Genomic DNA, 72089 nt, shown 5'->3' on the forward strand with positions numbered 1-72089 from the left:
CAATACCTTACACTGACTGACTACCCTTGTGAAAAATATCCATGGCTTTACTACAAATAAAACAAATAAAAACATGGTTATAGTTAAACCATTGAAGCCACAATTTAACCATTGTTTTGCTACACTAACCATAGTTTAACTATGGACTTTATGCTAATAGGCACTAGCATGCTAATGCTAAAGCTGAATGACAAGGTCACTTTTACATTGAATTTCTGTCTAAGATTGATTTTAAAGACTGAAGAAGAAATACTGCGCAAGATATTAACAGTTGTTTTCAATTAGTTCTTTTTTTACTGCACTTTTAGCTCTATGCTAAAGCTGAATGACTTGGTCAGTTTTACATAAAATTTCTGTCTAAATTTGAGTTTAAAGCCTGCTAATCATACATTTGTGTATGTATGATCAAATAGCTCTCTTTTAATCCCATGTGACTGTGATATGGTTTTAAAATATCATTACTCTGAAACCTAATTTTTCTTGATTAGTGTCTCGTCCCTGTAGTTCTCAGCTACCAAGGCGGACTGACAGATTATTCATTTGACACAGCCTCGGTAGTCATTAATATCTGTAATATGACAGTGTCTTTCTACGAACTGTCAGTAATAGTTAATGTCCTACTTTTTTAAGCATGACAAATACTGCATAAAATAAATCAATGAGCGGCTCATCGCCAAGAAAACTGGAATAATTTCAAAAGAGGTTTGTTTTCAGATATAAAACATATAGGGATTCTGTATCTAAACAGCAGAATAATTTAACAAAAATGCCTTTAATTTTAAAACACACCTGGGCTAAAATACATTTACTGTATGTTTGGGGTCAGTATTGTTTGTAATATTTTCGAAGTGGTCTCTTATGTTCACCAAGACTGCATTTATTTGATCAAAAATACAGTTAAAATGGTAAAATATTACTATTATTTTTTTTTTTTTTTTTTTGATGTTTTAAAATGTAATTTATTCCTGTGATGGCAAAGCTGAATTTTCAGCATTATTGCCCAAGCCTTTGTCATTTGATCCTTTAGAAATCATGCTAATAAGCTGATTATTATTATTATTTTATTTTTTTATTTTTTAATGTTGTTGTTGTGATGAGGACAATTTGAAAACATTTATTTGGAAAAACAGATCTTTTATAACGGTGTAAGTGTCATGTTAAGGAATCCATACAAATACAAGTATTAATTTATTTTAAAAAAAAATCTTACATACATTAAAATATATTTTTACAGAACGTTAAACATTTTAAAATATTAAAAAATTTAGTAATCTCAGCTTGACTGTCAAAAGTCCCATTTATTAGGACTATATACATGTTATTTTCTTTTTTTTAATCATCTTTGCTCACTCTTCTGAGCCCTTTATCTCTCTTTCCTAGAATCACATAGAACAATGCCAGCATAATAGCTACTGATCAGTCTATTTAGCATATGTTATGTTTCTATATGTGTGTACAAGGGGCATGTACAGTACATCTATATGTCAGAGAGTATCATGGGACCCACTTCTCTCCACTATCACATTCTCTAAATTATTACACTCAGGGTGAGAGGTGATAATGATTATTAAGCCCTATTAATAATCGTAATTGGGAGTGAAAATATTCAGATTTACATCTGTTAGGGGTGTATTAGAATCTCACCCCCTACATCATCTCCCATTATGGTCCAGTAATTGGAAACCATCCTTTTCTACAGAATACAATACTATGAATGATGAAGTCTATTAGGCCTAAATTATTCAAGCCATAAATTGAAAATAAATCTCTTTTGCAAAGCATATGAAGAGAGACTCATAGCAGGAATAAAAAAGGATTTATTTCTTAGCGACAAGGACTGCTTTTAAACTCTGCATTAAGTCCCTTGAGTGAATCGCCGAGCTTTATTAGAGAAAAATAATAAAATAAACAGTTGCGGCTCAAAATATTCATGCTATTCAAGAGTGTTCATTACTGCATGAACACGCTCGATGGCACAGACATCAAAGGAAAAGCCCTGGCCATAGATCCGCTGAACCTTCAGCACAGCATAACCAATCCCCTTTCTGCCATACTTCAGTATTCATGCTTTCACACTGAGTGCTTAGGTGGTTTTATGTCATAGTAAAATCATATCAAAGAAGAGGTTCTCAACCATCGAAATGATTCATCTGACTTCAGATTGGCTTGAAATGACTTTAAACTGCAGCTGTAGTGCTGCTGGTAACAGTGTAACTATTAAAGAGCCAGTAAATATGATGTTAAAAAGGAAACTAAACTTTCCATGCAGTGAAATTAGATCATTCAAGCCACTTCTATAGGTCTCTAAAAGTAATATGGCCGAGAAAATGGATCTCGCTACAGATCTTCTTAATTTCAATTGACTGAAGGGAGCTGAAAAGGTGGGATTGAATGAAAGAGGGAGGGGGAAAGCAAAGGATAGTGAAAGAGAAAAAGACGGAGATTTCGCACCGAGACTTACTTCAGTCAGTGAAGATCAAAGGTAACATGATTCCTTTTCTTCTGGCGGATCTGAGGTTTTTAACGTGTCTGCTCCTCTCTAAAACGCTGTCTTGCTGAACTGGATAAGACTGGTCAGAGCATCACACCCTTCGCTAACCTCAGTGAACACTTCATCCTGTCAGAAACAGTTCATATATAAGGAAATGTACAACATCACATATTATGGAAAATTAGCATAACTCTCAGGGTTTGAGGAAACCCCAGCATCGTTATAATAGCCCCCCCAAAAAACATACTTTGCATTGAATTATTAGATTGATACTTTATTTTATATTTTTTGATCATAGTTAAAATGAATAAACAAAATTTTAACTGTGTAACATGCTAGGTGTACATACGGTAGAAGTCAGACAGTTGACAGTTATTTGCATTGATATTTTTTGTTGTATTTCTGTACAGCAGTGGTTCTCAATCAGGGACTAGCAGACTTACAAAGGAGCCTCAAAATTACTTAAAATCACTTAAAATATATAAATATATATTATAATATTATAATATTGGATAATTATTAAAGATTACAACAATTGGTGACTAATTAATTAAACAAATAAAAATACTTATTTATATAAAGATGAAAATGATCATCTGGCAGTACTTTATATATTCAATAAAAGTATGATAATTAACTGTTATTTTTATTTAATTTTTTGGTTAAATGAGTTCAGTTGGCAAAAAAAAAAAAAGGAAGTTTCTTGAGTCAGAGGAACATATCAAAACCCTAAAGGAAAAATACTATTGTCTTTTTATACTATTATTTTTATACATCCAAAACATCGCAACAACAAAGTCATTCTTATCAGAATATAAGGGATACAAATGAACTATTGTTCATATGTCTTTCACACTGTAAAAATCATCAAAAATGTCCCATCATCAGTGAATAATGAAATACCAGTGTGTTCATACAAACTATCACATGGCTTTGTATGGGTCACATTTATGGTGCTTTTACATCCTTCACAAAGCTTGTAAAAATTATCTTCTTTTGTATTTCTTTTGGTTTCCTTGTCAGAAAGAAAGTGATACAGTAGAGGTTTGGAACAATACGAAGGGGAGTAAAAGACACCTGAATGTTCATTTTGGGGTGAAGTATCCCTTCAAGCCTGTAAAACTTAGTCAAACAGTCATAAAGAGACGCTCTATCCTCTTTGAGAGTCAGATTTGCTGGCAGTCTGTCCCTCCGGTGCTGACGTAAGAGAAGATCTCAGAGGAGCTCTTCGTGGTGCTGATATTTCTGCTCAAGTGTGGGGCTCTTCTCTGCTACAGGCTTTTCTGAGCCAGTTGGATAACCAGACAACATGTCGGGTCACTTGGTCACTTTGTCCACCCCCCCCCCCCCAAATCTCCCATCTCCTCTCTTCTTCTCTGCTTCTCACAGGCATGTGGAAGCACTAGTCAGACTCTTGGCTCTCCATTAGCCGGCAGACAAATATAGAGCCAAAGTGTCCAACAGAACGGGGAAAGAGACATTGCCAGTTAGTTTTGGCAGGGACCCGATTCACCACTTTAGCAAGATTACACAATGTGCTGAAAAGGGCAAGAGATTAAAAAAACAAGCACTTGGTGAGAAAGAGAGAGAGAATATAAGAATAATAAGCATGGCTACAGAAATTGCAATCAGCATGGTGATAATAGGTCAAAGGTGCAATCAGTAATTTGTCCTACTTTAAATAAAAAAAAGAATAATTTAATAGTACTTTTTCATAAAAGTGCTTCTGTGAAAATCAACAGAATGTTTTTCCCCCCATTTTAAGTGCTCTTGCAGTAAGACAAATAAAAACAAACATAGAAAGTAGTAACAGGAATAAAAATGAATAAAAATATTAAATTCACAGATAAAAAACAAACAAACAAACAGGTAATAAACAGGATTTAAACTAGTTTTAGATGGAGTTTAGTATGTTTCCACCATTCTATTTCACATTTTTTAAACATATTCGTCTTAACAAACGAAACTTAAGTGCTAATAATAATAACAATAACGTGTGTACAGTATATATATATATATATATATATATATATATATATATATATATATATATATATATATATATATATATACACACACATTAGACACGTATTTCATTAAGAGAAAACAGAGACATACCCACACCCATATGTCCACATACATGAGCATACACTATAGGTCAGATAAAGGTTGGCACATGGTGAGGCGAGGGCTGGCACAGTGACATCAGAGCTGCAGTATGGTCCCTAATCTGAGAGATCAGTAAAATCAAGGAAATGAGAGGCATCACCCTGCAGTAATCTCCTGCATTGGGAAAACTGTGTGCGTGTGAAAGAGATGAGAGAGGCTGTAGAGGCCGGGAAAACAGAACCAGCCACTATCAACCAACTATTCAAAGCAAGTGTAATTGCACAGGATTACTGGCACTGAAATAAACCCAAGTTCAGCCTGCATGAGAAGAACCCAGAAACTAGATTGATGGATAAAGACTGAAAGCTCTATTAAATAGAGACTTGAAAGGGAAAAGATACATGGAGAATGTCAATGAATCAGCAAGGATGGAAACAATTGGACAAAATAATGATGTTGAAAAGAAAACATTATTGTGATGTTCCATTGTCTATTTCAAACCCCCAGTTGCCTCAAGGATCCCAAAGCCTCTCAAAAAATATACTTAAAAGTCAAGATGAAATCAAAATCTTATTTAGTCTTATTGTGAAAGATTCATCTGTGCTTATTCCAAAGAAAAATCTTTGTAATCTGTAATCTTTAATCTCAGTTAAACTATAATAACACTCTGAAATACTTCACATCTTGGAAGTAAGATAGGATGCAAACTGCAATTCTTATAAATTATACTTTGACCTTTACAAATCGCATTACTTTGCATTTCAAAATTTCATCTTGCATCAAACATTGAAAACAACGTAGACCTCTATTGAAAATCTAACATGAATAGATTTAATGTATATATACATACTAACATTTTCTGATATACACCTAAATATAAAATATTTAGTAAATGGCAACAAAAATGCTTCAGATGGAGATGAGTTTTTCTGATAAACAAATGCCAATAGTTTTTATACTGTTTTGTGTTAAATAAAGAAAAAAGAACAACAATGCATCTGAATATTTTCCAGTGGAAACCTTTTATTTCACCATGACACAATAGTGCACCGAGCCAGGAAACAAAACATCAATTTGACAAGAGGTGCAACAGAAACATCAAAGTAAAAACAGAATTCAAAAGACATGAGAAACAAACACATTAAATAAACTATTCACAACATCAAGATCATATTTTCCCTGGAAGGGAGTGGAACAACCACTAATACTGGAAGAAGTAAACACTTTAAGGTCATTTACAAAGGATTTGACCATGTCTGCAGTCTGTTGAACCCATCAAGCACAAAACACTGCGATCACTGACAAGTTAACCTTTATTCTTCAACATAGTTTTGATATTGAAACCTGGAAATTGACTGGAATTCGCAAAACTTTATCTGAATATTGTTTCATGGTTTTCCAATGATAATTGATAAATGACAAATAAACATCAGAGAAGCAAATCTGAAACACTGTTCAAAGCTAAAACGATTGGTTGCTTTATCTTTTGTTATGTTCGACTGAGCTATCTGTATATTTTTTATGTTATAATACATATGAGGATTTAGTATAAAATGATCATCTGAAGGGGATGAAACTGTACAGAGAGCCAAGACAAAGACAAAGGGACAGCGAGAAAAAGAAAAGTGGTCAGACATTTTGTCTTTGAATAGGACTAGAGGCACAAAGGGTCCACAGAGCAACAGATGTGACCATTCTGTAGAGAAAAAGAGAGGGAGGGAGGGAAGGTAAAGGAAGGAGACATTAGTCAAAAAAGGAAAGTAGCCAATTTGACACTCACTCAAGCATTTCCATACTGTATTTCTGTAACTCATTAAATAAGCATCAGTACAGCCTCTCATGATTCATCGCTCAGCTTAAATGATGCTGATGACCTTGGCCAGTCACATAAGGTGCTTTTATAAGTAGATGAATTCTCTCCTGTCCCTGAGCTCTGTTCTTTATTCCTACATTCATCTCACAAAGACAAATCTCACATCATCCGGGACCATTTTCTGTGTACTGTCCATGTTTCTTAGCTATTTATCTATAAAGGGAAAGTCGTGGCCTAACGGTTAGACTAGAGAGTCGGACTCACAATCGAAGGGTTGTGAGTTCGAGGCTCGGGCCGGCAGGAATTGTGGGTGGGGGAGTGCATGTACAGCATAAATGGCTGCCCACTGCTCTGGGTGTGTGTTCACGGTGTGTGTGTGTTCACAGCTGTGTGTGTGCACTTTGGATGGGTTAAATGCAGAGCACGAATTCTGAGTATGGGTCACCATACTTGGCTGAATGTCACGTCACGTCACTTTAAATGAATGGGCACATCATTTAGAGAGGTGTCTAAATGTGAGAGACCACTAGTGAAAATATATCTTATTTATTTATTATCAAATTCAATTATTATGATTTTTTTTTTCATTACAATTTATATTTTATAAGAAGCCCCAATCATGGCATGCTAAAAGAAAAGATGTATAGAAGCCCATTTCTCCAATAAAATAAAAAAAAGTTAATTGTGACTTATCTTCTTTGTGACTTCAAGCTTTTTTCTCAGTTTATATTAAAAATCAAAAAATTTAAGATAAACTCAGAATTGCGAGATATAGAAAAAAAGGTCACAATTGTGAGCAAAAAATTAGCAAATACCTTAAAAATAAAAGATTCAGTGGTAGAAATTTTCTTTGAACAACAAAAACAAAAAAGACAAGAAAACACAAAGTATAGTGTTATAAATGTGCATTACTATATATATATATATATATATATATATAAACTTTGCTATATTGATAATGCTAATAACCATGGGAAAATGTTACCGAAGTTTGTGAAAAAGATCCATTAATGCTCACTTATCACAAAGTTCCTTTGATTTCTTTGATCTTTGTTTTTTTCAAAGTTTAAATTAGGTTCTAGATGTCTCTATTCAGTGGGGTCTCAGAATTTTGGATCTCACTGTAAGTGTTTTATGAATAATATTTATATGCACCAAAACAATAAACTCAAAGCTGTGACTGGGCGCACCACCAAAAGCCTTTGCCTTTGACTGAATTGGTATTAAACTGTTTAAAAATAAATTAGCCAGATGTCCATGAAACCCTTAGTGGGCCTGAGGAAGCTGCCTTTGTGAAAATGTGAAAGGATCCAGCTTAATGACAAGCACAGGGGTTTACATCTAAATACTCAATAAAACATCTTGGTGATTTGCAACATGTGCGTCTGTGGGTGGTTATGTAAGTGTCAAGTACCTTGCACTGGCAGAGGGAACACTCCGTGCCGTGTTTGGTCCAAGCAGAGCCACTGAAGCGAGTGATCCCATATTCATCCTCACAGGTCTTGGTGATGTCATTCCGAACGGTATCGGCCAGACAGGGGTCCGTGACGCAGCGTGGACAGCATTCGCCCTCTGGAACCACTGTAAACTCACAGGCAGCCACCGGCGCACACGATATTGGCCAGCAGTCCACTTCCCCCCTCTGAGAAACACACAGACAGAGACATATTTCAATTTGATACAGAACAGAATCAATATTTTTTGCAATTCCGTGTACTACTAGCAGAGGCTAGTAGCATATAAATTATACACTTCCGCTTTTTAACATGCTGCAAATCACAAATAGTGTGTTGCACTCCCTGATCCAGAGAGGACTGTGTAATGAAGGATCGATACGACACTAGGTCAGAGCTGGTTTCATATAGTCTCACACAGGGCTCTGTTTCCTCCTGCATTCTTTAAAACGTTGTGTAACATCTGCTGGACTGCACGTGATGTGTCAAAATATATCAAAACTTTGATCCTTTTTGGATGCTTTCCACAGGTGCAAGAATAAAGTGATGGTGTACTTGGAATGACAAACAAAAAAAGTGTGTGAAGGTCAGTCCAAATAAACACTGCACGGTAAGTGTAAGCAAGACAGACAGAGAAAAAACACCAGTGTGTATATCTAGGGACAGTATGAGGAGATCAAATGCTTAATATGTTGGCAGAATCTCCCGCCTTTCAGTTAATACTAAATCACTTTACTTTGTGAGGAATCAAAGTTTTTCACTCTGTAATGTGTATGTGCATAAGCTGAGGAAAAAAAATGAATGTGTGTGTGTGTTTGTGTATATAAAAAATATATGCATGTGGCTGCATTTATTTGATCAAAAACAGCTAAAATGACTATTTTCTATTTTAATATATTTTAAAATGCAATGTATTCCTGTGATGATAAAGCTGAATTTTTAGCAGCCATTACTTCATAAATCTAACATGCTGATTGGCTGCTCATTTTTCATTTTATATTGTTATCAATGTTGTAAAAAGTTGTGTTGCTTAATATTTTTGTGGAAACCATGATTTTCCATGATTCTTTGATGTATAGGAAGTTCTGAAGAAATTTTTTTTTACCATTATAAGTCTTAAATATCACCTATTTATTTTGTCCTTGCTGAATAAAAGTATTAATTTCTTCTTTGAGTCGAGTCATTTTAATGAATCTGTGGATTTACTCTAATGAATCTGGTGTTCTGATCTTAATGACTCGGTTACATATTGGACAAATTCAGTTCTAGAGTTCAACTCACTGACTCAATGCAAATTATGACTCAAATTTAGACTTTTTTAATAGACATTTTGGGGTTTTGAACCATAAAAGTATTTTATATTATTTTACAGTTGATCTGTAAAATCTTTTCCTTTTTTGTTTCCGAGAAAGATACAGGTTCAAAACCACACAAGGGTGAATAAATGATTCATTTTTTGGGTGAACCGACTGCTTTATATCACTGCAAGACAAAATATTTTTCAGATTACATCCAGAGTCAGAATGAGCAGGTTACGCAGACCTTGATTACAAAGGGAATGCAGATATTTCTCTGAATGTCTCTCTCTTTCCTCCTGGAGATTTCTGTTCCGGAAACATTCTTTGTTCTTTCACTCCTCACACTTTTGTATTCTTAAAACACAAAGCATTCTTCCTGCCCCATTCTCTCTTTTTCGGTGTCTCTTCCACTCTTTCAAGTTCTGTGTTCTTTTTACTTTTTACTTTTTACTAGGGATTCGAAGAGTAAAGGGGGTTGAAAAGGACTAAAAGAAAGCACTGACTGAAAGAGAATGTGATAACAGTATAAGAACAACATAAAAGAGACAAACAAAAAGCAACTGTACTGAAACCTAATGAAATTTCAATATAGCTGTGCAAATCTGGCGCTGTTTGATCGTGTTCCTTTCTCGGACACAGATCACACTTGTCTAGGATTAAAAAGGACTTTCAATTGAAAGTCAGTTATTGAGCAATTAATCCAAAGGCTGGCTTTAGCATTTGCGCGGAAAACAAGCCCTTCATTGGTTAAACCATCCACAACTGTCTAGAGGTCTTTAACTGAATTAATTATAGACCTACAAGTTTAGCAGTCCTAAACTCTGAGGAAAAGGTTTAGTTCTCTGTGAGACAAAGAAATGTAAGCTGGGAGCCTGGCATGTCATATGAAGAACCTCTGACAAGTTTAGGAGCCCTGTTTGAACCCATTGTCAGCTCAGCAAATACTGAAGTAAGGATTTTCACTAGAGAGAAAGATAGAGTTAGCTGGACTTTATAATTCAATTCTTCACAGAGTGAAAAAAGTTCTGCATGAAGAAAGAAAAATGGCTTCTGGATGTTCAGTGCTGAACACCAGCACACAGGAGAGAAAAACACCAGAGGGGTTGAAAACTGCATTGTTCAAGGTTTTGGCACAAGGTTTCCTGACTGAGATATTGCAGAAAGTTCCACTGTGGCCAGCAGTTTCTCTGAATCTGAATCTAATACACAAGGAACAGAATGACAGTGGAGTTTATTCTGAGCGTTGTGCATGTGTGAATGCATACAGTTTGCTAAAGGGAACATATTTCATACTTTTGCATCATATTCCTTTCCTCGAGTCCAGTTATAATGGTAGTCAAGGTTGCTTGAACCAAAAAAATTGCAGTTCAGTTTTAAGTTACCATTTTCACTCTGACTCTTCAGCTGTTTTTGTCAAAGTACTTGTGACAAGAACTATGACAAGTTATGCTATGATTAGCTGATCTCCTCATACGTGAGGTTCATATTATTATTATTTTTTATTTACTTTAATTACATTGATGTTAAAAGGTTTGCAAAAAATTTATTTAAAATAATTTCCAAAACTCCAAAAAAAAAAAAATTCTAAATAGTTTTCAAAATACTTTTACCACTACAAATAGATATTATTATTATTATTATTATTACTATTAAATAATTTATATAATATGTTATCACAAATAATAATAATAATATGCAAAAGTCTGAGAAAATTTTCATTTTTAATTTAATTATTTTTAAATTTAGATTTAAAAATGTAGAACAAAGCTTAAGTATAATTAATTTTTTTTTTAAATATCTAATTTAATTATTTAAAAAAATTAACCTCATAAATATTAAACATTTGACATTTAAAATATAATTTATAAAATAATATAACAATTTTACATTTACCTCATATTAAATAATTCAATTATATTTAAATAACGTAGAAATATAATCATATCCAAAAGTCTGAGAATATTTTAATGACATATTTTGATTTAAATTAAAATGTTGAAAAACAAAGCAAAAGTATGATTAAATATTTAAGAGTTTAAAATATTGTATTTTATTATAAAAAATATAATATTTATATTATTTTAAATATTTTAAATTGTTTACATACTGAATACATATTCATAATAGATTTTTGACATTTAAAATATATATAAAATAATATAATATATGCTACTTAACACAAGATGCTATTTTGAACATTTTCAGATCATACTGTATGAACCACTAGGTTTTATAATACAGTATGTCAGGTTCATTAACATTTTATAATGACAAAAAACACACAGTAATGTATGCAAAATACATTTTCAAAAATGTTTTTCATTTTTTCTAGTGGTATTAGAAATTTGGGCCCCACTGTTTACTTCTAAATGTGGAGATATTTCAATACTCGTTTCTAATGTCCACCATATACTAGTTTATAAATATATACTGGCAATCATAACGCATTACCACATCGAGTTGGCATAACATGCTGCCACTCACCATGCACTGGCACTGCTGGCAGTTCTCCACCCAGGTCTCTCCATTACTGTACGCCAGCAGACCGTTCTGATGCAAACACTGAGAACTCAGACGAGGGTCGCATTCAGGACAGCACAACACATCCACCGTGGGATTCTCACAATCACACACCATCCGTCTACACATCACCAACCCCGACTGAAACAGGAGAGAAAGACAAGAGTCGGATTAAAAAGAAAATGAGGTTTCCTTTGACTACAATTCCCATCAGCCCCTTCGGCTCACCTGACACGAGCAGACAGAGCACCTGTCGTCATCCAGCACCCAAATCTGCCCGTTGTGTTTCACCTTCCCGTCATGGGCGCAGTCGCCCGTGCAGTTCCTACCGTGCGGACAGCGGCAGTCATAACCTCCGTCAACGTTAAAGCACACGGTGTCATTAGCACAGCTGTGCCGCCCCATCTCACATTCATCAATGTCTACCAACCAGAAAAAAAGAAGACACCAATTAAGTCAAGTTACATCCAAGGAGTCATGGTTTAGCTGGTTAGCATGATCTAGTTAACTACTACCATACATCTTTCTCCACTGACTTCCATTCAAAAGAAGCAAACTTGAAACAAGTTACCTTCACATGACTCTCCATTGGCCGAGAACATTCCGTTGTCATGGTAGCCATCGCGACACTCGCAGTGATACCAGCCAGGAAGGTTGACGCAAGTGGCTCGACTGTCACACTCCACAAATCCATCGGAGCATTCGTCGATGTCTGAAGAGACAAGGTGGAGACACGCATGAGAAAACTCAAGAAGTGTATGGAAAAAGCACAGGTGAGCACAGCTGTACCTGAACGACGTCAAAAATATCATGAAAAAAGTGGTAAAAATAGTATGAAATATTATTCAGTATGATCTGTTATGGCATTTGAAGCCAGAAAGATATTTAAAGAGAGCGTGTGTATGTGTGTATACACCCTAGTAAAAATAATGAAATATATTTAAATTACATTTATTTCATACTAAGTATAGTTCAAATCTATTTACTGACATATCGCTTGAGACTTGCTGATATAAAATGATAATTACACTCTATTTCAATGTGACTATTGATGCGGATTGCATGATCTTTGAATAATATCAGTCTTTAAATGTAAGATATTTAAAGTCTGTTTGAAGTATACTTGTCATAGTTCCACTTTAGCACAATCAAAGATACTTCAGTATATCTTTAGTTGGACTTCAGCACTACTTCTGCACAATTAAAGTGCATTAAGAACAAAATCAGTTGTTCCAGTTTAGTATACTTTAGTACAGTTGCAGCACATTTTTATTAAGTACAATAAATATGTAAAGGTATTTGTAGCATACTTAGCATGAAACAAATCTTTTTTCAAATACATTTTCTGTGACGGTAAGAGGTTTCTTTGTGTGTGTGTGTGTGTGTGTGTGTGTGTGTGTGTGTGTGTGTGTAAAATATGCCCACAAACGAATAACAAAGCAGAAAATGTTCAATTAAATACAATACAATGTATCTATCACCATAATTTCATTATAAAAATGCCTTAAAATGCATATTCTTAATGTTGAGTTATGCTAGAATGTATTATCCTGTTTCCATAACCTTTTTAAATTCCCAAATGGATGCAAATCTACATACTGTAAGTATATTTGATGTCTGTCCTCACACCAGACACAAAGAAAGGGAGATAAATAGAGCTTCTGCCATGGGCGTCTTAAAAGGAGCGTAATCCAACAGCTGTTGATAATGATGCTCTTCAGAATCTATTCAACTTTCAGTGCTTGTCCTTGGAATACACTCCCACAGAAAGCTATGTTGAGCGTCCCTCAGATCCAGCCAGTTCAATGATAACTTCAACCACAATGGCATACTGGGTGAGAAATGATTTTGTGACTTAAACCTTAGGTTACCAAATGTGTTTCACCTCACCCATCTCAGACTGTGCATTATATTGTATTTCAATGCCAATTGCAATGTCTGAAGTGAAGGCAAGGCTGAGAGGGTAAAACAAAAATGGACAAATACTGTGTTTCTGTGGGTGTGCAAGAGAGAGGGAAAAAATGTAGCCTTGAGAGTCTTTGTAAAAGAGCACAGAATATGAGAAACCGCCGAAAGGAGCTTGTGAATTAGGTTTGCAAGTGTTGCATATTAGTATTGCACGTGCTGAGAAATCTTTAAAGGGATGGTTCCCTCAAAAATGAAAAATTCAACATCACTTACTCACCTTCATGTTCTAAATGAACAGAACACAGCATAAAACCACCACTAAAATATTCAGAAAAGTCCAAAAATGGTAAATTTGATATATATAAAAAAATATATATACAGTATAGGGCCATAATATTATAAAATATTGAAGATGAATGTCTTCAGTGTTACATTATCTCAAAGAAATCATTCTAATATGCTGTGATGAAAACATAAAATATATATGTGGAAACCATAATATATTTGCTTTCAGAATTTTGTTCTTCCAAATGAACAGCATTTATCAGAAATATTTTACATTATAAATCTCTTTACTGTAATGTTTGATCGATTTAAAGGGAAAAATGACAATTCTGTTATTAATTACTTAACCTCATGTCGTTCCAAACCCGTAAGACATTTATTCATCTTCAGAACACAAATTAAGATATTTTTGACAAAATCCAAGAGCTTCTCGTAGCTTCATAATATTACAGTTGAACCACTGATGTCACATAGACTTTTTAAAAATGTCTTTACTACGTTTTTGGGGCCTTGAACCTGGTAGTTATTTTGCACTCTATGGAGGGTCAGAAAAGTCTTGGATTTAATTAAAAATAACTTAATTTGTGTTCCGAAGATGACCAAAGGTCTTACAGGTTTAAAACAAAATAAGGGTGAGTAAATAATGACAAAACTTTCATTTTGGGCTGAACTAACCCTTCAATGCATCCTTGCTTAATAAAAGCATTACATTTTAAAGAAAAAAATAGAGAGATTAAACCGTTTAACCTTTACTCCGTCACATTAATTAAAATGCTTAACACTGGGCATTTTCATTTACAAAATTCATAATATATATAATAAAACAATATTTAATTAAATTTGGGGTCATTATCATATAGGGTCATTGTAAATTTGGGTTTATAAACGATAACAGAACATTCTTTTTTGGGTGAACTGTCCCTTTAAGAGAACCTTCTGCAGGAACAATTGATCAGAAGCAGAATGTCTTATGTGAGAATCTTTCATGCAAAGGTTCTGAATATTTTTCACTCCTCTGACTAAGATTTCCACACTTTTTCTAAAGATTTCACTTGCCTAACACTAATTCCCCCATCCCTCCTAAACAAAGAGCGGCGAAAATAACACAAACAGTGCTGAATAATACATAGATGTAGGCAGAACTGATAGAATTTATTCATTTTCTTCCTTGAGCACAAACACACACTGCACTCATCTCCCTCAGAGGAATGGCTGGCATTTGTGTTGTCAGTTAGAAGTAGCGAGTATTGATTGACTGTGTATTCATGGGCAAACCCCCAGGGTTCCTGCTGTCCTGTAGCCCTGCCACTAATTTGTCACGGAATGTCACAAGTCAACGGCACAACACACAGTCACCATCTCATTTGTTCAAAATTTGGGATCCTCAAATATTTCCATTTGTCTGCAGCTTGAGTTTTGTTCAAGGTCAGTTTAAAGGAATAATTCACTCATGAGTATTTGCTGAAAGTTTACTCACCCTCGGAAAATCCAAGATGCAAATGAGAAATTTAGAAATTTAGCATTATCATTTGCTCATCAATGGATCCTCTGCAGTAAATGGGTGCCGTCAGAATGAGAGTTCAAACAGCTGATAAAAATATCACAATAATCCACAAGTAAACTCCAGATCATCAATTAATGTCTTGTGATGGGAAAAGCTGCTTATGAGAAACAAATCCATCATCAAGACCTTTTAAGAAGACCATCTTCTTAAATTTCATAATTCATAGTATTGCTTCCTCCAGTGACAAAGTCCACTCCCTGATGTTCTCTCACTCCCAAATCTACCAAAATATTAGTTTTGAACTGTTTTGGACGGTTATAAATGGTGATTTATCTGTGCATATTTCTCTCCTGATTCACATAAGACAACTTTTTCACTTGAGAAAGCAATATTATTAATATTACGGTCGTATTTGAGTACTGTAGGAAACAATGATTTGAAGAATCATAATGATGGATTTGTTTCTTTCAACCTCACATCTGTCCACCTCACATGACATTTATGAACTGGAGTTGTATGGATTACTTGTGGATTATTGTCATGGTTTTATCGGCCGTTTGGAATCTCATTCTGATGGTACCCATTCACATCAGTGAGCAAGTGATGTAATGCAAAATTGTATATTTTTCTTTAATTTTAGGGTGAATTATATTCCTTTAAGATTGCAGATTCTTTTGAGATAATCATGAGAATCATGGTGTGTAATTTACTAGCAGGCTGAACACTTCCTGATTATAAGTGCCAAGTAAAACAGATTATCCAATCCCATGAGCACAGACGGGAATAGTTATGGGTCCACAGTGGAATCCTCAAGTCAATTTCATCAGGGACGATTCTTCAAGCGGGTAGTCATCAATCCACTCAGTCCTTTAATGTCCCAGCTGTTCCAACCCCAGCTATCTCCTTCATCTGCCCTGCTCTCGTTTTTTTCTCCCTTCCCTTCATCCTCCCTCTCCATCCTCACACTAATGAACAGATTCACACCCACTGCTGGTTCTCACTGGGGAGCTCAGTACTGTAGAAGGGCCTCGATGCAAATGAGAGTGTGTGCATGAAAGTCTGGTCCCATTCTCAAACAAGTCTGGCACTTTTTTTTGAACAGGATGTTCAAACATGCACCTTTTCTTATTGAGAAGGCAGACAGCAGAATCTCACAGCTTCCCCAATAAAAGTGGCAATTCAGAGGAAAGTATTATCTTTAAAGTCAATGTGAATTGCTGTTCACAACCCATTTTATTGGAGATGGTGATGCATTTTAGAAATATTAATTGAGAAAAACACGAGCCCATAGAAAGTAAATACTGTAGATACAATAGATTTATTTTTCTCACCCCCTTACCATTTTTTTTAATAAATTAAAATATATAATAAAATATGACATTAAAATAAATCTAAATAAAAAACTTTTAAATTAAAATTTATTATATAACATTTTTCGACAGTGTATATAAAATTATATAAAACTCCAAATAAAAATGTTGTATTCTAAAATTTGACAAAAATATTAAAATAAAAAACTCTCTATAATATTTAACAATTTTATTAATCATAATATATTAATATATATACATATATATATATATATATATATATATATATATATATATATATATATATATATATATATAAGAAAACATGACAAGTATATTCAACAATTTAAAATAATATATTTAACAATTTTAATAATTATAATATTTGTATTGTAAAATGTTTAACGAAGTAATACAAAATAATACCTACATAATATTATACATTATTTTTCAGTGTTACGCAGGATAAATAATAAAAGAAAGATGCTCAACAACTAAACATATATTAGTTCAACCTAATTAGACAGATTAAATATTTTATTGAATACATTTGTTAAAAAGAAAATGTTGTGTTTAAAATTAAAATGCACAATAATACATGACGATATAAAAATTATAAGAGAAAAGTCGAAAATATTTTATTTCATACTATATACAGCATTACATCTTAGTTTTCAGTTTTACTCTGATATTTCTTCTGATACCTCTAAAACAGAGGGCTGTTTTGCACAGTAAGGGAGGAAGCTCAACAGCTAAACACTAATTAGCTCCACCTCATTAGACAAGATGAGTAACGCCTTGGAATACATAAACCCAATGAAGCAGACATAATCAGAGCGCTTAAATAAACATAGAGGAGTTTTATCGGAAGACCCAACCAGCAGTTGTTTTGACTCTCTTTGTACATACAATGTTACGCTCCTCCCTGTGGGACTGTCTCACTAGAGCTTCTGAAGATATTCTCGTTCAAATTTCACTGGGGTAGCGCTCCATTCTAGCTTTATGAGTAAAGGCTTCTTGCAAAGACACAGTTAAGGTGTTCAGCGACAAACTGCAGCCATTTTTTCCGCAAGACTGCAAGTTGAAGGTGCTTACATCCCCTTGCTATACACCCATCACATAAAGAATTAACAAGTAGCCTGCAGAAAGGTCTTGTTTAAGAGGAAGGACCCCCGAGCTCAGGGCGTTTAACCCCTGAGGACCTCCTGTAATTGGGTTTCTTTTATGAACAGAGCATGTGTGAAGCATCTTAGCCAATCCGATGGATAGTAAGAGGTAAGAGCTGGAATATGAAAGGAAATGCGACTCCCTACAGCTTCCTTTTCAGAGGAAGATAAAAAGAGAGCGAGAGAGAGCTTCCCTCACAGCATTTTTATTCAGAAAGCATCTCTGCCACAGGATATTTGATGGAGAAGATAATTCAGAGTCTTTGTGCTTCAGTCGATTACTCTCATTAAAGAACAGAATAACAATAAAAACACAAAGCTCTTATCAAATCATTTCTCTATTTTACCAGGAGAACAATATCCCCTGAACTAATGGATTGCTTTGTATTTAAAGAACTGGTGGGGAGTGTTACCGAAGTTGGCCATATGTGCCAACCTCAAGCTGGCATAGATTAAAAAAAGAGAGAGAGAGGCTTACTGACAAAGACGGAGAGTTTAATAATGCAGTTCTTTTAGTTGAGGGATAGGAGGTTTCAAAGGGATGGAGAACAGACGTTTCTTTTTCTCTCATTTTGTTTGTGCAATATTTATCCTCTTTGTGCTTTTGTCATAACATTATATTTCCCCTCAGAGGAAGACAGAAAACATGAAGGAGAAACCGTGAGAGATTACAGACGGCTGAGCGCCCCAAAAAATAAATAATAATAATAATGATGCATAAAGCGCATAATCTATCATTCATATATACAGAAAAATACCACAAAATAAAAAGAAATGCATAAGACCTCTTTAACATACAGTACAAGGTGTCCAAAAGGCAAAGCACTCAACAAAGAAATTTTCGAATAAATTTTCAACAAAGAAATTTTCGAATAAATAAATCCTGGTGTTATTTTCTCGGAATTCTTTTGGTTTACCCTTTTTCTTTGTTCAAATCTTATTTTGGTTATTTCAGATGAATGCTATATACAAACAAACAAATTAAAACAAGCAAACAAATGGTCTTAAAATAAAATAAAATAGTTTTGTTGTTTTTTTATTTAAAAAATAAATAAATCTTGGTGTGTTTTTTTGTCTGAATTATTTTGTCTTATGTTTTGTTTGTAAAAAAAAAAGCTTTTTTGTCCTTTTTCTTTTGGTAATTGCTCTCTGCATATTACAATTAAATGAACGAATGAACAATTGAACATGAGTATGAGCAAACAAATGAAAAAAATAATTTATCATTCTGGGTTTCAAATACTTTATAACTATTTATAATTTTTATAAAATATAAAAATAGAACAAAAAATTGGGGTTTCACAATCTAATTTAAATGTGAAAAAAGACAAACAAAAGTTTTTTAATAAATATTTATGATTTTTATCATATTGATTGATGATATATATATATATATATATATATATATATATAGTGATCTTAGTGGATTTTTCCTCTGTTATTTTATATTGTAAAATATTTGTATTTATCTTTGTCATTTTCTTTTTCAAATTTAGCTCTGTAATTGACAATAAATAAAACAACCAAAAACACAGGCAAACAAAAACAAACAAAAAGACAATAAATAAATTGTAAATTGTAAAATTACCATAAAGATTTTGGCATGTTTGTTAAGCTATTTTCCTATGTAGATATTTTAGGCTTTTTCATTCTTGTGGAGACATTTGATCCCTGCAATGTAAGAAAACCTGACCCATGTATAACATAGCTGTGAGTTTGTTTGTGTGTCAGTTAGTTCTGCCTCCAAGAACGGTGAGTCAGGCGTTCAGTACACACACAGTGTCTCGCAAACCACACCTCACTCTATCTTCTCTCTATCTCTCCACCAGCTGTCTCCTTTAGTCCCCATGCCTCCTCATTTCCTGTCTCCTCACTCCTCTTTTTCTCTCTCCCTTCATCATCCCTCTGTCACTCACACATAGAAGCAAGTGGGTGTTGGACCGGTTTGTAGAAAACCACCGGCAGATACCCTGCTGGGTAATGTTGAGCAAAAGGTTCTGAGGTCTCTGCCTCCCTCTCTCTCTCTCTCTCTCTCTCTCTCATACACACACACACACACACACACACATACAGACCCATCCCCAGAGCCATAAAAAAGCTTCATGTCCATCTCTTTTCTGCTCTTCCAAAGTTTAATGGCTCGCTTGAAATGGCTCGCTTGAAATTGTACCTGCAAGCCAACAGAACCCTGCACTGTGAAAAATCTATCTCCTTGTCAGTATTTTGGTTTGTTGACTCGTATTACGAAACATCCTTAGAACTACATGGAAATAAATTTGGTGTAGAATTAGAAACAATATTCACACAGAAACTGCAAGTAAATTTCACAGATACTTACAAAGAAATATTATACAATTATATTATCTGAAAAAAGGCATATTATCTTACACAGATATTTAAGAAGATATCGTTTTTTATTTTTTATTTTTTATTTTTGCTTCAGTGTTCATTTCTGCCTGCACGAATCCTGGGACATGAAAAGTTTTCAGTGTCAAGTAATTTTCCTGTCAACACTAAAAATGCAATACTGAGTGAAGCTACAAAATCACAGTCCTTCAGAACATCTTTAATGTTTAATATAAAGCTATGAGGTGTGGGCAAGGCTTGTCAGTGCATGCAGCATGACAAAACACAAACAAGACGTCGTGTCGTGTGACATTTGTCATGACTGATTAGGACACAAACTGAAATTACATGGAGGAAATGTGATCTATATCTTTACACTCTCATATTGCTTTTGGTTAATATATGGTGTCAGAGAAACAGGTGACATCTATCTTCAGAATCAGACATACATATATTTAAAGTGCAATGAAACTTGGTTCACTTGTGTATACAGTATGTGGGGGTTTATGAATAAATGGTGCACTGATGATAGAATATAGCATATATATCAGGATAAGCTGCACTAGATAATGTATCACTAGCTTGAAAGTTGACCACTGATTTTTGCTGATTGATTGATAAATAGATAAATAATTATCTTTATTTATAATTTATAAATTGTAACAAATTATTTATATTAATATTTAACTTAAACTTGAGGTTTAAATTATCGAAAAATCATAGATTTTCACAAGCATAGCAACTACTGAAAATATTTTAATATTGAACTTTTATTATAATATTATAATTTTTATATCCACCACTATTATATAACATTATTATATTTATATTTTTATATTAATGTTATGTTTTTTTATATTTTACTAACATTAATTTATAATAATATTACAATATATTAAAACAAGTAAAATATAATAATATTTAACTTTTATAATAATTCAAAGTAATCATTTTTCTATAATTCGCACTATTACAAAAAGTAGTTATACCAAGTAATTAAATTTTTCATTTTTAAATAATTAAAAAAAAAATTCACATTTGTTACATTTAATTATTAATTTGTTGTTATTGAGAATAAGTAACACTTTCAATACTGAAAATAACATTTTGATAATAATCTGTATTCTAATTAGAATAAAATAAATAACATTAGTTTATATTCTGTATTGTAACACAGAACTATATTCTTCTGTTATGCAGAACAACATAATATAGAGAATAATCTTAGCAACACTTAAGTGAATAAGTTTAGCAGCACTTTATATTGTCCTTAGACATTAATAATCAAATTTATAGCAAACATACATATCCACAGTGTCATGAAACATGGCACAGTCCACTGAGAGACATCTGTGATCATGTTCACATTCTTGGAAATCATTTGAGATAAGTATCTCACTCGCCTGGAAAATATCAAAAATAAATCACCTCAGGGCTTCTCCAGCTCCTACAGCACTACATTTCTACCACCTCACGCCATCACTATTATGAAAACACTTGAGGGGCAACATCACAGCATGAGAACATGTTGTACACTTTACTCCACTCCCAATTTCTTGCCCTGGCCTCTGCAGAAAGGTTGCAGGAAATGTCCTTCCACTGGCCTAATTGTGTCTTACCTGTCTCACATCTCTTTCCAGTGAAGCCCTGCTGGCAGACGCAGGTATCTGGAGAGACGCAGGAGCCTCCGTTGAGACACTGGCCCTCACACAGCGCTGCACATCAAACACAAGACACAGGGGTCAACACACATTTCAGCAGGATTACGCCACAGCAATAAAACCTGCTCTCTGCAAACCAGAGGTTGAGCTAATGCATGTGTGCACTGTAAAACAAAGATAGTCCATCAATAAAACAAAGATTATTAGAGTATGCTTCACAAGTTTAGCTTTCAAAATTTCAAGTGTATTTGTTACTTGCCATTTCTTTGCAGTTAATTATGAAATTTACTAGCAATTTCGAGTGAAAAAGTGGAAAATGACAACAATTGTGTAAATATAATTTAACTGTACCATTTGCAGCATGCATCCATATGTGAATGGTTAAACACACTTTCTGGTCAAAATGTTGGTCTTGGTAAGAAAATTTTACTTTCCTGATCATGCATTCGGTCATGCAGCGCAAATGCTGATTATTGTTTTATTTGCTTTTAATATGTTACTTTGTTTACTTTCTAATTACTTTTGGATTTTTTTTTTACTTAATTGAGAAATAACATTTACATTTATTGTAAATGTTAATTTATTTACATCAATTCCAAAATATTTAGCATTTATTTATTAATATAATAATTAGAAAAACTTCAATACTGTTTGCTTAATTTGTATCTTTGTTATGTTTCTTTTATTTGCTTTTAATTGTTTTCTTTGTTATTTTATTATGAACTGTTTACCTAAATAACTACTTGACAAATTATTGAATACATATTTGTTCATATGAATTAATTCTAAAATATTTATTAATTAATAAATAAACATTTAATATTTATGCAAATGGGGAATTCATAAAGCAATATCTTTGTTCAGTTATTTTTATTTTATTATTATGCATTTTATTTATTTATTGGCTTATTTGTTTCTTTGTTTTTATTATTGATTACTTGGAATAATTGCTTGAAAAAAACGTTTTTGTTTTTTTTCATTGAAAAATACTTTCTCTGTGTGCCTTTTGTTCTTCTGTGAAAAATAAGATATTTTGAGAAATGTCAGTTTTTTGTCCATACAATGGAAGCCAATGTTTACCAAAGCTGTTTGGTAAAAAACTATATTATTCAATATTCTGTGTTCCACAGAAGTAAGTCATTTGGATTAAAAAAAAAAAAAAAACGAGTTGTTTATTAGCATGCCGATTATTAACATATTGGCTGTTTAAAACCACATATTCTGAAAGATCATATTCTACATCCCTAGTCCTACCCAATACCTAAACTTAACAACTACCTTACTAACATTAATTACATTTTATATTGAAAATCCAAATTTTTACTGTAATTTTGGTACCAAGACTAGTGTGTAATGTTGAGTTCAGATGTTTGTGCTTACCTCTGCAGACAGTTCCATTACCGATGAACCCTGGTTTACAGGAGCAACTGTGTCCTCCAACCGTATTGAAGCAAAGAGCGTTTTCGTCACAGGTATTCAGTCCATGCACACACTCATCGTGCTCTGAAACCACAAGAGGAGTGTGCATCAGTGTGTGTTTGCACACTTTTGCACAACTTTTTTTTTTTGCACATCCGGCACTTTCCATCTTCCTTGCTGCTGTTTCTCTCGGAGGGCATGCAATTCCATCTCAAAGATGAAAAACAGGCAGGAGGAAAGAGAAAGAGACAGAAAGAAAGAATAAAACACGGAAAGGAGTAGGAGTCAGATGCGCATGAGCACAGTGCTTAGGGAATAACTGACACTACTGTACAAAAATAATATGCCACAGTCTTTGTTGAAGGTTGTCTGCACTTTTGAGATGCTGTCAAAGAGTTTTTTGCCCTTAGACGTTCTCTATCTGGGAAGCAATGTCTCAAAAAACTGTAAAAGGGCTATAGTTCATGATGTTCAGATATATAAATAATTAATAATAAACAAATTAATTCAGGATTCTTTGATTAAATAATTCAAAAGAACAGCATGTATTTAAAGTTGAAACATTTTGTATTATTAAAATTGTCTTTACTGTGACTTTTGATCAGTGTAATACATCCTTATTTAATAAAGATATTAATGTATTTATCTTTTTTTATTATTCCTTATTTATTTTTATTTTTGTCACTAGCACTCTAACTAACTTTAATTTTTAATAGTCATTTTCCATTTTCTCGTAAATGAAGTAACCAAAATTATTGGATTGAAACATATGATTTATAACAAAAAGAGCAAACCAGTCCATGTATTGTTTCACCATGTTACAGTCTTACAATGACCTCCAGATGACCCCATACTAAAGAAAGGCTTCACTCAGCCTGCTTGAAATGTCAAAGAACGGTCCTCCGCTGCAGAGCCTCTGTCATTAATATTTCTCTTTGGGGAAAAATGTTCCCACAGCAACCAGGAGTTAAGGAGAATCGGACAGACACTCAGAGAGAATAGTGAAGATACTGTGAAAATGTTGGTGAAACTTCAGTGAACCTCATTAATATATCATACCGACCAAGCAAAAGAGAGAGATCTGTCTAAAACAAAACAAAAAATCTAACCTTATGTTTGATATTAGGGATGCACAATATATGCTGATACCATATCGGTTATCGGCCGATATTAGAATCAGTATCGACCAATGTAAATGTTGGTTTATATTAGATATTTAAATGTGCATGCACAACTTCCCTATTTAATATAAATAACTCACTTAATATAAAAAAACACAAATAACTGAAATGCAATTTTAGTTAATCTCAGACTGAATATTCATTTTTCATGTGCATTACAATGCTGTGATGCCTCAATTCAACTGTAGCATTTAAAATCATTGATTTTTTTTTATCATCTCATTTGAAGATCCAAAAGAAAAAAAGGATGAAATCAAAGCCAATAAAGAATTTGGTCCAATATCAGCTCCACTGGCTCCTCTGACGCAAGCTCTGTTTACCTCAATCAGTGATATTAAAGTCATGCCAAGCAGCATTTGACTCAGATGAATCCCTCACAGTGGACGTGTTTGTATGGTCTGATTTCTCATCTGCGTTGACTCATCTGCCCATGATAGCTATAGCGACACCAATTATCCTGCTAATTACTCATATTAACAAAAATCTTTCTCTCCTTGCCTCACACATATTCATTTACCTTATATCTTCCAGATGGGCAGATCTAGCAGTTTCCAACAGCAACAACAGATTCATATTGTGCTTCTCTCATTCTCATTCTCTTTCTCTCTCTCTCTCTCTCTCTCTCTCTCTCTCTCTCTCTCTCTTTATATATATATATATATATATATATATATATATATATATATATATATATATATATGAGAATTTCCTCCTCAGGTTTTCCTTCTCTACTGATTTATTTCTTCAAATCCCAGTGTTTACACCTGTCTGGTGTGTTTTTCTTAAATGCGTCACTTGTCATCTCCTCAAAACCATCCTCCAGTGAAGCAAAACTGCCAAATCAACTTTAGTCATAAATCTTACAACACACATCTTTAAATCACTCTCATTAAAATGTCATTAAATCATCTCATTAAAATGCACTTTAACTGATGAATGATACTGATTGGCTGTGTGTTTTTATGCTGCGGTTCCTCATCTATGATCACCTCGGGATGCATTTGCAGCTGAATTAAGGAACCTTCACCAGTGCAATGCAGATCACATATTCAGTCTAAACGCTTTAAACAGGGTGTCATAAAATCATATTCGTTCTTACCGACAGAAATGCTGTTTCTCAAGCATGCAACAAAATCATGTTCGGAATAGACGATTCTTTGTGTTTGTGCATGAAAGGGATAGTTCATTCAAAAATGTTAAATAATTTACTCATCCTCTAATTTACTCATGACTTCTTTATTCTATGGAACATAAAAGAAGATGTTTAGCAGAATGTTCCAGCAGAATCATTCTGATCTTTGAAGGGACATTTACATGGACAGCCCTGTACAGAAAGCACATAAATGAACTGATTGGAGACCAACGTCATTTTAGGCTTAACATCTGCTGACTGCTCAAGGGGAACTAATGAAGTATTCTGTGAGAGACACAGAAAGAAAGGAGAACTAGAAACCCCATAATGTCCGTTGTTAATGCAAAATGTTATTTTTCGATATTTTTCGTTTGACAGCAAACACTAACTAATGACTAGCACTGTTCATGTAACTGACAAAAACTCTTATGCCTACAAGTTTGTTCATTGCTGAGCAAAGGATGTAATTAGTAAATATCAGTGAGCTGATCATGAAGTTTTAATGAACAGATATGGAAGCAGTGGAGCGCAATTAAAATAATTGCAGTAATTCCAATAACTTCTGATGTTTTAAATTAAAATATGATCGGCTGATTAAAAGTGCTCTTGTTTTAAATCAGGTAACATCTATTGCAGCTTCATATGAAATGAATACCAGTTTCGACTGATGTGACTGTAGCCTGCAGATAATCTCATAATAATCCCACAGGCAAAATACGCATTATTTTTCTCTGTGTGACTGCACACATGAATAATTGAAAATAATAACGTTTTGCCATCAGACAGCCAGCCTCGGTAATTACAGAAGCAGATGCACAGCTTTGAGCCAATCAACAACAGATGCAAAGCTTTCAACCAATCATCAATGGGGAACAGATCCAGAGGGAAGAACGAGAGATTAAACACATAGAATTAAACTGTTAACTGCTGCAAGTAATAGTTTCATTAATTAATTTAATATAAAAGCAGCATTTAAATGAACGGCTATCTCTTACCTGTACATTTTAAGAAAAAGATACATACTTAGAGGATTGACTTTGAAAGTTACAAACAAAATCAGGTTCTGAACCATTTCTGGGGATTTTAGAATAGAATTTCAGCCATTTATGGATCAGTTTTTAAAATACTTCTCTAGATATGCAAATGCAACCATAGAATAATTGACTCCATACCTCTACAAAAGGCTGTGGCTCAATGCTGTTCAATTTATATAAGCTTTTTCATCAACCACTAAGCATAACCATATTACCAGATCATTAGAAGTTTCATAAATCAGTCCAGCCCTTTCCATTAGAAAACAACATGCAGCATTGCAGACTACTTGAAAAATAATGACAATAAATAATAACAATGCACCTGGCCTTGAGAACACAAGGCTTTCTAAGATGAACAGCAGAAAAAAAAACCTTGAATAGTTTCCAAAATAAAAGCTGAATTGGTGTTGCCCATGATTGCACCTTGCAGCCCAGGTGCAGTTTTTTGTGCTTTTGTGTATTTATTGAGACAGAAACCTTCCTGGCCTCTTCGTTGTAATTAATTCACTTTTAAAGTAGGTCACAGAAGGACTAAGGCTAATTTATCACGTAGCTGTTCCCTTGCATCGTGTTTTGCTTCCTTATCCTGCACTCCTGAAGAGATTTAATTGCTTTTTTAAGTTAAAGATCAGGAGCACGTACCATCTGTACTTTCCATCAGTGAAAATTTTTGCACATGGTGTCTTTTTTTTCTAATTTGCTTTCTCTTTTTTTTTATAGAAAATCTTTATTGTCCACATATGTGGAAATTCATCCTCTGCCTCACAATAACACATACCACAAATGCACTTAACTTCAAGACATACAGGGATTTCTTGCCCCATGGATTACAGACACATAGGACATAAAAGTAATATATAAAGATAGGCTAATAACACACACAAAACATAGATACTATATTTTCTATAGTAGTGTCTACATTAAAGTTTGCACTATTTAAGTTGTTTTTCATCAAATAGACACATTCTTTTTTTAGAGACGAAAAAAAATATATTCCAATATTTGGGTATATGAATTATTAAAATATCATAGAATTTATTAAAATATTAGATATAGTAGATGCTGCCATAATACAATATTACTTAACATATAACATTATAAATATAATTTATTTATATTATTTTTTTTATTCTATCTACATATTAACAAATGTGAATCATATTTAATGAGTGGAATTATAACCACTGCAGAAACATTAAGCCATGGTTCTCATTTGAGAGATTCAGGTTTGAATCCAACCTGCATTATGCCTCAATCCTCTTCTCTTCACCAGAATAATTCCCTGACAAAAAAAGCACATTTTAATGACTTCTTTACTCACCTGTGCAAGAGTAATCATCAATCCGGACATAGCCGGTGTTGCAGACACACATAAAAGAGCCTGGTGTGTTCATACACATTGTGTTCTCTCTGCAGTAGTGTTTCCCCTCTGCACACTCATCGATATCTGCAACCACAGCAGAACAGAAGACACACTTTGTACTATGACTGGAACAAAACACGTTTTTCAAAACATTTGGGAAGAAGCAGTGCTAAAAACCACCATTCACACTGCAGCTGTGATCAATTAGCAGCATTTGTCAAGGGTGCTGGAAGATCCAGTCATTACATCATAAGCGTTCTGTTGTACGAAGAACATTACTGTTCACACTGCTGCAGGAAACTGTTAAGACTGTAAAATAGCAGGAACATCAACACCATCTTTGAATGTTTCGATGAATATTTAAGCACACACACACACACAAATTCAATTATGACTATTTAATCATACATTTGTCACTTCAAAACTCATATGAACCTTTAGCAGCCTTGATAACAGAAAGATTGCAAATACATCTATAATAAAGAGAACGAGATTAGAATATCTTTTTAAAAATAATGTACAGTACCATATGTGTGACACAGTTCAGTCCTTAAACTGCATTAACAAAACACAGAGCACTTCTAGACCTTTCACTTTCTGTCCCTTTCCTCCACCCCCCTCACTTTCTCAGCCTCCAGCTTTTTCTCTTACACTTTTCATAGATACACACTTGTCCTTCGGTCCACCCACACTCTCCTCCTCAAAAACACTTTATATAATCTTCCTCACATTTCTTTTCTCTGTTAAATCTACAAAGCACAAACTCATGTTCTTAATCAGCATTTTGTCTTACTTGCAACAAAAATATAATTTTAATACCATTAGAAGATATATTTGATAGATTTTTGAGGCTTTAAGTAAAAATCCATCCATCCATCCATCCATCCATCTTGTCCTATTTAGGGACAAAACCAAACCAAACAAAAACAAAATAAAACCAACCAACTAACCTGTCCTATCTAGGGTCAACAAACCAAAACAAAATCTAACCGACCTATGTCCTATCTTGGCTCAGCAAAGGGTAAAATAAAATAAAATAAAATAAAATAAAATAAAATAAAATATATTCTCTGAAAATACATTTTATTAACTTACGCAGAGGCACGACAACCACTTTTTTTAAGAAGTTATAATTATAATAATAGTCTTTGCCCACCACTTGCTTTAGCAATGAACTGATAAAGTCAAGTTTTCTTTTTAAGATGGTGTAAACATAATATAAATCCATGAAAGCAGTCTGTTTGGTACAAAAGTGAATATTGGAGAGAATGTCTGCAAAGTCTTATCTGTCCCAATATGTCTTCTGTGGAGAATTCAGTGCTTAAAATAAGGAAAAGCTCACTCATCACTTCTGTAATCGAAAATGTAATGCCTTTTTCAGCTGCTTTTGTTCTAGAAGATATGAATTCTGAATTAATAATTTAACGTTTATTTCAGTGCCGCACTGGTACTGGTATTATTCATAACCCTGAGGCTGCTACAAACTATCGACTGCACAGTCCATGCAAACATACAGAATTTTTCACAAGCTAACAAGGCTTTCACTAACACAACTTTCATATAGAGGCCACTGTCCGTGTTTTTTTTATGTTAAAATACTTCATATTATACCAGCTCAATGTGCAGAGACAACTATAAGTGAAGTAAAATTAATTGGTTAATTGTAGCAAGAAGCATAAACACATGTGAAAAAGAGTCCCCCTCCCCGTTTCTGTGGCTCTTTCTTAACTGGTATCAAAACAGGGAAAATCATCATTTTTCCAAATGCTAAAAGAGTCCAACAGTGCTTGATAACGAGTGCTATTATGAACCAGCAGGTCCTCTCAGATGTGACTCAGATTTTATCAAGTCATACTGAGTCTTGGAGCCACATTACTGTAACAACTTTGCTGGGTAAATTCTTTCAGTCACTCACAGAAGCTTTCAGGGCATTTCAGGTGACAAAGTTCTTCTGTCACTTCCCCCAAAATTGTCTATTGATTGTCTTTTCTGGAGGTATCCTACTGTGACTCTCAGTCATAAAGTTTGACAAAGACAAATCAAGTTGTTCAACTTCACATCACAATGGATTGTTCACAGTTCAAGGTTTTCAGTTGAGATGCAGTTGATAACTGCCTTGAAATGTTAGAGGGAAGTCAAAACTGGTTATAATTTTTACTGCAGCGCAAAATATGTTTTTGACCCCATTGTGTGGGCAAAAAGAGTTGTAACAACTTTTAATAGTATCTTCTTGTTCATTCCACAGAGGAAGGCAGGTTTGGAATGACATGAGGTTAAATCACAGCAGAATTAATGTTGAACGACAACAGAATTAATTTCAACAAATAGTTTACCCAAAAATGAACATTTGCTGAGCATTTACCAAGATGTATTTAACATGTAAATGAGTTTTTTAGAAATGTATCATTACATCACTTGCTCAGCAATGAATCCTCTGCAGTGAATGGGTGCCGTCAAAATGAGAGCTCAAACAGTTGATAAAAAAATCTAAAAAATCCACAAGTAATCTATATACTGTAACTCCTGCCCATCAATTAACATGCTGTTAAGTGAAAATCTGCATGCTACATGAAAAAAAGGTGTTTAAACATTAATCAGTCACTTTTGACTATAGTACGAGTCTATATTCCATAATAATGCTCGCTTGAGTGAAAAAATCCATCCCCTGTTGTCCTCTCACATCAAAATCCACAGACATGTTTGTTTAGTTATGGAATGATTTTTTTTTTTGTAAATGGTACTTGATCTATGCATATATCCCTCAACTTTTTCAGTAAAGAAAGCAGTATTATGGATAGAGGACTCATATAGAGGACTCATAAATGATGACTTGATGCTTTTTGCTTTACAAGACAGTTACCGATGGACTGGAGTCGTGTGGATTACTTGTAAATTATTGTGATGTTATTATCTGCTGTTTGCACCCATTCACTGCAGAGGATCCATTGGTGAGCAAGTGATGTAATGCTAAATTGTTTCAGATCTGTTCTGATGAAGAACCAAGCTCAGCTTCATTTTGGATGGCCTGAAGGTAAGTAGATTTTCAGCAATTTTTCATGTGTGGGTGAACTATTCATTTAATAGGATTCAAAAACCAAAAGAAAACCACAGAAGCACATTTGCAGGCAAACTACAGTAAAACTTTAAACATTCATTGGACTTATGTGTGACAAGAGATATCTTTCACGTTCTCGCTGGGCTACCGTGTATGTTTAGACAAGGGTACAGCCTATTAAAAGCCAGCGAGCCACAGGAACCTGTACACACTCTCGCACAGCATGAACTCTAGGGTTTACAATGCATTAATTACAGCTGTAAGGATAATAGCGGTGCTGAAATATTCATTCAGCTAGACACTAAGTAATCACCAGTCAACAGCTTCCGTCTGCACGTCCTCCATCTGTGATTGCGGGCAATTTAGTGATTTGTGAAAGCCCAGTTATTTGCTTATACAAAACAGAAATTTCTAGCGTGCAAATCTGTGGTGGGGGTCAAATAACAGGTGCTATGGAGGGTTTGATGGATTTAGAGTTTCATTTGTTTGTATAGTGTTTAGAAACATACATACATCAATGACTAGCATGTTTGCCAGTGGGAATTTTAATACCTTGACAGTAGGCGTTGTCGTCCCTGAGCGCATGGTATCCTTCTTTACAGCTGCAGAAAGCTCCTGCTTCTAGGTTAATGCAGTCCGAATTCTCCACACAACTGCGGCTGTGACCCTCAGCACAGAAATCATGCCCTGAGAGTGAGCCAGATAGAGCATAACTCTTATGCAATGTTTAAATCTGACATTTATAATTAATGCATTATATTTACATTTGCATTTATATTTGTAGTTGAAAGACACTTTACTTTGAATTAGGAGGATATCTTTTTCACCTACACCTGGCTAGTTGATGTGAAATACTTGCGGGACATTGCACATCCTGCGGTGTGACAGGCTATACACCATCTAAAATCATTTTCAATAGCATTTTACTAATTATTTTATAATTGTTTATAAATGAGTTCTTAATGAGTTTTTAATTGGGCTTTTTTACTTATTTTCCAACAAATCTCCCTTAAACAAGCTCAGCTTACTTGAGAAGAAACTTTGTATAAGATATTAAGATTTGTTTTCATAGATTATATCTTGATTATCAGTGCATTTAGTCCTACTGGATGTTACTAGTTTATACTTAAAACAAGTGCAAGTAATTAATTATACAGTGTTTTTGTCCAAAACTGATCTTATTTCAATTACTTAGATTGGAAACACCTTTAATCTTTAATATTTAAAAAAAAAAAAAGAGTATAAATGGGCTATTTGTAAAAGTATGTCACACCACAGGACCCCTTCAAAAAATAGTTAAGGAAAAAAGGTTAATAAAATGTTTTCATGGAACCAAGATGTGTGTTTTTACTTATATATTCATATAATTAAACAAAACAAAAAGCCAAACAAAACAAACCAAGCAAATCCAAACAAAAAAAGTAAAAACAGTGTGGCTCAGTCTGTGAACTTTGGGGTTTGAAAAGTTGAGCATATATTGCTCTTTAAAGTATCACTGTTAAACTGGGTGTTATGTGTGTGCAGTTATAAGTGTGAAGGTGGCAAAAATAAATGAGTGCAGTCATGCACAGTCATGGCTTGGTCTTGAGCACAAATCTAGTTTGTGTGCGCAGTGGTCAAAGGTAGCTGCCCTTGACATGACTCCAATCAGCGGAGTGTAGAGACGGGTGTGTGTTGTTTCCGCATGTGTCTGAGTGTGTCGCACCTCTGCACACTTTGCAGCAGCGGTCTGTGAGAGTGATCTGTTCTGACTCTGGGCAGTTTAGCTCTGGACAAGAAGTGATCTCAACCCTACGCATACTTCGATCCTGCAAACACAAAAATAAGTTTTTATTCAATTTATCCTGCAAGTAAAACATATGGTTTTAAAACATGGTAGCTGTTTTAAAGCTGGTCTAAGCTGGTTCAAGCAACTGGTCTAGATGGTTTTTGGAACATTTGGACAAATCAGTTAGGATGGATTTTCAAAATCAAATGTTAAATTAAAATTAAATTAAATGTATGCATTTAGCAGACGCTTTTATCCAAAGTGACATGTGTTCCCGGGGAATCAAATCCCCAACCTTGCGCTTGATATTCACATTCATAACCAGGCTCAGATTTCAAATTCTGCCTGGAAATCTAATTCATAAGCAAGCACAGAATTTAAATTCAAATTTTAAATTAAATTCAGAATTTAATTACAAAATTAGCTTGGAATTTAACCGTTTTCTGTCTGAAAATCTAATACGTAACCAAGCACAGACAGAATTTGTATAAAAATTCTGCTTGTCACAATCAGGATGAGAGAGAATTCAAATTCTGCCTGGAAAATTAATTCATAACCAGGCCCATACAGAATCTAAATTCAAAATTTGCTTGGAATGCAACCGTTGTTTGGAATTCAAATTCATAACCAGGCTGAGAGAGAATTCGTATTCAGCCTGTAATTCAAATTCATAACAAGTGTCAGAAAAAAATTCAAATTCAGGTTCAAGCTGAATGCCGATTCAATGCTGCTCAGAAAATTTTCTCCAAAAATAAGTACAAAACAAAAACGCCGAAAAGGTCAGATTCTGTCTGGATCTGTTGAAAATCTTCAGACCACTGGCCTGAAGTTACACTAGCACTTACCCTGCATTCAAACAGCAGACAGTTTCCCTCAGAATCGTGTACGCTTTTACGATCACCTTCTACATACACTCTTCCTCTGAACAGACAGACGGCTAAAGCCAAAAATATATAAAGAGAAAAAGAAGCAAAAATGAGATCCAGACAAGAAAGCACTTTGGAATGTGAACCAGTAAAGCATCGATCGGACAAGCATGTTAGATTAAGCCTACCAGAGCGCAGTGTTAAATAAAGCCCTGGTCATCAGTCAAACTGCTATTAGCTTCTGCACATTAGCTCTGCTCACTCAAACACAACACGCTGCACACTGGCCTTGAATTATTAATGATACCAGAGAAAGCGTGTGACTGCGTTTTGTGTGTGTTGACATTCGCATTTATGGCAGCGGTAACCTAGCAACACAGGGATGTGGTCAGTTTGTCATCAAGACCGCAGCATGATTATATCAAATATCTTAGTGGAAAGGAAGATAGCAAAAAGAGATGCTGGAGATATGAGGGATCAAACATGAGACAAAGGGAGAGAGGGGAAAAGTTGACAAATATATGCACCTCCATAGACGCATGGCCTCATTTGTGTGTGTTTGTGTTTGGTTGTGTGTACACTCACGCTGGCACTCTTTACAGCAAGCTCCAGGCATGTAGATTGGAGCTGTATCAGGGGGACACTGAGGTGGTGGGCAGAAAATATTCTCGCACTCCACTGTACCATTCTGTAGGTGGAAAACACACATACACCATCATCATCAATAAAAGAGCTTCACAATTACATGATTCTGCAACATAAACTTACAGAAATAGGCAGTGATGTTTTGCACACAAATGTTTTGCAGACAAACACAAAGTTTCTCAGGGGAACACATGACTTTTGTGGAAGAATGCAAATGTTTTCCAAACAAATGCAAAGTTTTAAGGGGAATGTAATAGTTTTGCAAAAAAAAAAATGCTAATGTTTTTCAAGATAATGCAAATTTTCACAGGGAAACGCAATACTTTTGCATGAGAACTAAAATATTTTGCAAGCGATTACAAAGTTTCTCGGGGGAATGTAATAGTTTCGTGAAAGAATGAAAATGTTTTGTGAGGGAACAGAAAATTTCTGGGGTGGGGGGGACGTAATAGTTTTGCGAGAGAATTCAAATGTTTTGTCAGAGAATGCAAATTTTTCTCGAGAGAACACAACGTTCTTCAGAGGAATGCAATAGATTTGCGAAAGAATGCAAATGATTTTCAAGCAAACACAAAGTTTCTCTGGGGATTGTAATAGTTTTGCGAGAGAATGCAAATGTTTTCCGAGAGAACACCCAAGTTTTTCCGGGGAATGTAATAGTTTTGCAAGAGAACGCAAATGTTTTGCAAGCAAACACAAAGTTTTTCTGAGGAACTTTATAGTTTTGCAAGAGAATGCGAATGTTTTGCGAGTGAACACAAAGTTTCTCTGAGGAACTTAATAGTTTTGCAAGCGAACACAACATTTCTCTGGGAAATGCATTAGTTTTGCAAGAGAATGCAAATGTTTTGTGAGCGAACACAATGTTTCTCTGAGGAACTTAATAGTTATGCAATAGAATGAAAATGGTTTTATGAGCGAACACAAAATTTATTTGGGGAACGCAATAGTTTTGTGAGAGAATGCAAATCTTTTCGTAGAGAACACCAAGTTTTTCCGGGGAATGTAATAGTTTTGCAAGAGAACGCAAATGTTTTGCAAGCGAACACGAAGTTTCTCTGAGGATCGTAATAGTTTTGCGAGAGAATGCAAATGTTTTCCGAGAGAACACCAAGTTTTTCTGGGGAATGTAATAGTTTTGCAAGAGAACGCAAATGTTTTGCAAGCAAACACAAAGTTTTTCTGAGGAACTTTATAGTTTTGCAAGAGAATGCAAATGGTTTTGCGAGCGAACAAAACATTTCTCTGGGGAATGCAATAGTTTTGCGAGAGAATGCAAATTTTTTGTAAGAGAATGCAAAGTTTTACAGGGAAACACTACTTTTGCATAATTTGTACTGTCACTCATGTCTTCTCAACTATTACTGAAAAGATTGACTTCCAATTGCTTTGTCGCTGGAAATTGCTCTCATTGTGAATATCCCTTGAGCTTGTAGCTCATAAAGAAATGTCTTGTTTAAATTCCCGCCAAAACTGGGGCTGTGCAAAAAATTCAGTGAATCATCAGTAAAGACGCTCTCCTGAAATTAGAAGTATATCTCCAGCACATGCATTCAGATCAGGGTTTCCAGGTTTTCACAACAAATCCTGCCCAGTTGCTTCTCAAAACTAGTCTAAAATTAGCCCAATCGCATTTCCAGGAGGTTCCCCGATAAAAATTGCTTCCCGGGGTTAAAATATAAGTTTTTTGGCAGGGTTGCCTTGGTAAAATTCGCATTTTAGGGGCTAAATATCATGTTTTTGGGATTGGGGTGGAGTGGCATTTACTACACAGAGCCGTAGTCTACTGACAACTAACACAAAATCGCTTTCAAAATCGACAAAGAATCGCCTGCGATTTTAAAATCGATTTTGTGTAGATTGTCAGTGAATTACGGCTCTGTGTAGTAAATGCCAACCAGTGTTGCCAAGTCTGCGGTTGTTTTTCATGTCTGCGGGTCGAAGCGACAATACCAAAAACGTCATATTTAGCCCCTAAAATGCGAATTTTACGAAGGCAACCCTGCCAAAAAAACTTATATTTTAACGCCGGGAAGCAATTTTTATCGGGGAACCTCCTGGAAACGCAATTGGGCTAGTTTTGGACTAGTTTTGAGAAGCAACTGGGCAGGAATTGTTATGATAACCTGGCAACCGTGATCTGAACGCACGTGCTGGAGATATACTTCTAATTACAGGAGCGTCTACTGATGAGATGCGAATGAAAATTGCATTCGATTTTTTGCACAGCCCTAGCCCAAACAAAACTAAGTCATCCTGTCCTGGCAATACATAAACCTACTGAGCATGTGCAGTTTCTGCATCCATCTATGCAAGCATCATCATCCCTGTATATCTCTCCATTCAGGGTGCATGTCCTCTCACAGTAACAGCCATCCAGGTACTTCATCTTCTCTTCAGCAAGTGCCAACTACAGCACAATGAAGACATGAGGAAGAAGAGAGGGTGAGATTGAATGATGAATCGATACAGAGGGACACAATAAAAAAAATGAAGAGCAAGCAAAAACATTAAATGTTAGAAAGAGAGGGAAATAAGAGATTTATGATAAAGGCAGCATTTGTGTTCACTATTTAGGCCATTAAATATACCATAACACACAAAAAACGTATTAACATTAACAAAAAACACTATTTTGTGTACTGGAGAGAGAATTGAGTAAATCACAATAAAATGAGACACATCAAATTAACAGCATAATTTTTTTTAAACTGAGCAAGCAGCAAAATACAATTTAAACACAGGCTACCACAATATTAAAACATTTTTATGAACTTACCTTGCTTGATGTTTTAGCTAAAATATCTTGAAGTTCCATGATCTTCTGAACCAGCCCATGGAAATCATTACAAGTGGGACAAGCTGCAAAATTGGTGGATGTACATTAATGTTATTTCCAGACCAGTAAGTAAACAAAGTGCAAAGTTAATTTTTTTTCTGAAAGTATGCTCTTACTACGGTTGAGATCTGGACATTGGACGACGTATCCATGGGGTATGACAACCAACTGAACGTCTTGCATAACTCCCTGACAGAAAGACATTACGGAAAGAAAGTCAGAGATGTAGTCAAGACAAACATGCAATTTTACATGTTTTATGGACTATTTTAATGTACAGTACAAGATTATGTGTACCCTGAAGAACCCATGGGCATCATTTCTTTGACCAAGCCAGATGTTTGTTCCTCTGTGAAAGTCCATAGATGGAGTCTCCACAATCCTTTCGTAAATTCTGAAAGCAAGCACAAATAAAAAGCAACACATGAGTGGACATTGATACAGACTACTACATGGCATTCAAATCCATCTCTGGTGGTTCTCAAGCCATTAACCTGTTGCAGTCAATATGGAGCACCACTTGGGTGGCACTGAATGCCAGGGAGACTTTGTGCCAATGTCCATCTGCTAGACTATAGGGGAAGACCTCTTTCTGCTGCCGCTGGTCTGAGGATTGGAAGAAGAGACGGATCTCATTACGCAGACCACTGCTCTCTACCTCCAGAAACCTGAAGAGGAAGCCAAGAAAACAGATTTATCCTTGTGAAAAGTCATAATCATGCTTGAAATCTAAGAACTGCAGGAAATAACTGCTGCCAAAATGTTTTCTGTTAGTCCTAATGTTCCCATGCACAAGACTCCTGTAGGTTAAGCTGCCAAGCAATCCTTATTAAATTCTGGTATGTGCCAAAGTAGCAGGGAATAATGCGGCTCAAGGGAATGTAGGAGTTTTGAATGAATGTGAAGAGGAGCAGTGATCCGTGAATCTCCTGGCCTGGACTCTGAGTGCTGACCTTAAAGAGGTGGTAGGATCAATACTGTGTGTTTAAGAAATGTCAGTGGACACCCCAATCAGAAGTGTTACAGACATTCCATCAGGAGAACAGATTATGTGTTCCTCTGAGGAACAGTAAATTAAACTGAAAAAAAAAATAGAAAGAAAGTTTTACTACTGGAAGAATGGATGCACAGACAGCCCAATAGATAGAGAAGCGGATGGATGGATGGATAGAAAGATGGATAGATAGATACCTCTGTTCTCCATAGTGGATGGATAGCAGCACTCCAGAGCTGAATCTCTCCTGTTTGAGGGTCAGTAGAAGAGTGAACTCAGTTCTTCCTCTCAGCTTCTTAAGAATTCTCTCTACTGCCTTGAGAGAAGCTCTTGCATTCCTTGATGTCCCTGATGGAGAGAGTGACAAAACCAGTGAAGGAGAAATTCAGAGGCATTTGCTAATTCATATTGGATCAACTGAATATATGATCTTACAAGCTTTGTATATTAAAACGATCCCAGAACAGGTCACGTTGATGTATTTAATCCTTCCATCACTGTGTTGTCAAGCTATGTATTCAACGCAATCATCAGCTTTTTCAGTAACTGAATTTGTTAAAACTTTATGCTACTGGTACCAAGCAAAAGTGGCTTAGAGGCAAAAACAGTCTTTAGTTTCCAGACCATGATGTAGCTATGGAACTATTATGGCTGTTCTGAGCCAGCGGGACCATCTGGTGATATTTATGTTTAAAAATTCACTCTGGAGCCAGTGTGAATATTAAACTAAGCGGAATAAATGAGCATGATAAATACCAAGGGGTCAAAGTTTGGCTAGTTAGCATAGACCAGTTAGCATGTAAGAAATTACACCATCTGCACTCAAAAAGGATTTTTTTTTTTGCCATTAATGCAATTTTGTGCCAAAAACAACATATAAATTACATATTTTTATTTAAATGCTGCCTTGTGACATCAAAGCAGGATAGTTTTTTTAAAGGGGTTAGAAATAAAATAAAATAAAATAAAATAAAATAAAATAAAATAAAATAAAATAAAATAAAATAAAATAAAATAAAATAAAATAAAATAAAATAAAATAAAATAAAATAAAATAAAATAAAATAAAACAAAACAAAACAAAACAAAACAAAACAAAACAAAACAAAACAAAATACTGGTTTCAGAACCAAGGGCACAAGAGCAAATGTGGCAGTCCTCTAGCTTTCAAAGATATCCTTGGAGCATACGAAGGACAATTTTAAGAAAATGAGGATGGTAGACTGACATTCAGGTCATATTGTGACACTGATGTGAGTGACATAGAACAGAAATAAAAAAGAGACAGAAAGGAAGAGGAAACACACTGGGAGAGCTGATGAGTTGGCTGAGGAGGACATAGGAAGTTGACTGTCTCCTCAGGGATAAATGTTTAAATCAGTCCTGTCAAAATATAAGAAATGTCTGGGTCTGGTCCTCTCACAGGGTAAAAATCATGTAACACACACACACACACACACACACACACACGCGCACACACACGCGCACACACACGCGCACACACACGCGCACACACACGCACACACACACACACACACAGCCAACTGGGGAACACTAATGTTCTGTAGCTATTGTCAAATAAAGCTCAGGGGAGCTGTAAGCCGCAGCCATGAGCCTATTGTACGGCAGCAATGAGGCGGAGTTTCAGCACCTTCATTAATCAAAAACACTGTACGACAGTGAGGTGAAGCTAACCTGGTAACCTCAACAATCCGCAGAGGACACCACAGCTGATGTAATGGATTCCAGGACAGTTCACAAGTATCAGCATAAAGTCCTCTGGGGAAGTGCTTGTAAAAAACGTTTTTTTCCTGGACACCTCTCCAATTAATTTCCATTGGATTGACTCTTTGACTCAGATATGCTATTCTTCTATCCCACTCATCATTGAGGGTTGTATTAATGTGCTGTAAATCAAAGGCTAGTCGTTCGATTGCAGCATTTAAAGGTCAGAGAACAGCTAGGAATCCATGATGGCTATCTGATAGGAAATTATGCAGATTTCCAATAATGACACTTTACATAAATGCATTTAAAAAAAATTACAAATCTGTACTGATAAATAGTTAGCCATAAATAACTAAATAAATAAATATGTGTAGAGAGTAAGCAAAATATGAAACGTAAACAAATAAATAAATCTGTACAGAAAAGGATTTAGCAAAATATTGAAATATAAATAAATAAATGGTTAGCTAAATAAATAAATAAATAAAAGTTAAAAAATCTGTACCGATACAGTCAGCAAATCATTCAATTAAAACAAACAAACAAATAAATTACAAATCTGCAGAGACATTTGCATATGTATATTATATATTGTATATATAATATAAAAAACTTATATAGTATACAGAAAAAAGTAAATAATAATAAAAGAGCTAAATAAATGAATAAATAGTTACAGATCTGTACAGACATTGAAATTTAATAGGTAAAAAAATTGTTAGCTAAATATTGAAATAAATATATAAATAATAAATTAAAGATTTAATAAACACATATCAAATGTATTTAAAAATATATATATCAATATATCAGTTTTTAAATAAGCTTAAAGAATGCTACTTTGTTAATCTCATTTAAGGAACATTTAAGTTCCTAATTTCAAGGCCACGAGGACACAATCACAACTGAGCAATGAGGTACTCAGTAATCTGAATCTGTAATCAATCGCTCCAAGTTATCAAACACCACAACCCTGCTACGCCTCAAGAGAACCAATAACTTCAATAATGATAAACGAGAACTGGTCTCCTGGGAGCGAGAAACACAGTGTGATGCAAATTATGTAACTCGGGTGACACTATTCTGGCAGAACTGAAATTAAAAACCTTTAAGAATATTGCTGGTGAGTTTTCCTAATGATGCTGAGTATCAGTGAGACCAATAATATGAGCAATTACATGTAAAGAAGCACTTAAATTGATCGAGAGTCAGGCTGCTTATGATGCAAGCGCTTAAAAGTGTGTCCTAACGTACCTTAATGAAAATTTAAAGCCAGTGTAAAAAAAACCTCATTTACAACTGATAAATTATTCAAGGACTCTTAAAATGACAAAACGAACGAGTGTCTCTCCTCAAGTTAACATTGCATTAATCAGAAGACATGGGTTCATTATCCTGTGCCTCAAAGCAGTGCTTTGGTTGGTAGAGATGCCACAGATGCATGCATTAAAGGAATAGTTTGCTTTATTTTTCTTAGCAGAGACTTAAAGGGATAGTTCACCCAAAAATGAAAATTTGATGTTTATCTGCTTACCCCCAGGGCATCCAAGGTTTAGATGACTTTGTTTCTTCAGTAGAACACAAACAAAGATTTTTTAACTCAAACGGTTGCAGTCTGTCAGTCATATAATGGAAGTGCATGGGAATCACAGCTTTGAGAGTCAAAAAAACAAAAAACATATACAAACAAAACCAAATTAAACCCTCGGGCTCGTAACGATACACTGATGTATAAAGACATTAGTGGTGGAAATTATGATTCTTTCAAGAGATTCTTTACACATGTATCGTCAGAAGCAGCAAGGTTAATTTGGTTTTATTTGTGTATGTTTTTTTGGCTCTCAAAGCCATGATTCCCATTCACTTCCATTATATGACTGACAGACGGTTTGAGTTAAAAAAACTTAATTTGTGTTCTACTGAAGAAACAAAGTCACCTACATCTTGGATGCCCTGGGAGTAAGCAGATAAACATTACATTTTCATTTTTGTGTGAACTGTCCCTTTAAAGGGAACAATTCTATCATTTACTCATACCTGTGGCATTGTAATTTGCTAAACATCTCAATTTGTGTTCTCCATAAGAAAAAAGTTAGATTTGAAATGACATGAGTGTAAGAAAATTATGCCAGAATTTTCAATTTTGAGTGAACTATCCCTTTAAGGCTCTGCAAAAAAAATTAATCGTACTTCAGACACAAAGTCGAGATATGGAATCTCAGCTGGGGGATGAGGGATACGAGCGACATAGAGTATTTGTCTGGTCCAGACGGCATCAGTGCACAGGAGAAACACTTAGCTGTTGTCCCTCTTGGCAGCTGCATGCTCAAATAGCTGATGAATGAGCAGGAATCTGATCCTGGCATTTAAAAGATCCAGTCAGCACCAGGTCTGGCAGAAGAAGTACAATTGTTCCAAACTTCATTCTTTTATCGTTTGCTTCCACCCTGCTTCGTCCCTTTGCTCATTAATTCATTCAGTCAGAACAAGTTATTCAGTGTAACACACTCACACTCAGACATACATACGCGTATTCTATTTTTATGTTTACCGTCATTGAGATTTAGCTATAGGTTATTTTTGCATTTGTATCCATCAGATTCAAATTAAAAGAGGAAATAATCAAATAGAAATAACATAAAGTAATCTTAATGAAGTATTTAAAAGAATAGTTTATCCAAAAATGTAAGAGTGAATCATTATATTCTGTGGGACATAAAAGGAGACATTTTTAATGCAAAATCATTTTATAAGTATATTAACAGTGGTCCAAACATCTCATGTGACCAACATTTAAGTCATTATTCACTGATAATCTTCCAGTCCGGTGTGTTGTAACTGATTCAGTCAGTGAGTTGAAAATGAGTGTGTTATTACTAGTTTAATTCATGAATGAATCATTCAGGATTTGTGAACTGAATCAACAGATTCATTGAAAAGAATCTCATCATTCTTTCATATATGGACCAATTTTATGATACTTTTGGTGATTAATTTGGCATTTAGGAGTTTGACAGACTCGGTCCTCATTTACTTTCATTACGTTGAAAACAGTGTACAGGATATTTTAAAATTCATATTATGTGTTTCAAAAAAGTTTTTTGGGTTAATAATACCGATAAGTAAAAATTGACAGAATTTTCATTTTTGGTCTATACCTTTAAAATTTACCTAAATATACACTATTTTTGTTGACAAATATGACTACACTCCCAGAAAAAAAGGTGTGAAGCTGTCTTTGGAGTACAAAGGTACAAAAGCTAAAAATGTACATCTTTGTACCTTATGGACCTATGAATGGTGCATATCAGTACCATTTTAGTACTTTACAAATACAAATAGAAAAGGTCATAGCGCCAAACACATGTCCAAAAATCCAGTAGGCAAATGACATAAGGTGCGTAGATCCAAAAAAATATGATAATACAAAGATGAAATAGATCTGCACTAGTCCAGATTCAGCCCAAAAGGCTTATTTCATTTATTACTCAGAGATCACAAAAATATCTGCAAAAATCTCAAACATATAACAAAATACAGCAAATACATTTACAAATCATCAAAAACTATACTATATCAACATAATGTACACAGAAATATTTACCAACAAAAATCTCAAGACTCCAACAAAAGTACATGGCACTAAGTAAGGGTTAATACCCGAAAACATTCTGCACTTTTGTGACCACTGACCAATAAATGAAATAAGCCTTTTGGGCTTAAACCGGACATGTACAGATCTCTTTCATCTTTGTACTTAACATAGTACCTTCTGGGGTACCACCTCAGTGACAGGTATGTACTTTTTTTCTATGAACATACTGTGATAAATATGTAACTGTGATAGAAAAATACTCATAACAAAAGAGAAGATTTAGTTCATTCCACCCACTCGCACTTACTCAATAGCACAATGTCTGGCTACAGTGGCACTATAACATGTTTAGCCTTGAATTATCTTTAATATCTCCCCCTCCTCTTTCGCCTCCCCTCTTCTCTTTTCTCCTCTCCTCTCCTGTATAAACAGCACAGCATGGATGTCATTGACGTACATTGATAGGTCTCTCATCTGCATTCAGTACATTTATGACCTTGTCTCAAAGCCTGTCTGTTAGATCCCAATTCCGCAATCCCACTGGTATTTACTGGAGTGCCAATCAATACTGCGGAGGTGCCATCTTCCCAAATTAGAGCAAGACTATTGCCTCCACAGATATCAAATGCTTCTGCTTATCATAAAATGTCAGACTTTGTGTATTTTTTTTAACAAATATGTATGCATCCCTATCTGTCTAATGCAATGTGTATGGGTGTATAGTTGCACACAGCACAATGTATACAGTATGAATACATTCCCCAGAGCAGCAATGTCTCATACACCATTCATACTGCAGTGCGGAACAGAACTGATGACACAGATGCTGGCTAACTGCAAACCTAGAACGTTACTGCACGCATAAAAATCTGTCATCATCAGAGGTCATGGGAGTGGTGACAGCATAGTGCTTAAGTTATTAAAAGGTTGGTGATTTTGTCCTAAGGTGCTGAAGAGCAGTTGAGCCAGAAAGCAGAGAATGACCATCACCATTGTGCCCTTGAGCAAGACACTTAACCCCAAACTGATCAAAGCGGGATGTCAATCTGGATAAACAACCAGATATAAATCAACAGAGGGACACAGATCCTATAGACAGATCTGCTAAAACAGCCCTCCAATTGGGAATATAACAGAACAATGAACGGAACAGTTTAAAAGAGTGAGAGAGAAAAACAAGAAACAGAAAAAGGGAACAGAATAGAATATTTAAAAAAATGCAGCAGACAGGATAGTGTAGAATAGAACAGACAAATGGAACAGAATACAGTAGACCAGACAGATAATAAAACAGAATAGAACAGAGTAGAGTATCAGAAATTGAATAGAATAAACCGAATAGAACAGAACCGAATAAAACAGAATACAAGAGAAGACAAGAACAGAACAGAATACAGAATATAGCAGACTACTCAAGGAATAGGGAATAAAAACAGAATACAGTAGATCAGAAATAGAATAGAATAGAACAGAATAGAGTAGATAGAATAGAATAGAATAAATATTCAATAGCATAGAATACACAAATAGGACAAAACAAAAATTGATTAATAAAGTAGAGAGAACAGAACAGAGAAGAATGGAATAGAGCAGAAACAGAATAGACCATGTGTAGAGCAGGTCTAGACTACACAAAGAATAGAGAATAAAATAATAGAATACAGCAGATCAAACACAGAACAGAGTAGAGTAGAGTAGAGTAGGATAGAGTAGAGTAGAGTAGAATAGAATAGAATAGAATAGAATAGAATAGAGCATATATAGAATAGACAAGGCTAGAACAGAATACACTAAAGCAGGTACAGACTACACAAAGAATAGAGAAAAAGATTAGAATACAGTAGACCACACATAGAACAGAATAGAATACACTAGAGCAGATATAGAAAATACAAATAATAGAACAATATAGGACAGAATACACTAGAGCAGGAATAGAATAGAATAGAATAGAATAGAATAGAATAGAATAGAATAGAATAGAATAGAATAGAATAGTGACCAGCAGTCAATAACAAAAAAATAATAATTTAAAAAATCAGATTTCAAAACTTAGCGCAATACTTTAGATGGTAACTTTTCTATTCATCATAATTTTAGAAAGAGTAAGAGAGAGGAAAAGAGTATTCAAGAATGTAAAGAACAGGAGTCAATGACATGAGAAACTTAATTTTAAAAGCCCTAGAAACCGATTTCTGGTTCTATTTTTTCTATTTAACTGGTTCTATTTATCATATTGTAACTCTTGAACCACAAACAGTATCATCCTGGCATTCAGAGTGAGCCACCGAGCCAGATGTTATTCCCTTCTTTACTCGCTGTCCTCATTAACTACATCTCCTGAATGGGATGACAATTCTTTGATGGGCAAGAACTTGCTGCTCAACACAGGAGCCTGTTTACTCCTGGGATTGATGCTTCAGTGTTGAGTTGATCCATATTTCATGAGAGATTAAGTGGGATCTGGAATTATGCCGTTCTAAACCAGCTGTCTGCTTGGCTGTTTCCTCTCACCAGATGTTGACAATGGACTCCAATTTCTCTAAATTGATGAAGCTTACTGTGAATGCTTTTTTTTTTTTTCTGAAAAGCTGCTGTGACGTCAGTTACACTATGATGCTTAAACTAAAACAAAGAATCACATGCTAGCTTGACTGACTTGTTAAATACCAGTTACACGCACCTTCAAACAGATATGCCCTGCTCTCATTGTGGAACCCCTGGACCTGGGAGACTCCAGCACTTGACCTCACAAGATCAAACTCCTGGAAGATATCCACATGTAATGCTGGATCAACCCCCAAACCTGAAACTAAAGACAATAAACAGAAGTAATCATTTACAAACAGAATTTAATAAAAGCAATTAAATATAGACAGTCACTGAACGAAAAAATAAACACTTTAATATAAATATCTGCTTTTGTGTATTTACATATACAGATGGCCATCATAATAATACATCTAGTAAAATAGAAAACTGCATAATATATTAATTTACATGCAACTTAATCTACACTGAGCATAATAAACTCAGTTTTCAGTTTTACTCACACAAACTCCAAAACAACATCATACAAAACTAAATGAATGGTATATTTACTGTAGATCAAAACACCCAGATTTATATAACTGATCGTTAAGATTTTTTTTAAAGTTTTTTTTTCAACTAAAATAGCTATACTTACAGAATATAGCTTACAGAAAATATCAATTTAATACATATTAAATGTTCTAATATATATTAAAATATGCAGCCTTGAATAAATTCTAAATAATAATTATTAATTAAATAAATTAAAGCTTTACAGTATTAAATGCATAACTTTTTTTAATATTTATGGTAAGCTAACTTACAGTTAACAGGTATTCACAGTTGTATTTGTATTCTTTTTTATCTGTATTATACGTTAAATATTCACATTTATATAGAATATTTCCATATTTATATATAAAATTTCATATCTTAAAATTTCGGTTGCTCAAATTATAAACCTAGGTGTAACCACCCACTATGCAAAATATAAGCATCCCATAACCACATAAGCGCCCACCCCGTTGCCGAAATTCGCCAGCAATAAGACGTCTGGCAAATACAAGCTTACCGCAGAAAAGTCCTAGAGTGCAAAGCGCAAAATAAAGTTTGAATAATCCCATTTTGAAGGAGGTGAGAGAAACGTCTATTCCATCATGCTGCTGTTCTGCTGAAAACTGAGCGAGATGCGCATCAGTGATACATCTCCAACAAACGCATCCTCAAATCTTCATAACACCTGGACAAAACTTTAGAAAATAAACACTGAGATATAAAGCAAGAGTGAAAACTCCATCAGGCAGAAAATTCAGCTTCTGAAGATGCAGTGCACTCTTGTGAATGAACGGTCAGCGGAGAGATGCAGGTGCGTCTGTCCTCCCTTACAACAGCCAGAGAGAGAGAGATTGAACAAACGCACCTGCCGCTCACAAATCCTGCCATCTGCTGGTCATGCACATCAACATCTATAATAACATAAAATTGGAAGTTTGCAGATACATACAGTAAGCTTACAATACCACAATAATAGCTTTTATTTAAATAGCTTTTCAAAAAGCTCAAATAACCTGTCATTCATGAATTCCCTATGGTTCCCTATACAGTTAAGACTTTATAATATATTAAGGATTCTTAAAATTACTCTGATAGTTTTATCAAATGTATAATACATCACCAAGATATCTGTTAAAGACTGCATGATCTGGAAAGCATCTGTTGTGTAGCCTACACATCTGACAGACGTCTGTAAGATGTGTTACACACATTCTAAATCATAAACTTATTAAAATTATCTAATAAACTGCTATTTGACATCTAAAAGGATGAGGATGCAGATGAGCAAACACCTTTATAAATCCGTCCTGCAGATGTAAATGCAGACATTAAATAGACGTCTCCATGATGTAGGCCTACCTGTGCGATCAGGATCTGGACAGTTATTCAAAAATGTGCTGCTTTGATGATTTAACTCCTCTCCAACATGTTAATAAACTAAAATAACTCATGTAAACCAGTGGAGATTAACTGATTAAATATGCATCCACTAAGGGCATATGGACAATATTTTGTTGCTTGGATATGCAGAATTATGGTGCTCAGATTACTAAGACATGTTGCCATGGCATCTGCAGTGCATTTACATATGGAAAAGGGTCAAAGAAGAAGGTCATGCGAGGCAGAATTAATAATTGCTCAACCAATCAAACAGGTGTGGCAGACTTGCACCACCTTGTTAAAAAGGCTGGCTTTCCGAGAATGCTAGCTGCATCTGTTATCTGTCCATGTGAATGCGGTTCCAACACATTGCATTAAAAAAAGAAAAAAGCAGGGAGTTTGTGTGTGCATGTGCATACTAGCTCATGCATTATTAATGAATCATTTGGATGGCAAACCTATAAATCTGATTACACTGTCCTATCATCACTTATTATTTTTAGACCACTGTAGCGATATGCATGATATTAATCTAAATGCATATAAACCAGAAACCGGTGGAGAAAACAGAGAGAAAGAGGGTAAGAAACTGCTGGATGTCATCACGCACACCTTTCAGTTTCCACAATGACAGCTCAAGGCATCAGATAGACAGAAGGCAGCTTAAAAAGTGATGCACAGGGAGGTAGCTGTCCTCCATATCAGTTCAGGCACTACACAACAACAAGTGTTTCAGACAACAGCCTGTCTGCATGCATGACCATTTTTGTGGCCTTCAAATGAAGCAGCAGTTGGGGGCTGCAGTATGAGTGCTGTGATCATTCTGTTAACTGGAGAGAAAAATACAAACCACACAGGACTTTATTCGATTAAGGGAGTGCTTTTTAAAATATTTTTCTTATTAATATCCCCAATGGTTAGGGCTTGTAAATGCTTTTTGGTCTCTCTGTAGCCTTGATAGTCAGCTAACAGGGAACATTCTGGCAAGGTTCTCTTCTAAAGTTATGTGCAAACGTTCTTCCAGTAACTGATCAGTTCTTTAATAATAAGGTTATTATTAGTATTTGTTCAGGGAATGTTTTGTCTACAATTTTTTAGTTTTGAATATATATATATATATATATATATATATATATATATATATATATATATATATATATATATAAGCAAAATGATCAAATGGAATGCTCTAATAATTAAGTAAAAATATTTTTCAAAAAAGAACATTTTAGAGAACATTTAAGAAACCTTGAATGTTTTTAGAAAATATTTTTGTCAGCTGAGTAGTTACGACCCCTGAACCCCCCCCCAATCCTCACAGAAACAACAGCAGTCAGTAAAAGAGTAACTTAAAAAATTAATAATAAAAAGATAGCACTATACACCCTATGTACCAATACCATCCACACCTCATAAAAATGACTCAAATGCAAAAATTCAGTCTTATATATGTTGTTAAGAGTATGACAGGTTTGCTGTCATGTCTGTGTTTTTAAATTAATCTACACAAAGCCACCTACACTTACTGTAACTTAAGCAACCACTCAAAAACGACTGCAGATCCAGCATGACTACTCTTCACCCAAACAACCACTCACTGCTGTCTCCACTTCACTAAAGAATGAGACTCTCTAAACCTGTGAGAGGCACACGCGGCTCTGCAAGTGCAGCATGAAAACACTTATCTGATGCACAAGTACAATTACAGAGGATGGAGTGTTATCCTGACATCACAGGGTGGATTATATCTCATCTTCTGAAGCTTGGAGCATGTTCCTCAGCAGTCTGTGTCATTATGATACAAAGACAAATTGCACTGCGACTATTAATGACCGTTACAATGCAGGCTGTTTTATAAGCATTCATAAAGAGCACAGCATAAGAACAGAAAAGTGGTTGAACGGTTTACTTTTTAGGATTCAGACATTATCATGCACTGCTATAAATTATAAAATTGTTCTGAATGTACCCTAGTGAAATATACATTTACTTAAATGCATTTCTAAGTATACAACAAATACATATTAATATTTATGTACTCAATAAAATACCATTCAATTATACTTAAAGTTTGCTAAATTGGAACAACTAATTTAATGCACTTTAATTATGCAGAAGCAGGGGCGTCAGACTGGGGGCAAAACCAGTACTTATTACCAGGGCCCTAAAGGAAGAGAGGGCCCTTGAAAAGTCTGGAATATATATTTTCAGGGGGGGGGGGGGGGCACATTAGGATCTTGTGCAGCGCCCCTGTGCAGAAGTAGTGAGGAAGTCCAGCTAAAGATGTACTTTGTATATTTTATTGTGCTAAAGTGGAACTATTGCAGGTATACTTCAGGTACACTTTAAAAATTTTGCTTTTAAAGGCCGATATTATTCAAAGATCATAGTCATAGTGACATTAAAACACATTTAAGACTTTGATATTGTAAGAAATGTGCATTATGCACATGTAGTTCACCAAATAAAGTTTAATTATAATTTTTGTATCAAGTCTCGGCTTATCTTTCAGTAAATATGTAAATAGATTTGAACTAGGCCTATATTTAGTTTAAAATAAATGTACATTTTTACATTTTTACTAGGTTACTACCCATATAATAAGATAATAACAAAACCAATAATTTTAAGATCAAAAATGAATATCAAACAATACTGTATATAGAGTAAGGGACAAATATTAAAAACGTGATTTGTTTGTTTAATGCTTGATAAGCAACATGTAGAAAAGAAGCAAAGTTTAAGTGGCGTGACATTCAGCCAAGTATGGTGACCCATACTCAGAATTCGTGCTCTGCTTTTAACCCATCCGAAGTGCACACACACAGAGCAGTGAACACACACACACACACACACACACACACACACACCAGTGGGCAGCCATTTAATGCTGCGGCGCCCGGGGAGCAGATGGGGGTTCGATGCCTTGCTCAAGGGCACCTAAGTCATGGTATTGAGAGCACTGTACATGCACTCCCCCCACCCACAATTCCTGCCAGCCTGAGACTCGACCTCACAACCCTTCGATTGTGAGTCCGACTCTCTAACCATTAGGCCACGACTTCCCCCACAAAGTTGGCTATGCAACAATATAAATATATAGAATGCTGACATCTAGTGGAACAGACACATTCTTAGATATCTAATTTTATATTTGTCTTTATAACTTATTTTATTATTATAGTGTATGTTTATAGTATTAATATATAATATATAGTATTAATATAATGCGTAAAAAAAAAATATATATATATATATATATACACACACACACATATATTTATCTATATATATACACACACATATATTTATCTATATATATGTATATATAGATAAAACAGAGAGAAGTGCCAGTACAATGTGTTATACTGCTGGAACAGAAACAAAACAAAAATTGTAACATGTCAACAAAACTGCCTCAATTTATTTATTGCAAAATAATACAGTTTTAAAACATAGTTTGCATGATTTCCCTTGTTGCTAAAAAATAAAATAAACGCTTAATTAGACACTCAAAGCCCAAAATGATTCACATGCACATAACCTCAGCAATGACTACTCATCTAAAAATCATTGCACAAAATCCACAACTCGACTGTAATGAATGCCCAGCTGTTATGAATAGTCTCTCTAATATTTTTCCTGTCCATGTTTGTTTACATCAGCTCACTGATGAGCCATGTGAGCCAGTGCGAGAGGTCAAAGGTGACTCTCATTGCTGCCACAACATTAGCTTGATTCAGTGATTCAGCAGCATGCAGCACACTACACGAGCATGCAGCCAAACGTGAAGACCTCTGCCACCCTGTGTCATGCCATATTAACTAACTGCTTTGCTAAAATACATAGATTTTTTCCAAACATTTTGGAGACGTCCCCCGTGGGCAGGTTCTATGTAAGATCACATATACTGTATTATCCTACCAGATCAGCTGTATGCATACGTATGAATATTTTTTTGGTCCACCAGCAGTGTCTTCACTGCAGACCCTGTAAAAAGCAATGTTGCCAAATAAATCTGAACTGTGTACAGAATGTTATGCTGGACTGTCCACCCACAACCTTTCTGGGTGATGGAAATGTCAGACAAAGGCCACGCTTGTCTGCTGAGCAATAAAACGTATTTCTAAAAGTATTTGGACACGAAATACGAATTTAAATACAAATTTAACATTTTGTAAAATGTCATCACATTAAATAAATTATCAAAGTGATAAAATTATATGTAAAATTATTAATCAGAAACTGAACATTATGTCCATTATTTTCATGTTACAGTATTGCTGCTAAAATTATAATGTTTGTAACCATGTTTTTATTATTTTTTTAAACAATGCCATCAAACCATAATAAGAATAAAAAATAAATAAAAAAAAAAACAGGAAATTCTAGGAATGTCTATTTACAGTTTTTAACAGAACAAATTATAAGGATTTGATATTTTACTTCCAAATACTGTAATTTTAACTGTATTTTACTGTAAAATTACTTTAAATGTCCCATTCGATTTATTTTTTCACCAAAAGTGAACTTATTGTTAATTATTAACAGGTTTTTAACACAGCATTTTATAGTTTTTACTGTTAAAATTATGATTTTTTTTTACACTCTACAGCATTAAATGGGAGTAAATTTACTATTATTATCAAAAGCTTGATGAAAGAAAAAATAAAATAATTTTTTTTTACTCAGAATTTAATAGTACTGTAAATTTCACATTCAAAGAGAATTAACTGTGATATATATACATATATATATATATATATATATATATATATATATTGTGCATTACAATTAGATACATTTAATTATTATTCATATTTTATAAACACACTGTGGTTCCAAATCTGCATCTGCTTTTGCTTTGTTTTCATTTAAAGGTTTTAATAGAACACAAGTATACCATGGGGTCATACCCAATTTATTGTAATATTAAACCTGACTCATCATTTTTGGATAGAAATTAAATTTTTGGAACTTACAGCAACTGTCTATGAACGACGGCGAAGGAAGTGTATAAGTGAGGATGTTGATCTGTAATGAGCCGGACATGAGCCTGGCCTTCAGTACATGTGCAGTTTTCAAGAGGTCAGGAAACAACATTGTGTAATTAGGCGGATAATTAAAAAAAAAGTTATTTTTATGGGCATTTTATGCCATTTTTATTGAGATACGACACTAGAGAGATGACAGGAAAGCACTGGAAGGAGAAAGGGGATCGGTATTTGCAAAGGACCTTGAGACGGGAATCGAACTCGGGTCGGCATGAGCACAGTTGCACTGTGTCGATGCACTAACCAAGAGGATGTTGGCACTGACATTAGCTGGATAATTCTAAGAAATCATTTTAAGTCGTTTTTGGAATGCTCTCATTTTTAAAAGGCTTCAAAATGCACTGATGCTATTTATGTACATATATGGACTTTACTGAGAGTCAACAGTATATTTCAAAGTGCATTTGTCCATCTTTTTCTGTGTTAATGGGTGGAAGTATTACTCTAGCATTTAGCCACTCAATGTATGATTCATAATGAATTGTGACTGAAGTTTCCATTTAGACTTCTGCTGAGTATGAAAGTTTGTCTTATTAAATGCTTCATAATTATCATTAGGTCGTTGGTAAAGCATATGAGGACATTGACTTGGCATATATTTACATTCACTTTAAATGGACATTGAGCAATGACGTTCACTTTTCAAGAGAAATGTCCACATGTACTGTCTCTTAAAAGTTTACAAAAGTAAAAAAAAAAAAAAAAAAAAGGACATGCAGTTGCTGTCCATGGTGCTGGATCATCTTAGCATTCTGTGTCCCATTACAACAGAAAAACCTGAAAAATGCTCCTTAACTCATTTATCCTACTGCCACGGTGACAGTACTAATGACCTTTGGGAGTATAAGAAGGTTTTGTGTTCAATTTGTCAATATATCAGAACTAAATCTCTATTTTATAGCATTTGAATTCCCTGTTGAAGTGTTATTCTTAATTAAAATAAATAAAATAAATAAAATATAAAATAAAATACAGTAATATTCCTTCAAACCATGTAGGCAAAAATAATGTTAATAAAAGTGATGTGACATTCAGCCAAGTATGGTGACCCATACTCAGAATTCGTGCTCTGCATTTAACCCATCCAAAGTGCACACACACAGCAGTGAACACACACACACCCGGAGCAGTGGTCAGCCATTTATGCTGCAGTGCCCGGGGAGCAGTTGGGGGTTCAGTGCCTTGCTCAAGGGCACCGAAGTCATGGTGTTGCTGGCACGAGACTCGAACCCACTACCCTAGGGTTAGGAGTCAAACTCGCTAACCACTAGGCCATGACTTCCCCATTTTTGTATATTATTTATAATAATAAATAAAATAAAAAATACTGCTAAACTGAACACACAAGTAATGCTAAAGGGAGTTTCTGTTTGTAAGTTAAATAATTAGCTTAATAACTCACCAAATATTTTCTTTTCATTTCTTTTTTTTTTTTTTTTTTTTTACAAATATACAACTAGTTAGTTAGTGCTTTTACATAATCAAATGCTAAAAATGCATACTTATAGAAATTAATCAGTAACTAATGAGGAAAAGGGTTTGAGAGAGATGGACAATATGTGGAATTGTTCTTGCATTAAACAGATGTTGCATAACTTGAATAGACCATGTGGAGCCCCGCCGGGTATTTGGGTCTGATTTTACAACTACGTTGTGTTGTGTGTGAACAGATACGGACTCATTACTTCTGCTTAACCTCACGTGGAGACAAAATATCTGAAATATACACTGCCTTGACCCCTTTAACTTACACAAAACCCAACAACTGTCAGCACAGGCAAAAATCATGTTTTGTGGATCAATTAACTAAACACATAAATGATGGCAGCGCTCATTTCTGTCATAATGTTCTTGAACATCAACGAAAAACACTATATAGTTTGGGGTCAGAGAGATTTATTATTATTATTTTTTAAAGATGCTAATATTTTTATTCAGCAAAGATGCATTAGGTCTAAATTGATAGTAAAGACATGTATAATGTTACAAAATGTTTCTAGTTGATATCTACACCTTATAAAATATTAACCAACACTGATAATAATAACTGTTTAAATCAGCATATTAAATAGATTTCTGAAGGATCACTGAAGATTGGAGTAATGATTGCTTAAAAATTTAGCTTTTGCCATTACAGCAATAAATTACATTTTAAAATATATTACTGTACAATATTTCACAATATTACAGTTTTTTGTTGTTGTTGTTACTGTATTTTGAATCAAATTAATGAGGCTTCTTTTAAAAACATGAAAAATACTTGCCAATCCCAAACTTTTGAATGGAAGTGTAAATACTTTAGTAACAAAAGAAAACTATTTTTAGTTGTAGATAGAGTTTTATCCAGTCACCTGATCTCTATCGCTTCTGTCAGCATGTTTCACGCATATCATCATTTAAAGTGACATTCTGTCCGCATTCTATTTTCATCCCTGAACATTTGAGAGAACAACTCACTGTTTTATGACAGTTTGTAAGATTTGATATCTAATAATAGTCCCCCTGTCTGTGTTTGACCCATATCCAGCTGTCTGACGTCATAGTTCCATCCAGTTTAACGTCGACTTGTCATAGCCACACATGTATATCATGCCTTGAGGGTTGGGTGGCGTATGATGGTCGTCACAGTGGTACTGAACATCCAGCTACACTAACACAATGTCTGAGGTAAAGTGTCTCTTATCGAGCACATGCAGCAAGGCAAGCTGAATTCAAACACAAAGGGATAAAGGAAAAAAGGAAATCATTTTTGCCCCATCAAACATCAAATTCCAATGGTTGTTGGCTTTTGTCAGATCAGTGTGTCCACCCCAAGTGCACTGTAAACAAAAATTATATTTTCACTCTCAATAGCCAACAATACATTGTATGGGTCAAAATTGTCGATTTTTCTTTTATGCCAAAAATCATCAGGATGTTAAGTAAAGATCATGCTCCATGAACATATTTTGTACATTTCCTACCATAAATATATCAAAACTTTATTTTTTGACTATTAATATGCATTGCTAAGAACTTCACTTGGACAACTTTAAATGTTTTCTCAATATTTAAATTTTTTTTTTGCACCAGATTCCAGATTTTAAAATAGTTATATCTCAGCCAAATATTGTCCTATTCTAACAAATCATACATCAATGGAAAGCTTATTTATTCGAAATTACTATTTCAATCCATGAAAAAAAATGCATCTATTTTATAATAGATTTTTATTTTCATGCATAACATTTTCCAGTCTTTTGGAAGTACACCAATGCTTAACTGAACACTGACAGGGCAGAATTAATTAAACTCTAAAAGCAACTCAGTCCATTTCCGTAAACCACTTATTCCTTACGATTACTTTTTAAAGTGCATGACTTACTGGCGTTTCGGGGTCATGTTTGGATGGCAGAAGTCAAGAGCACCGATCACCCAGGTTACTCTGGTGGGGCAGATGACAGGACAGAGAGAGGGTTAAAGAGGAATCACAAAATCGAAGCGGGCAGCCTGCAGGGACTTGGGTGGGGGGAAGAGGCATTAGTCACCACCTGATTGAAGGAATGGACACAATGGACTACGACAATCACGCCATCATCACACACACACACTTTTCATGCCCGCCCCCTTCGTTCTTCCCTTCTCTTTAATGGGCAGATTCGTCCCTCAGCACCTAAACTCTGGGCACTTTAAATAGCAGTCCGACCCCTTGCTATTCCACAACCTCCTCCTCTCCTCTCAGAATGTCCAGGAGCCTGAAGCAAGGTATTTCTATGAACTGACAGAGGCTCTGATTCAAGGAGACCGGCTAGCTTTTGAAGCCCATGTGGCTGTCTACAGTTAGAAATCAAATCTCTTTCTCCATCTGTGGATGTACTGTTTTTCTCAGAGGAACTTAGATTTTCTCTAACCCTCTGCTTCTCTATTTCTCTCTCTGTCTTTGGGTTTGTCTGTGCCGGCAGTGGCTGTGCTGCTTGTGGCACTTCTGTGCCTGGATCCTCACGGCCGGGTCGGCTCCGCACCCATCTGCGCACACGGGCCATCAGGATGCCATGTCCCGTCCCTGGCAGATCTCTTCGACAGGGTCATTCAGCACTCCGCCAGAATGCACAGCCTCTCCAACGATCTGCACTCAGAGTTTGTGAGTCACATCTGTCTCTTCTTCTAATTGTGCTAATGCAACTGTCTTTGTAAAGTGAAGAGGTTTTAAATTGTTGTGCCTGTGCTACAGTATTACATCCACATTTTGTAATACAAGAATGCATTTTTAGCAAAATGATCATGCATATCAAAATGCATAGTGTATAAATGTGCAAATATGTATGAATATTACCTACAGTTATTATATATATCTCAAAAGGGGAAAAAAATGACTGAAATTTTATTTTTTCTTGATAATACAGATAAAATTATTTATTTTCGCTAATATCATGTATGAAATGTGAGATATTTATTTACATATTTATCATAATAAAACACATAGCAACAAAACTAACCTTTTTAGATGCATTTTAAAAATGTATAAATGCATAACAGCAAAATTAACTCTTTTTGTTAATATAAAGTATGAATTTAAATAATAATTGACATTCATATTTTAGAACTATTATAAGTTGAACTTATTATAAAAAATAATAAATAATATTTAAAAATAATATTTGTGGTGTATAGTAAAATGCACAACAACTAAATGTACTATTTTTGTTCATATCTAGTATGTATTAAAATAGTGTTAGTCTTTTTAGATATTTAAAATGCATAATAACATGCATAAGCTTGAAATGAACTTCTTTTGCTGATGTAAAATATGAATTTAAATAATAATAGACATTTTAGATTTTTTTTTAAAAAGTGCATCAGATTTTAATGTCATAATAAACTGCATAATCGCATTTAACTGAAAGTTAAATCATTGAAATGTAAAATCTATATTATTAGTTATAGCATTTAAAAGATCACTAAATAATGGTTTAATTCTAACATTAAAATATAACTGTATTTATATAAAATACCCCCCCCCCCCCCGTCTTCTCTTTTTTTTTCTTTTTGACTGAAGGAACAGTATTTCCTGCCCAGCAAAAACCATATTGGAAAGATCTACCGCAAGTGTCACACCTCCAACATTTTGACTCCGAATGGCAAAGAGAATGCACAGAAACTAGCTGTGAGTATAACATCCTAATCAGCTAAAAACCCCATTCCTAACAAACGTCCCAAAGCTGAGCTCTAAGATGCATTTATCACATCGAGCACCTGTGATTCTGCTGCCACTGCTTGTCATTAATGGACTGTATTCTCAGATCCCACTGCTGTCTTATCACCTCTGAGCCCTTGAGCAAAGCACTTAACTGCAGCCTGTCCCAAGAGAACTGTCCCATCAATTAATGCGCTTAAAGTCACATCTGCTAAATTAAGTAACCCAGCAACCATCTCCTCAAACTCTCAAACCTCATTAGTATATTATATATATAGTTTCAGACAAATCAACACTACTGTTCCTTCATACCTGTAGCTTTGAACTCCTTAAACTCTTGTGTGTCAGCGTGAAGAGTTAACGGAGGTGATTCTTAAACTGCTGATGGCCTGGAGGGACCCCCTGTTCCAGCTGCACCAGAGCATGGCTGACCAGCAGGACTTCAACAGCTTCAGCAGTAACAAAGCCCTGGAGATGGGGGACATGGCCCATGAGCTGAGGAAAGGGGTGGAGAAAGTAGCTGAAAAGGTGAGTCACGTCAAATCAGGGAATAACAAAGGGTGTGAGAAACTTGTGTGAGTGTGTGTATTTATGAATTACCTTTCCACAAGATCTTTGGCTTAGCATTAGAGATGTTATCAGTATTATCTGTTCTGTATATGTTTTGAGATCATAAGAGTATAAGATATTTTGGATCAACTACCACTGAACATAACATTATAAATAGTAGCTGATAACACGTTTCATCTATTTTTTCCCCCATGGAGCAACAGAATAAAATAAATAATATTAATTTATTTAACATGTCTGTTAGATAAATATTAGGTTTAAAGTACAGTATTATATCTAAATTTTTCATACATAATAAGTATGATGATTACATTGCAAAATGAATGATATATGACATGCAAATTATGACTATTACCAGAATCTAAGTGGACAGAAAAGTGCATTTCTTAAAATATTTCATTATAGTACAAATTACATTAAATTTTTTTTTATATATTTTTATATATATTTGTGTGTGTGTGTGTGTGTTTGAGTATTTTTATGTCATTTTGATTACTAAAAACTTGTAATTACAAAAGAAAATTGCATTTTCTACATTTTAACACAAATTTTAGTGTTTGCTGCATTTTACAAACTTAACTGTTCAGTTTTACTCAAGTTCTGGCAATTAATGGGAAACGTATAGTTATTCAATAACAAAACCAGTACTTGACCTTAAACTATTAGTTTATATTTTTATGACAAAATTAATCAAACCTATCATTTAATAAAACTCTGGAACAAGGTTGCAAAAATTGAAATAAAGTAAAATATTTCATTAAACCTTTTGTGGTTGACAATAAATGGTGTGTGAACTTTCTGTAGCCTTTGTGAAAAATGCCTAAAACGCTGTGATTCATTCAATGTTCTCTCTTGTCCTCTGTCAGATGCGAGTACTGGGAATGCTCGGCAACTCTGTGACAGGTCTGTCTGCAGCAGAAGCCATGCTTCCTCTCTCTGAAAGCGGAGAGGCCATGAGCGACTACGAGCTCCTGTACTGCTTTCGCCGTGATTCGAACAAAGTCCAGAACTATCTAAAGATCCTGAAGTGCAGAATTGTACCTGAGCATGACTGTTAGGGAAAAAAAACATTGGCCTTTCACCTGCACTACTGGACAGCGAAAAGGACACATGCTGGTCCACACTTCTCAAGCATGTTTGACTCTGCGCCATCAGTTAAGACTTCACCAGATCCCAGTTAATAAATCTGACTTTAGGCTTCATACTCTAGCATTCCAAACCAATTCATTGCTGCAACTATCAAAAAATAAAAAATAAAATAATAATGCATATAGAAGGAGAGGGGGAAACTGTCTCGCCTTCAAAGTCAACTCATTCCTTAAAATATTTTTCTATGTACCAAGTTAAACTCCTCTGAATCATATTTTCGTTTTATGTTTTCAAATTTTATCAGTGGCAAAGCAAATTTTCACCGAATTAACTGAGTTGACAACACAAAATGACAATAAAACTGTAGATTCTTCAGCACAGATGCAATGTTTGCTGTATTTATTAAAGAATTTGAACAAAAAAATGTAAAATGGTATTGCAACTACAATTCTGGAGCTTGAAAATTATTATGTAATATTCCCCTAATATATATATATATATATATATATATATATATATATATATATATATATATATATATATATATATATATATATATATATATATATATATATATATATATATATATACAGTACATGTGTATGTGTGTGTGCGCAATATTTTTAATACAAATATTTTTATTTCATAATTATTTTTTTCTGATTTTATTATATCTTTATGTTATTTCATTATCGCTGTTTTGCACATTAAAAATAATAATAATAACAATGCGCTGAGCACACATTTCACTCATGACTAATTTGGGCTGGGCAAAACTACATTTTGGGGTGAATAATTATTTTCTCAAATGAAATGTGGATGGGAGTTGTGTGTGTCTCTATCTTGCCCTCTGCATGTAATGGCAGGTTAATCTTCATACAGTAGGACAGAAAGGCCTTCAATTACACTGGAGTTCAGTCTCAGCCTGGGGCCGATGTTTCCGCCTGAACTCTACCATTTTACCAGACCATGTGTCACGGAATCAGGTGCGCTGTCATGTTCAAGGAGGAAAAAGCTTTAAAACTGCAGAATAGTTCTGCCTTGAAAATGGCATTACTTATAAAACACAGTAAAGACTGCAAGAACCCAAAACTGGACTTTTGTGGCTTTTAGTCCATGTCTTTTAGTTTTTAGGTCATATATGCATGAAACTCTTCTGGGATCATTGGGATCATGGCTGTGACGTAACTTGAGCCTGTTGGTCATCTATAAAAAACAGCTTTTTGATATGCCCCGCCCACATTTCAACAGGAAATACATCACAAACTGGAAAGAAAAACTAATTAAAAAGTAATTTAAAGTGGAATTCAAAGTGAGATGCAAGGTTGCTGACGTATGTAAATGATGTAAGACTGAAGTAAGAAATCACTTTGAATCAAAGAATAGAAAAACAAGTAGATCAGCACATCTGGATATTGCTGTGTGTCTGGAGGGTGTGTGAGTGTGTTGATGCCGAAGTAGGCCTGTGCGTGTGTATTGCGCAATGTTCATTCATTCATCTAGATGACAGGCTGCTCAGGTCTTGACTGTCTCTCAGTGACTCAGGGGTCTGTGGGTCAGAGGGGAAAACACAGCTTCCTTTAAACGGTGACGACACTTCCTACAGTAACACTACAATACTGATGCTGTTATATTTTGTACTTATACATGTGATTATTTGATATCTAGCATAATAAAAAAATGGTTTATTAGTTATTCTCATAAAACATTCAATTATAATATCAAAATTGCAAAACCCAAATTTTAACAATAGTTAAGTCTTTATAGAGGATACAGCATATTTCATGACTAATTCCAATAGGGTATATGTGCTGCACACACACATACACACACACAAACACACACACACATATATATATATATGATTTTTTTTAAAAATGAATTATTACTTTTATTTAGCAGCAATGCATTCAATTGATCAAAAGTGACAGTAAAACATTTACATTGTATATCTATTACACATACAATATACATATACATATACATATATCTATTTCTATCTATCTATCTATCTATCTATCTATCTATCTATCTATCTAATATACAACAGTTAATTGTAAAAATATTTCACAATATAACTTAATGTATTTTTATCAGACAAAGCAAAATGTATAATAATAATAATAATAATAATAATAAATATATAATTTATGTCTCTTTCTACAAAGCTAATATTTCAAACATTCTTGGAATTTTTTTTCCTGAATTAGAAACAATCATTCAAGTACAGTTTGTAGGTAACGTAGGAAATCTGATAATCACTACCATAGACTGCATTCCTACTTTTAGTGTTGTCAGAGATAATATATGGCTATACTGTATATGTGCAATTATGCAATTATGTGCAAGAATGTCAGAGTAATGTACAGTACAACCTATGCCACGCCACAGACAAGACAGTAAGGGACAGTCATAGTACATTCGGAAACCATGATTGTTCATTTCCTGTACGCAAGGACTGAATCACGCAGATCTGTCTGATGTCATATGAGCTTATGATCCCAAAGACTTCTAACCAAGGACCTTTCACTTACCTTTTTAGGGTAGAAAAGATCTTGCATACTCATCTTTTTGCTTTGACTGTCAATCCCAGAATGCTCAGCTCTCAGATTGACTCTGGGTAACTTCAGATGCACATCAGCCATCATATCTGATTTTAGGGCCTGTCCATCAAACCACAGCCCAGAATCCCAAAGAACAATGATCCACTTGGCAGAGTAAAGACTGTGTAAGCATTTACTCTATGAAAACTGCCCTAAACTAGAGCTTTTCAGGTCTGATATTTATATTTAATGCACTTATTTTATATTACACTTAGCAGAATTGTTGAAATACACATTTTATTTTTTCTTTTGCCCACAGAACCCTCTAGTGATAAAATCTATGGCTATTTTACTATTCTATGGTGGAAGAAAATAGTACAGTATATATACAATTGCATGCATAGAATATCAAGATGACTTATTTGTTAACATGCAGAACAATCCTTGAGCTAAACTTGACCTTCCTCAATTCATGTGTCAAACAAAGTAAGGGCAGATGACAACAAATACTTTTTTTGTATTACTACAATATCTCCAGTTACGCTTGTTTTTTTAAATAACAGGGTGGAAAACAGTATATGCTGCATTATAACTACTGTTTTTTACGGAAGTCCAACTGAGATTAAGTTGAACTGTTGCATACTGAACGTTTTTCCAAAAGTGAGTATCCAGTATAGGCTACATATTTCATAAACAGAATGAGTGGTATCGGATTGTTATCAAAACAGCCTAGTTTAGTGTTACTCTCAGTTCTCCATATGGTGGCAGTACGTCCCAATGATCCCAATATAGGACAGCCGCAGAAATAGCGTGCTGTTGCTAGAGGGCGCTGTTGAGCCATATTTCGCTCACTGTGCGTAATGTTTGCTACTCTTCCTGTGAGCTACAAATGTTTAGGACCACATTGCAAACAAAAACAAGCCAAGTGGATTTCAAGGAAATAAAAACCAGAGATTCTTCAATTCGAAAAGCCATTACTGCACCTGCCCAATGCAGTACACCACAAAATATATACACAAAGAGCTTGCTTAGAAATAAATATAGCTAAAATGTGCTTAAAGTTCATTAATGCATTTTTATTTGTTTGTTTGTTTGTTTTTGGCTATGCATTTATTTATGTTTTTTATTTATTTATGTATTTATGCAATAAATCCATCATTTATTTGTTTATTTAAAAAAATCCATTATATGTTAGACAAGCAATAATGTTACCCTACTCAGTAGAATCATATTTTTAATTATTGTTATATTGTAATCATTTTAACTATAAATTGCTGCAAAACACATGCATATTACATGCAACTGGAAATGCTTTAGCCCTAGAAATGTAGTTATTCGTCATGCCAATAAAGCACATTAAATGGAAGCATAATTGAGAGAGAGTGATGAAGGGAAAGCATTGACCAAACCTAATAAAATACAATTAAATGTTCTCCATTACGCCATTATTCCATTAGGAGAGAGAGAGACCTGCACTTATAACTCCGCCTCCGGCTTCATCCAGGCTGCATTCTTTATTCCTGTAGTCTTTACTCTGGAGAAAAGGGAAGAGAAGGGGAGGAGGAACACTCGCCGGGGGTAGTGGGAGTGGGATGGACGGGTAAAGCATGGAGTCGCGCATATTTGAGCTGCCAGAAGCGAGACGAGCACTTCACCGATGAATGACTGACGGGTCGCTCCTCTCAGACGCCCCGTACAAATCCCAGTCCTCATCCATTAGATTAACTAACGACTGAACACCGAGTTCGTAATATTTCTGAGTTTCTGTAACGTCTGAGCGCCGATCCTAAGACTGATCGAGCATCTGGACACATCGCCGAGGAAACCATGGAGACGGAATCATCCCCGTTAGCGAGTAACGGAGCGAATGAAAGTGAGCCTCTACCGGTGGACTATCCCGGAGGAGAGATGCCAGCCTCACTTGGTGCACGGAGAGGCTCCAGCGTGAAGAAACATCACCACAAACACAACCTGAAGCACCGCTACGAGCTCCTCGAAACCCTCGGGAGAGGAACATATGGAAAAGTGAAGAAAGCCATAGAGAGGCACACTGGACGAGCGGTGAGTTGACCAACATGCAATGGCCCTCCAAAAAAAGCTCTTTAAAAGCTCAAGAGATCTTATGAAGTTCTTAGATAGGTATGAAATGAGTAGCATGAACCAACCAGCTCATTTGATTTTGGAAGAACTAAATGAGTTTTGCATCTTGTCAAACCAGAGCTGAGTGTTGAAGTTCAAGAAATATAGTATTTTTTTCCATCACTCTTAGAAATAAAGGTTTCAAATGGGGATTTTCACAGTGATGCCACAGAAGAACAATTTTTCAAATAACTTTTTTTCTTTTTCTCATTGTGAAGAACATCTAACTACAAAGAACCTTTTGTGGAATGGAAAGGTTTTATGGATGTTAAAGTTCTTTGTGGAACCATCAATGTCATTAAAGAACCTTTATTTTTAAGAGTGATCAATGATAATGGAGAAGCAGAAGACAGGTGAATTTTTCTGTTTCATCTCATTGTCCTATTGGATCTAAGATCTCGGTTGTTATTATCCTTTCATATGGGAGATGTGTGGGTTTCACCTGATATCAGTTCACCTAATTAAACATTCCTTTGAAAATTTGGTGAAAGTAAATGTGCCTTTAATGGCCATCATTACATGCACAATTTCACAGGGCAAGTGCTGTCTTCCGTCCCTCAGTAATGGGGTCAGCTCATTTAGGTCATTTAGAATTTGAGCAGGTCAAAGGTTTTAAAGCATGAGAGGTATATTTATGTTGCAAGTAACCTAAGCTCCTTTACGTACCACTTTGGCCTCACCACCAATGCTAAGAAATGCACAACATCTGTAGAGCAAGATAAGTTGGAAAAAATAGGATAAACCACTTCTGTTTTGGAACTAGGTCAGTGCATTAATCCCGAGACAGATCTGCATCTTGAGTGGGGCAGATATGGATCTAGTGGGTCAGAGCTGTGGGCGAAAAATGTGGCCTGATGTCAACAGCTGCTTGAGCGCAGGATGCTCTCAGAGTCACATCCTGGACTTGGTAACCTAATTACTGAAACCACACCGTCTGATTAAACTGAAACAGTAGACAGTGTGGTTCTGTGGAGACCAACACAACTGGTGTTTGTATGGTGATGATTTTGGCACCAGTAAAGAATTTTCAAGCATATGCATTTAAAAGCTTTCCCTGCCAACACATGTGAGCTTTAGTTATTTGCTTTGTTATTAAAATGGGGGTTTGGTGATGGACAAAAAAGACATGTAGACATTGTGGACTGGGGCAGATGATAAAGTAGTATGTACGAACTGAAAAAATTCTGGAGTCGCAGTCCATGCTCATTGTCTGAATGGACCGATGGCTGAATATAGCTAAGCATGACTCATGCTAGTAGCAAAGAAAAGAATTCAGAACTTTGTGGGATGAGTTAAACCAGAACATATATACTGACTGTTTGATTGTGCTTCTTTATAATACATTTTTAGCTGATCTCATATAGGCTATATGTTATACAAACAAGCACTTTATCTTAGGCCTAAACCAGGATTTTACCATATCTAAAGGAATATTAGGAATATTACAGGTTCAATACAAATTTCGATACAATACTTGTTTAAACAGTAACCAAAAAATAAATAAAATAAATTATATATATAGAAGAATTTAAAGAATATTTTTCATAAACACTAAAATAATTTTTAAAAGCATATTGTTTACATTGTATGGCTATAATTTTGAAACAGTATTTTAGTGTTTATGGATTGCTTGCTCCATTTAAATGAAAAATAATTTTGTCAACTAGGGTTGAACAAGGGTTGTGTTGAATTTCAGACACTGACATAGTATGTTATATATGCTAACGTAACATTATGACATAGAAAGATGGAAAAGGTGGAGGAAGTTGAAACAACAAATGCAATAACTGCCTTTGTTTTTTGTTTTGTTTTTTGCTCCTTCATTGTTAAATTTTCTATAACACATTTTTCCAAAACTTTGTTCTGCACAAATGCTCCAGTGAGTAAAGGTACTCCCCTTTTCCCCTTTAAACGGCGGACAGGTAAAACAACACAGCTGTTGTGTGAGGCTCAGACAATGGGCTGGTCTATGTCTAGGAGACAATAAGAAGGCTTCAGTTTTAGCCAGGGGTTAGAAAAGAGCAAAGCCTACAGCCAGCTGGCAAAAGCATCAAACACAGGCTGGCTTAATGATCTGTAGCCACAGGCTGGGTAACAATACCACTCAACCATGTGCGCTTCCTTCAGCGAGGTCAAAAAATCAGCCTGCATTATGCTTTAACTGTAATTAGGGTAAAGTTTGAGAGGATAAGACATTAAATCACATAGTGGTTCTTAACACATGCACACACACCAGCCTAGTAACAAACACCAGACTGTAACCAGACAGATCATATCCAAGTGGCGCGTTAAATACATTTATCACAAGTGCTGCACTATGAGTTTTATATAAGTCACTGATAAGGCTGTAACATTAACTGTATGCATTGTAGATGTCATCTGACAAGAAAACAATACATTGCATACACACCATTTTGCCCCTAAAAAGCTTGGGATGGCAGGGTTGTGAACTGCACTGGGTGGACAGGAAGTCAGCTCTGTCAGAGCCACTTCCCCCTTCTTCGTGTTTTATGAGTCAGTGGAGGAACATGCTTCAAACTTCCTGCAACTTTAGTCCCTCCTCATGAGTCACGACCACTCAGACTTGGCATGGCAGAAATCTTCTCAGTATCCTCAAGCATGCATATAAAGGATAAGAATTTAAGAGATTGAGTAAATTAATTTAGCCACTAAAATTCAATCATTTATGCTGGAGATAACATTGCATTATTAAATATTATATATATATATATATATGTAAAAATCAAAAAGAGGTTCTTTGAAAGCAGGCTTTAGAGCACTGACACATCTCTGTGATGAGCCTGTTTGAGAGCTGGTAAATGGGACGTTTAAAAATAACTCCTGCGGTGCGCCTTCTCCCAAAAAAAAGCCATTCACCTTCACAGAAACCCATTTTCACTCAAGGTTAAGCCGTAAACTCCAGATCTAAACCGTCATTGCCTTTAGCTTACAAAAAACATCTCTCTTCAGAATTTTGAAAAAGAAAATGGAAGAAAAAAAAGTACCGAAATAAAATTTAATGCTTTCTATAGGGAATAAAATAATTATATGCATTTTTTTTAATGACTATCTACATAGTTCATCATAATTAAAGTATATTATAAGCACATTACATAATTCATTTAAATAATTTTTATTGTATTTCATCACACTATTTTAAAGATACTATGTTATTTTATTGTAAAACAGACATTATTGTAGTTTTGTTAATAATTTAAATTAATTTTTATTCCATTTATTATTTTTTGTCATTTTTAAACTAAATGAAATGATAAATGTTGCCATATAGCAACTATCTGAAATAAAATAAGTTTAAGTTTTATTACATTTTATTTTAATTAATGTAATGAAAACTTTTTTTGTGGTATTTTAGTTTTAGTTAACTGTTATAACCCAAGTCCATGTTTTAACCCCCTATATTAAACTGCTCTGAAGGTTAAATAAAAAGAGTGCTATTACTACTAGATTTGTTAGTTCCACAAATTTGTGGGTCACCTGACCACCTAAGACAGGAAGTTATTTTCCTGTGAACTCCTTGATACCATAAAAGGGAGTAGGCTCTTCTGTTTCTATGATCTATGACCCCTGAGCCAGGATGCCACTGGAACACAAATATCATCAATCAGAGTTTTTTAACCTTTGACCCTCATCTTCATCAATACTGCTCAATCAAACTGAAAAAATTGCTCCTAAACCAGGAATCCATCAATATTTTCTAATTTCTCCAAACGAATCACTAATAGTACTTTGCCTAAACACTAACATGTTACAAATGGGATTCACATAGTTGATTCTACTTGTTTGTTGGTTTTCAGGTGGCGATTAAATCCATCCGAAAGGAGAAGATTAAAGATGAACAAGACATGGTGCACATCCGCAGAGAGATCGAGATCATGTCTTCTCTCCGCCATCCACACATCATCTCTATATACGAAGGTAGGTCTTTTACATCTACATTTAGTCATTTAGCAGATGCTTTTATCCAAAGCGACTTCCAAATGAGGACAATGGAAGCAATCAAAATCAACAAAAAAGCAATGATATAGTTCTATAACAATAACGTGAACTATATAAGTGCTATAACAAGTCTCAGTTGGCTTCATGTAGTACACGTTGCAAGGTTTTTAAAAATTATATAATAAATAAAAAGATATGATAGCATAGATAGAAAACAGATAGAATAGAAAAAGATTTGAAATCTAATGTGTTTTTTTATACAACAATAATGTACTGTACATAATGTGGAAAATAATGTTGTTGTTTTTTTTACCTTAAACAACAAACACATTGCATTAAACCAAATACACAACATAATGTTCTTTTTAGCAACGTCATATGACCTCTTTAAACATAGTCAACATATATCCGTGCTTTGTTGCTGCATACAATGTTTGCTGAGAAACAGATGCTGTTTTGTATCTATTGTAGTATTCCTGGAAGACATACTGTGATAAACTCAGGATTCGATGTTCGTGCTCAGGCACCGGTGGGTGGAGACTGTCACTGCTGCAGAGATCATGATATCTGCCAAATCCAGCATAATGGAGTGTGTCTTCTGTGTGTCTCTCACAGCTAGTTGTAAAACACTGTCTATGAGACAACACAACTTTACTTAATGTATTCAGAATCCGAGCACACATCACAAGTCTATAAACCCCTTCAACTTTGATTCTCAACATGTGTCAACTCCACACCCTTTGCTGCAGCTTGTGGTTTTTCTCAACATCCAATCATCTCTAGATCAGTTGCCCTCACGTTTTATTTATGTGACCTGACCACACCCTGCCTTCCTAAGGGTGTTGATCAGGCAACAACGTTGTTGGGGGGTGTAAATTCTCTAATGGAGATGGAAGTCATTACAGTCCTGCATTAATCAGCATTTTTGAAATGTCCCACGAATGTAGCTTTGCCTCTTAGAACATAAATCAAAAAACCATCAAATTAGCCCCCGAATGCAGCAATACTCAAAACAAAGCTGCTTTATCTCCACGCTGACGGAGGGAGACGCCAAGGCTGTGGACTCACGCCGCGCTCTCAGCCAGGGGTCATTATTACTGACCCTGGATCAGTCTGAAAGTCAGTGCCTAAACGGAGAGTGCTCAGTCTCCTGTGTCTAATACGGATTAGCCGAGAGAGGTAATTACTCAGTGCTAGCTTCTAGCATTGGTTTGGATGTCTTGAACGTGAACGTGAACTGGTTTTTGAAGATTATTCCAACAAGCTTGGTTAGTCCTAGACAGTCAACAGGTGTCCAAATACACATGCTGTTGAGAGTGACTCCAAGAGTCAAAGCAAACCCACCTTTCTTGTCTATTCGGTTCACTGACCAACACTGTGACAACCAGCCTCTGGTGGTTAAAGAATGAAGGATCACTATAGAGATGCTCCTGCTGTATCAGCAGAAGGTGGAGGAGGATCTGAATGGAGCAACAGCTTCACTCCCCTGCAAAATAAATCCAAAGATTTACTGAGATCCCATTACTTCCATTAAGATTTGTAAGATAAACCCTTATCTGATTGTCTTAGATGATGGCTATTAGACTGAGAGCTGCTACTAAGAATACTGTGTTGTGCAAAACATGTACCTTTTCTTAGAACGGTAATGTTTATGCCACCATCCAAGATCACGTACACCAAATCTCACTTCCTCTCTGCACTTAACACCTGTTAACAGTTGTGGTCTCGCTTGCTAAGACAGCTCCTAATCGCCATGACCCTGACTAAAGCCAGACTCGCTGGCAATTTTGACTCCTACATACTGGCAACCGTCCAATGAAAGCTCGAGCCAAACTGTTAACAGTCAATGACAGAGAGATTTAGCTAGAGAGGCGGATATAATTGAAGTATGCTGTTTTCATTTCCATGCGCCGTCGCTTTAACATGCAAATGCCTATAATGCAATCATGTTGAGTAATCTAATTGACCGCTGTTGTATTTGCTATTCACAGTGTTCGAGAATAAGGATAAGATTGTGATCGTGATGGAATATGCCAGTAAGGGCGAGCTGTACGATTACATCAGCGAGCGCCGAAGGCTCAGCGAAAGGGAGACCAGACACTTCTTCAGACAGATTGTCTCAGCTGTTCATTACTGCCACAAGGTAAGGGTGGCACTGGTGGAGCTGTGTGGGGAGATAAATGAAAATATAATTTGCTGACCTTCATATCATTCTAAACCTGTTTGACCTTTTCTACTGGGAAACACAAAAGAAGATTGAAAATTGAGGGTTTTTTGGTCCATATGATGAAAGGTGTAATTTTGGACCACATTGCCTTACATTATGTGGACAAAAACAGTCAAAACATTCTTCTTAATAGCTTTGTGTGTGTGTTCCATAAAAAAAAAAAGTCTTAAAGGTCATACAGGTTTAAAATAACATACGGGTGAGTAAATAATGGTAGAAGTGTCATTTTTGGTTGGACTATATATTCATATCGAAGATATGTTAGCAGAGAGCAAACTGAAGAACACATGCAAAATGTATGATCTTTCAAACTAGGTGAAAAGCTGAAGACAAAGGTTTTCAAGAAATAATAAAACAACTAGTTTCAGCCGTGGATGATAACCAGATGCCACTGTAGATTTAATGTGTTTGATCAAAAAATTAAATTTTAGTTTTATTTATACTCAATGTAATAACTGTTTGGTGGAAAAAAAAGCCAGTTTGCTGATCTTATTTGGTCGAAGCTGTTTTTTTTTTGGGTGGTTTTAGAGAAATCAAGCTGCTAAACATTAGCTTGGCCAGTCTAGCCAGTTTGGGGACTAGCTTTAACCAGGCAAACTAGCTTACAACTAGGAATAATGTAAAAATAGGCTCTATTGCATTTCTTGCCTTAAACCTCATGTACCTAAGGTGCTTTAGCCTTTAACCGTAATTGCAATTACATTATAGCACAGTGTCTCTTACCTTAAGGCCTCTCAAACTAAACAACTGTCATCTGTGATCTGTGCAATGTTCACATGCAGCCACGCACAAGCTCTCTATAGAGTAAATAAAATGATTTACTGCATGAAGGAGGACTTGACGTGATATGAGAAGGATAAACTAAACTTCCAAGAACGTCTCGATGCGAAAGGTTGTGGAGCCAGAGAGCAGCTGTGTTCCCCTGTCCTGGTGCCAAACCCCTCCTCCTCTCCCATTTTTCCCACTTTCCGAATGTGATATACTGTACTTCAAATTGACCTTTCGCATTGATCCAGCACATATTTCTGCATTGTTTCCCCTTTTATTTCACATTTTGGAGCATATTTTTTCTAGTTTTATAAAGGTTAAGGGTAGGATTAAAGCAGAATATCCCGTTCCTAGATCAGTACAAAGGGTCAGCCGGTACCCGGGGCCGTGTCCGCTGGAAAATGAAACGCCCCGGGGAAATTCAGCCTGGGCTTGGCCTTTGTTTCTATACAGCTGGGCTGATGATGTCATCAACTCAGCTGGGGGATTCCAATGAGGTCGTCCCGGAAAGGAGAGAGGAGATACACAGATCAGGCCTTTTGACAGTGGATTAAGGAAAATGTCACTTTTCCCTTCCATAAAATATTGCTGTCTTTAAAGAATAACAGTGTATTTATT

General features: G+C 35.0%; 3 protein-coding genes across 4 annotated transcripts in view; 2 read left to right on the top strand and 1 right to left on the bottom strand.

The window, feature by feature from the left end:
• Positions 1–5603: 5603 nt before the first annotated feature.
• On the bottom strand, positions 5604–47399 carry LOC132105722 (protein kinase C-binding protein NELL2-like). Of its 2 annotated transcripts, none has more exons than XM_059511063.1 (20): positions 47089–47399; positions 46168–46296; positions 38359–38509; positions 37662–37835; positions 37465–37561; positions 37284–37356; positions 37108–37190; positions 36610–36738; positions 34269–34371; positions 33663–33754; positions 32755–32857; positions 31602–31736; positions 27953–28078; positions 23246–23368; positions 21824–21919; positions 12257–12397; positions 11914–12107; positions 11650–11826; positions 7828–8055; positions 5604–6296 (listed from the first exon to the last, which is right to left on the bottom strand). In XM_059511063.1, the coding sequence occupies exons 1-20, from the start codon at positions 47138–47140 to the stop codon at positions 6255–6257; spliced, it is 2448 nt and encodes an 815-aa protein (XP_059367046.1). In that variant the 5' UTR covers positions 47141–47399; the 3' UTR covers positions 5604–6254. The 2 variants fall into 2 exon arrangements, with proteins under 2 accessions (XP_059367046.1, XP_059367044.1); XM_059511061.1 differs by having other exon boundaries at positions 33651–33754.
• A 9026-nt stretch (positions 47400–56425) lies between these two features.
• LOC132106277 (prolactin-like) lies at positions 56426–60216 on the top strand. Its single transcript, XM_059511911.1, has 5 exons — positions 56426–56749; positions 56947–57125; positions 58041–58148; positions 58527–58706; positions 59615–60216. Exons 1-5 carry the CDS (start codon positions 56728–56730, stop codon positions 59804–59806), a joined length of 681 nt encoding a protein of 226 aa, XP_059367894.1. The 5' UTR covers positions 56426–56727; the 3' UTR covers positions 59807–60216.
• Positions 60217–63920: 3704 nt separating this feature from the next.
• LOC132105723 (NUAK family SNF1-like kinase 1) overlaps positions 63921–72089 on the top strand; it is a 13883-nt gene continuing 5714 nt past the window's right edge. Inside the window, exons 1-3 of the mRNA XM_059511064.1 lie at positions 63921–64441; positions 68335–68455; positions 70468–70619. Coding sequence (XP_059367047.1) covers positions 64208–64441; positions 68335–68455; positions 70468–70619 — 507 coding nt within the window. The 5' untranslated portion in view covers positions 63921–64207. The remainder of the gene's footprint in view (positions 64442–68334; positions 68456–70467; positions 70620–72089) is intronic.

Source organism: Carassius carassius, chromosome 26 (genome assembly GCF_963082965.1).
Source record: "Carassius carassius chromosome 26, fCarCar2.1, whole genome shotgun sequence".
Classification (NCBI taxonomy): Eukaryota; Metazoa; Chordata; class Actinopteri; order Cypriniformes; family Cyprinidae; genus Carassius; species Carassius carassius.

What these genes read in the sequence shown, in the direction of transcription:
- LOC132105722 (XM_059511061.1), bottom strand. Translation starts at nt 47,140, where the DNA reads ATGGGATTATTCAAACTTTATTTTGCGCTTTGCACTCTAGGACTTTTC. An exon ending in ATGTCCAGATCTCAACCGTA is followed by an intron (nt 37,191 to 37,283) that starts GTAAGAGCATAC and finishes CCAATTTTGCAG; the next exon opens with CTTGTCCCACTTGTAATGAT. An exon ending in CGACAACGCCTACTGTCAAG is followed by an intron (nt 28,079 to 31,601) that starts GTATTAAAATTC and finishes CTGTGGTTGCAG; the next exon opens with ATATCGATGAGTGTGCAGAG.
- LOC132106277 (XM_059511911.1), top strand. Translation starts at nt 56,728, where the DNA reads ATGTCCAGGAGCCTGAAGCAAG. An exon ending in ACGATCTGCACTCAGAGTTT is followed by an intron (nt 57,126 to 58,040) that starts GTGAGTCACATC and finishes TTTTGACTGAAG; the next exon opens with GAACAGTATTTCCTGCCCAG. An exon ending in AGAATGCACAGAAACTAGCT is followed by an intron (nt 58,149 to 58,526) that starts GTGAGTATAACA and finishes CTTGTGTGTCAG; the next exon opens with CGTGAAGAGTTAACGGAGGT.